Here is a 70,755-nt window from a genome sequence, read left to right as displayed (position 1 = left end):
ATAATTGTTACAAAGCAATAGATTACTAGCTATGGAACTTTCAGATATTGTTTTTTGGATTCAGTTTTGGAAAGTTTTCTGGAAATTCCTAGAAGTTAGTTCATATTGCCTAAATTTTCAAATATATTGGCTTAAAGTTGGTCATAATATCTTTTTTCTGTTTAAAAATTTGATTGTAAAACTCATGTACAGAAAGGTGCACAAAATCGAAATGCATGGTATAACATATAGTTATAAAGCAAACATCCATGTAATCACCACCCAAGTCAAGAAATTGAATATTGCCAGCACCACTAGCATCCACATGCACTTCTTTTTAATCACACCCCCCTACATTCCCCTTAGGGGTAATCATTCTTGCATTTTTATGGTAATCTCCGTCTAGGGTTATAATTTTATTGTTCTTTATAGTTTATCCATCCATATGTGATGCTGTTTGGATTTTTTTCTTTTTTTGATCTTTGTATAGATGGAATAATTCCCTGCATTTCTTTTGTGTTTTGCTTCTTTTGTTCAGCATTGGATTTATAACATTAATCTATGTTGTTGTGAGATTGTGGTTTATTTTCATTGCTATTTAGTATTCCATGGTGGGATCATAAGAAAATTTATTTATCCACTTTACTATTGATAGGCATTCTGATTGTTTTCAGTTTTGGGGCTACATAAATAATTTTTCTCTGAACATTTTTGTGCTTGTGTCCTGGGACATAGCACATGCACTTCTTAGGGCATTTTTCCAGTAGCAGTGTTGCTGGGTCACAGGGTATGAATATTTATACCACTGTACTGGAAAATGCCGAACTTTCCCCAAAGTAGTGAGGCTAATACTCACCAACTGTCTGAGAGTTCCTTTTGTACCACATCCTTGTCACTCTTGGTCTTGCCAGGCTTTTGAATTTTACCCAACAGACTTGTATATAATGATATTTCATTACAGTTTTTGCACTTCCATGATTTTTGTATGGATTTAAGGACTTTTCCACATATTTATTGGCCATTTGGATTTTCCTTTTTTTGTGTGAAGTGTGTATTGAATTTCTTTGCCCATTTTTCTATTGAGTGTTTTTCTGGTTGATTTCTGGAGTTCTCTATATATTCCAGATAGGACTCCATTAGCTGTTATATATGTTCAAGTATTACTCCACTGCATGGCTTGTCTTTTTATTCTCTCTTTTTAAAAATATTTTATTTGGGGATCCCTGGGTGGCTCAGTGGTTTAGCGCCTGCCTTCAGCCCAGGGCATGATCCTGGGGTCCCGGGGATCGAGTCCCGCATCAGGCTTCCTGCATGGAGCCTGCTTCTCCCTCTGCCTGTGTCTCTGTCTCTCTCTCTCTCTCTGTGTGTGTGTGTCTATCATAATAAATAAATAAATAAATAAATAAATAAATAAATAAATAAATAAAATCTTTAAAAAAATAAAAAGATTTTATTTATTTATTCAATGAGAGATACAGAGAGAGGCAGAGACATCGGCAGAGGGAGAAGCAGGCTCCTGTGAGGAGATTGATATGGGACTCATCCCAGGACCCCAGGATCACAACCTGACCAAAGGCATATGCTCAACTACTGAGCCACCCAGGTGCTCCCTCCTGGCTTTTTATTCTCTTTATAGAGTTTCTCAATTTTTATATAATTAAAGGTATCTCTCTCTTCCTTTATGGTCACTCGCAGTAGCTTGTTCCCTTGTGTGGTTAACCGTTCACATTTAAAAAAAAGGATTTTATTTATTTATTTGGGGGGGGGGAGACAGAGAGTGAGCAGGAGATGGGAGGGGGATAGGGAGAGGGAGAAGCAGATTCCCTGCTGAGCAGGAAGCCTGATGGGGCAGTGGTGAGGTGGGGGGTGTTCAATCCCAGGACCCCGAGATCATGACCTGAGCCGAAGTCAGATGCTTAACTGACAGCCACCCAGGCACCCCCACAGTTCACATTTTTAAAAACATAATTTGAGCCAAAAATAAAAAAATAAAAAATAAAATAAAAAATAACATAATTTGTTAAAATTCTTGAGGCTTTGGATGATGGCGCATTCCTTCAGAGGGCATTTGTATCTGCTTCTAGCAGGTGCCAGGGGCATTGGAAGCCCAGGATCACTTTAAACTAAATTTACAGTCAGAATATTTGTAGACCACAGTAGGTGATGTGAATTTGGCATGCAGTTCTGCATGGACAGCTTTAGGATGCAACTTCTCTGGATGGGCTTTTTCTCTCTTGCTCTTTGTGACATGGTGGCAATTTCCTTGCAGTCCCCTGGGGGTATAGGAGTAGTTTCTTCTGGTTCTCTCTGGCACGGAGATTGTGACCCTTTGGGGTCTAAGATTCTCATTCTTGGTTAGGTCCTGGTTTTTGTGAGACCAAATAAGCCCAAAGTCCCTATGTATCTGGCTGGCAAATGACCTCCAGAGCTTGGCTCACATCTCTCACTTCCCTTAGATTTTGCCTGGTTATTCATTATAAGCTTGTCAGCTCTTTTCAGGAAGATGTTTTTAGGAAGATGCTTGCCAGAAATTTCACTTACAAAGACTTACGTACTAAAATGTTAAGTTGGTAAGCTAATTATAGTACATACAAATTAGGTATAATAGGTAATGTTCAAATGGGGGAATTATTAAATTATAATTTTACATATGACAATTACCATGCTTGTTTTCTAAAATACCCGCTGTGGCAGACTGCTGGATGTCCTGGAAACCCATTCTCTCCTTCCTTGGCATTTAGTTCAGTTACCTAGCTGCCCAGGTAGCAGCTGCATTTCTCCAGCTCCCTTGTGGCTGGGTAGAAGGCTTTATCATGGGCTACTGTCAATGGATGTGAACAGAAATGATGTGTGGCGTCTCTGAACACACCTTAAAATTTCAGCTGTATTCTCATTCACGTCTGTTTTCCTCCCGCGGGGCTGAACACAGACGCTGCTTTGACGATGAAGATAAAGACAACACCATGGGGGATGTCAGAGCAACAAGATGGAAGGGACCTGGTCACTGAACAACCCCCACAATCTGGACCACTTATCTCAGGATTGAAAAAAAAATCCCATTAAGTCTGCGTACTGGGGGCTTTCTTATAGCAGGTTAGCCCTTTCCTTAACATACACCCACTTCATCTGCTTGTGCCACATGGAGGTGTCCAGGCCATGAACCTCCATTTCCACCAACTTCAAGATTTACTTCTCTTTCGATCTCTTCTAGATTCTATGGGTTTTTTTTTTTTGTTGTTGTTACAATCGTGTCCCTGCAAATATAAACTCCTTAACCTCTCTTTTGCTTCACCTTGCTTACTTGGCAAAACCATCCTGGTACCTGTGCTCAAGTATCTGAAGATCACTGAAAAAATCACACAAGTAGGCTGACCGGTTTCCTGTTCTCAAACATCCAATGGAATCAACATGGAAAATTCTACTGTTTTCCTAATAAGAATGATTTCCTTCTTCTCCACTCTCTCAAGATGATTATTGCATTCCTTTCCCTCATTCCTCAGATTCCCTACCTCCTCTCCCTGATATAGTCTCATTTGGCGACCTTGCCTCACTCCTTACTCAGACAATTAAAGCCCTCTCTCACCCTGACATGGTTTCATCTTCGCCTAAGTCTGCAACCCCAACTACTTGTGCACGCTCTGGACAAGCTGCACCAGGGTGTTTGAATCTTTACCCCTTTTTACTTTCTCAAAGTGTTTCCTTCCCTACTGGGTCATTTCCCAACAGCTTAGGACCATCTCTAATATACTCCCATCTTCCCCAATGAAACAAAACAAACCTCGGTATTGGTCTTCTGTTCCACCTAACACACATCCACGAACTCAGCGGCTTAGAAGAGCAGATTGCACCACAGTTTCTGTGGGTCAGAAGTCCAGCATGTTTTCGCTGGGCTTTCTGCCCAGGGTCTCACCAGGCTGAAAACAAAGTGTTGGGCAAGGCCGTGACCTCTCCTGAGGCTCGGGCTCCTCTTCCAGGCTCACTGGTTGGTGGTAAAATTCAGCTCCTTAGAGTCGTAGGGCTGAGATGGCCACTTTCTTCTGTCAACTGGGAGCCATTCTCAGCTCCTAGAGGCCAGCAGCTATTCTCTGCCATGGGGCCTTCTTCACGACATGGCAGTTGGCTTCTTCAAGGCCAGGAGTGGAATCTTCTTTTAAGGGCTCACCTGATTAAGTCAGGCCCACCCAGGTAATCTACCTAATGATTAACTCCCAAGTCAACCAATTGGAGACTTTAATTATAACTGCAGAATCCTTCACCTTTGCCATATAATGTAACCTAATCACAGGTGTGATGGCCTATGATAGTTTCTGCCCACACTCAAGGGGAGAGAATTATACAAGGCATGAACACCAGGAGGCAGGAATCTTGGGGGCCTTCTTAGACTTCTTCCTATCACAGCATCTCTTGACTCTACCTCCTGCAGTCATTGCCTCAATCCCCTCTCCCTAACACAGCAAACTTAAAAGTGCAGTCTAGACTTGATGTGTCCCATCCACTCCCCAACCCACTCTAATCCATTTATTGAGATATCCTTGTCAAGTTACTGGTGTCCATCTTGCCAAATCCAATAGGCACTTTTCTTTTGAATTTTTTCTTTTACTTTTTTTTATTATGGAAAATTTCAAACATAAGAAAAATAGCACAATACAATGAATGTCCATGAACTCAAGCGCTCAGCTCCAAGAGATACCAGTGGGTGGCTAATGTTCCATCTCAGCCCTACCACTTCTCTCTTCACTATTCTTCTGATTATTTTAAAGCAAATCCAAATTATTTATATCATTAATAAATAAATCAGTACCTCAGGATGGATTTCTGAGATAATGACTTTTTAAAAAAGATTTCATTTTTAAGTTATCTCTACACCTGATGTGGGTCATGTACTCACAACCTCGAGATCAAGGCTTGCATGCTCCATGGACTGACCTAGCTGGGTGCCCCTAAGACAATGACTTTAATTTTATTTATTCATTTATTATTTATTTAATTTTTTTTGAGAGAGAAAGTGGGGAGGGGCAGAGGTAGAGGGAGAGGGAGAGAATCCCACCCAGGCTCCAAGCCCCGTGTGGAGCCCCACACGGGGCTCAATCTCATGATCCTTGGATCACCACCCTGAGATCACGACCTGAGCCAAAATCAAGAGTCAGAGGCGTAACCAACTGAGCCACCCAGGCGCCTCAACAATGCCTTTTAAAATATGAGCACATAGCATTGTCAAGAAGAAAATAACAATTCCTTAATGTTACCTAATACCAGTCCTCACATTTCCCTGATCGCTCCATAAATCTCTTTTGTAGTGAGTTAGTTTGAGCCAAGATCAAAACGAGAGCTATTCATTGTATTTGGTTGATAAAGTCCTTACATTTCATTTAAGCTACAGTAATCCTCTTCTTACTTTTTGAGGTTTTGGTCTTGCCGCTTACTTTTCAAAGCAACGTGGTCACTGTTCCAGAAATCTCCCCTCTCTGGATCTGGCTGCTTGAATCCCAGTGGTGATGTATCACAGGTTCCTCTGCCCGATGAGCACTTTTCTATTATCATCAGACCCATCCTCCTAGCTGCATTCAACGCTACTGGCCATTTTCTCCTCCTTGAGATACTCTCCTTTTGCTAACACAGCTCCTGACCCTTCTTCCAAGTCTCTGGCCAATCCTCTTTGGTGTTGCACAGTTTGCTCCTCTTCTACCCACACTTGAAACACTAGTGGTTCCTCAGGCCCCTGGCTGGACCCTTGGCTTTTATGTTTACCTGCTTTCCCTAGTTCTGTGGCTTTTAGTGTCATGAAGACACTGTAAGACTCACACCATTTTCTCTCTGGCCCAGTCCTCTCCTGAGCTCCAGATCACTTCTGTGAAGACTTACTTGATGGGTCTGCTCAGCTCTCCCACCAGCATCTCCAACTCAACCCATGCTAAAGGAACTCTGGATTTCTGGCTTCCCAGACCGGTTCTCCCTCTGAGTGAACAGCTGCACCCCACCCAGCCACTGGAGCCTGGATGCTGGAGTCTTCCTTGATTCCTGCCTCTCTCGCTTCTTCTATGCAACCCATCAGGGTCTGTCATTATACCTCTCAATTACACACGCCTACGCCAGCCTTGTCTGCAACCCAGTCCCAGCCATTGTCACCTTGATCTGGGACACTGATCTGGTCTCCTTACTTTCTCCTTCCATTCCAGACCTTCTTCAATCAGTTCTTCACATGGCGCAAAGTCATGCTTTCGAAACATACATCAGATAATGTAGCTCTGCTGACTGAACCACGGGAATATGTCTCCAGTGCACTTGAAATGGAATTCCTGCCTGCACTCCTGTGCTTCTGTGCTTCTCCAGCCACAAAAAGCCTCTTGGGTCATAGTCCTGTCCATCTCTCTGACCGAATATTCTCCTTACTATGCATCATAGCTGGTGCCTTCTTTCCCTTTAGCTGCAGTCAACACAGTACCTCCTCGGAGAGGCCTTCAGGGTCCCCCGAATCTGAAAGGGCTCCCTCCTATTATTCTCTTGGTCTCCTTCAGTGCACTGAGCATAAATATAGTGACGTGTGTCCGTGTTTATTAGCTGTATGCTCCACTGGACCACAGTCTGTTTCACCTTTGCATGAATGGTGAGCTTGTGGAGAATGGGCCCCTATTCCAGCTGCACGACTGGGCTGACAGCTAACCAGCCAGGCTCCCAGAGCCCTCCCAAGCAGCGGCAGAACACTGGGTGCTGTGAGGATTAATTATGCAGGATGTGAACTGCAGGGCCCGTGGCTAGATTTTTAAATATCACTTTTAAAACATGGGCATAAAATTCATCCATAGTAATATGCACACATTCTAAGTGACAACACTCTGATCAAGATAAGGAATATTTCTCTCACCCCAGAAATGCCCCCTTGCTCCCTTTCAGTCAACCCCCAGACTCACAGCAACCACTGTTGGTAGCTGGATTTTCTTTTTTTAAGAATAAAGAGAATATTTTTAGTAATCTCAACACCCAATGTGGAGCTTGAACTCACAACCCTGAGATCAAGGGTCACACACTTCACCGTTTGAGCCAGCCAGGCCACCATGGTAACTGGATTTTCACATGCTGTCCAGGCAAGGTCAGCGGAGAGTTCTAAAATATTCCAGCCAGTCCCCATATCTTGACAACACTGTTTTCACCAGTGAGATCCATTTCTAATAACAGTGTGCTCGCTGGCCCAGCCTCTGGGGTTGATGGGAAATAAAAGAAGCTGAAACCCTGTGGTGGCCAGGATGAGAGAATTGCCCTGCTGGCTAAATGGGGCCGATAACCTCCACCCTCACCTCTCCCGGGGTTGATTCCGTCAGAGTAGCTGTCCACTCCTAGAGCTGAACTAACACCTAGCTAACATCACACCGTTGGTGCTCAAATTCAGATGCTACAGCAGAGTAGAACCAGGGGAACAGGCTGGGCAAAAGGGATAGAGTCTGGTTGATGTCCTGTGGGCCACAAGGCCCAGTCCAGCAGACATAGACCACATTCGAACAGTCTTCTCTGACCACCTGACACCTCATTTGAGAGCCGCCTCTGACCCCCGCTTCCCCCTTTCCCAACGTAGGGTCATATCAGGGGCTTCTCTGAGACATGAAAAGAGAAACAGCCCCAAAAATGCATGGCCAAGGCTGCCCGTTTCTCTCGGAAGCCCCCAGGTTTTCCACCTTCCCGGAGTCCAGGGATTCCTGCTCCTGGGTTCGGTTCTTGTGGTCATCCTTCCTGAAGTCTCTCTCTGGGACACCCCGGGAACTAAGATGAGGTGAGGGGGAGGTCTCAACTCTCCACAAGTGCCCCCCTCTAATGTCCATCCTTCTCCTGAGCACACGGTGCAGCATGTAGTAGGTCCTCAAAAAATATTCCTTGATGGAAAATTGCTTGCCTGGCTCTCACCTGATCCTTTCATTGAGCTTATGATGTGGGTAGAAATTAGGAAGACTGTCACAGATGAGGAAACGAAGCTGAGGGTGGGTGTCCGCCCCACCAGCCTGCTGGTGCTTCCAGGACAGGGGTGCTGGTGCTTCCCTCTTATCACCCCACAAACACACGCACGTACGCCTGCACACTCTGGGCCTACCTGCTGAATTGCATGGTGGCAGCTAAGACTTGGTATCTTTGTAAAATGGGGCATCGTGTCACATGTTCTCCATCTGTCAGTACAGGCTCACTCTTCACCTTTCTTCATTCTGCACTGATCAGTGGAGGCCGACCTTCCCCAAGGCTGCAGCTTTCACCAGGTTCTGGAATCTTCCCTAGTTCCCTCGGGTGGTAAAAGCTTCTTGCTGCTGCTAGCCCTGACTGCTTCACCAGCCTTTCTTGGTTCCTTTAACTCTGCCCACCACTTTGTAAAAGTCCCTTCCTCAAACCCTTTTCAATTACCCTTTAAATATGCCATCTGTTTCGATCCAGGGCCCCGATGGCTACGAGAATTGATATCAGAATAGCCCTGGGAAATAGATCCTTGGATGCGATGCTGACATCTGAAATTGGGCTGCCCACACATCTTGGTTAGTGCTCGAACAGCCTCCTTGACAGGGGGTAATGGACAATGGTAATTGAGGCATGTGGCGGCATCATAGCCACTGACTTCAGGGCCAGTGGTGGCAAGAGATGGACGGGGAAGATGTTGGGAGATCAAGTATCTCTGGCACTTAGTCACCATGGTGACAGTAGTGATTACAGACTGGAGTGGCCTTCTGACTCTACATCTGATTGCCCTAGGAAACATACACAAAGAAAAAAACAGATTGAAAACCTTAATCTGGGCTACGCTAGGGAAAAAGTTTCTCAGTATTTGCCTGGAGGCAATGAGAGGCGATGGGGTGCATTCTGAGGAAAATCAGCATCCCTCGTGAGGCAACTTTCCAAGTGAAGTCACTGAATGACTTTTATGCCAGGAAAGGCTGGTTTCCTCAGAACGAAGGCAGGGCATTCCGCCCTCACCAACAGGGAAGATTCAGGGTATGTTGGGGGTTCAAAATTCTACCCAAATATCCCATCCCATGCCTGAGGGTCCTATTCCTTCTGAACCAGTGCTCTTCCCTCAGCATAAGATACTTGGTGGGGTTGCCATCTCACTGGCTCTGCAACCCTGGGGTTTTGACAGGGCCTGGGCTTGGTTCTCTGCTACATCTGTGCTGTCACTTCCAGAGAGCAGAGATTCCTTCAGAATCACCCTGGAGGCTTTCTGAATTTCCTCTCTTGCATTAAGTCATGAGTTCAAGGCTTTCAATCTGTTCTTAGCCCCATAGGATCCAAGGGCCCATAGACCCTGTGTCTGTAAATTAATTGGAAGAGTCCTCCCACTAATTTCCTGACTGGGAAGTGTGGAGGTGCCAAAAGGAGGTGTGGAAAAGCCAAATGGAAGCCCCTGAAGAGCGACGTCACCACCATTAAAGTAGCCAGCAATGCTGTTTTCCTAAGGGAATTTGAGAAATTAGTAACACCATTAAAGATCTAAAATATGCAGAGACTGTCATTCCTATCAAGACTGTTTACCTCATCTCGCTGGTGCAAAAACCAGCTGGGTCTGGGGAATGACTACAGATTAGGTATGATGCCAATTGCTGTGGTTCTACACATGAGATCTTTACTGGAACAAATCAACACATCTCCTGGTCTGGTGTACACCTTTGACCCCAAATGCTTTCTTTTCTATTCCACTAAATAAAGGTAGTCAGAAGTCATCTGCCTTTGTATAGCAGAGACAGCAGCACATTTTTCTCTCCACCACCCCAGAGCTTTGTCTATTTTGCGGATAATATAGTCTGAAGTGACAAGAATCATCTTGATATAGTTCAGAACACTATGCTGGCTCATTATATTAGTTAGATTTTGGTAACTGGGCCTAGTGAGCAGGAAATTGGGAGCACTTTAGATTCTTGGTAGAACATATATATGCCAAGGGAAGGGAGATAAATCTCACAAAAATTCAGAGGCACGTCATGTCAGTGAACTTTCTAGGATATCAGGTGATCTGGGGCATATCAGGATATCTACTGTAAAACAAGACAAGTCACTGGATCTTATACTGCCCACTGCAAAGAAAGGGGCAAAATGTTTCATGGGACTCTGGATTTTCGAGGCAACATATATTCCATTTGGCTGTGCTGTTCTACCCATTTACTGAAAAACTGTAAGACTGCCAACTTTCGAGTAAGGCTTGTATAGGTGCTGTATAGATGCTGCATAGACAAGCTCCAACAGGAAAGTTGCAAGACTGTTACAGACCTTTAGGGTTTTGGATTAATTTGTGTTCACTTCTGCCAATAACCAGTCTCCACTTAAAAACAGCTCCTGGCTCACAACTGGACATGGTGGAGGCTGAATGCCTGACTGTGGACACCAAGTGACTCATGCCACCAGAAATGGATATTATCTGATCTAGCTAATCAAAACACTGGACATGCATGGTAGCATTGTATTATTAGATGGTATATATGAGATCAGGTCTGAGCAAGTCCAGAAGGCACAGGGAAACTGCATGAGCAAGTGGCTCAAATTCCCATGATAACTCCTCTTATGGCTTCACTGCTTCTCCCTCAGGTTGGGGAAGCTGCTATGACCAGTTTGCATGGAGGAAAAAACAGAGACATGATTTCCAAATGAGTCTGCTTGGTATGTAAGCACCAGCCACAAGTGGATAACTGCTGCATTAAAGCAACACTCAGGGTGTCTCTAAAAGACAGCGATGAAGGGATAACCTCTCAGAGTATCAGGGTAGAATTTCTGGTTCTATCGACTGTCCATTCTGCACGGAAGATGGCCTGAGGTGCAGACCTACACTGATTCATGAGCAGTGGCGAAGAAGTTTGCTGACTGGTCAGAAACCTGAAAATGACAAGGTTGGGAGATTGGTGGTGAGGTCTAAGGGAGAAATATATGGATGGACTTCTTGAAATGGGCACAGGTGGGGAAGCTATTTCTAACCCACACAAATGCCTTGAGAGAGCATCCATTACGAAGACAGCTGCCAATAATCAAGTGGATGAGACACATTCTGTAGATGCCAACTTCTTTTCCCAGCTACCTGGGTTCTTACTCAATGGGCCCACATACAAAGTGGCCATGGTGGCAGGGATGGGGGCTATAGTTAAGCATAATAACCTCCCAAAGATGTCCTAATTCTTGGGATCGGTGAAAGTATTTTATATGGCAAAGGTGAATTTAGGTAGTAGAATTAAGGTTGCTAATCAGTTAACTGTTAAACTAGGGAAGAGTATCCTGCATTATCTGGATGGGTCCAATGTAATCACAAGGGTCTTTGAATGTGGAAGCAGGAGGTAGTCTGTGTCAGGGTGGTGTGGGAAAGGACTGGCCATGGACAGGCTTGAAGATGGAAGGACATGTGCTAAGGAATGCAGGCAGCCTCCAGAAGCAAGAAAAATAGATTCTCCTCTAGGGACTTCAGAAAGGAATGCAATCTTGCTGACATCGTGGTTTTAGCCCAGTAAGACTTATGTCAAGCTTCTGACCTCCAGAACATAAGATAATAAATTTGTGCCCGAAGCTGCTAAATTTGTGGTAATTTATTATAGCAGCCATAGAAAACTAATACACACAGGCTCAACACCTTTCCCTCACGTAATCTGATGGGCAGTACCGCTGCTGAGCACCCTGGCTTCCAGCAGCAACCACCAAGCTGAGTTTCCTACGTGGCACCATTCCCCAGGGCAATGGTTCTCAAAGCGTAAATTAGGAACTCGTGGGGGTTCTTCAAAATTCTTTCAGGACTTCTTTCCTATTAATACTAAAGCATTCTTTGCCTATTTCATTGTCATTCTTTCACGAGTTTATAGTGGAATTTTCCAGAGGGCTCACATATGTACAACAGACTAAATGCTGAAGCAGATTTGACAATCTGTCTTGTATTAAGCCAAATCTCTTTAAGAAGTTTGCAAAAATGTTAAGTAATGCTGCTCTCACAGTTTTCGTTGTGAAAGTTAATTTTCATGCAAAACTTTATATTTGTATTAACATGTAATAGATTTATTTTAAATGAATATTTTAAAGTTTAATTTCTAGTCCAGCAAAATAAATATAAGCCCCACAAAAACCTTTATAATTTTAGAGTATAATATTTCAGTAATTTTTAAGAATGTAAAGGATTTCTGAGACCAGAACTTTGAGAACCTCTGTTCTAAGGGGACCATCTAGCTATCCATTGGCAGGTTGATTACACGAACTCCTTCTTTTATGAAGGGAACAGTTACTTATTAGCTCATGGTAATAAATATTTATTTCTGATATGAACTTCCCTTCCCTGCCTGCAAGGCTTCAGCCAGGACCATCATCTCTGGACTCTCTAGAAGGCCTTATTCATCACTCTGCTACCTCACATGTTGCCTAACTTCATTTTATGGTGAGAGGCATAAAGCAACGGTCTTAATGCACTGGACTTACAATGTGCCCTGTCACTAAGAAACAGTTGAGTGTATAGGATAGTGTTACAGCTGGGAGATAGCACTCTGTAAGGTGAGGTTGACAGGTAGTATGCAGTATGTCCTTTAAATCAGTGGCCAATAACTGGGTCCACCTCTCGTAGTCAGAATGCAGAGGCCCAGGGACCAAGGGGTAGTGATGGGAGTGGCTCCTCTCAGTATTATCCCAAATAACTTACTGGAGGAAGTTTGGCTCCCCATCCCCTCAACTTTGTGTTCAGTAGGTCTCTGGTGCCCAAAGGAGGAATACTTCTTCCAGGGAACACCTATGCGGTTCCTTTAGATTGGAAGGAGAGTCTTCCCTTGGGTCATTTTGAGTCCTGTCTGTTACTCAACCCAAAGGCAGAGAGGGGGGTCAACTGTACCAGAAAGTGTGATCAATCTAGATAACCAGAAGGAATATGGGGGATGGGCAGGAAGGCTATATCTGGAATCCAGAGGATTTACTGGGTGCCTCTTTGATCTCCCACATCCAGTAATGGCCATCAATGGGAAATTTGGCAACCCAACAAATCTTAGGCCAAGAAGAACCTGAATTGCACAGGACTAAAGGCTTAGGACATCCCACCAGGTAAAGAACCCAACCAGCCAGAGAGCTGGCAGCTGGTTAAGGGGGACATGGAAGGGGGTGGTGGAAGGAGGGTGCCATTGAGTGCTAAATGAAGCCTTGTGACCAGCTGCAGAAAGGGATGCTATGGTGGGTTCTGGTGTAATTCTGCACCCTATGCTCCATATCACTGAAAGAGCCTTGGGGATGACTAACATTTTAAGTTAAAGGGTATGATTGAAGGAGGACAAGAATATGGTAAATATGACAAGGAGGTGGTGGCTGATGAGACCATTTTTCCTGTTGGGGATGAGCTTTCCTTCCATTTTTAAAAGATTGAGGTGAAACTCCCATAACATAAAATGAGCCGTTTTAAAGTGAATGATCAGTGGCACTTTGTACCTTCACAATGTTGAGCAACCAGCACCACAAATGATTTCCAAAACTTCTCATCACCCCAAGCAGAAATTCTGTAATCATTAAGCAAGAGGAACATGAGTTTTTCATCTGCAGGATGGGTGGGTGATGGAGGGGCAAAAGGAAGGGCTCTGTTCAGATATATGTCCCCTAAATCCACTCTCCTCTTGCTCCATTTACTGCAAGGCTGACCTTTGGGGATGGAACTCAGTAAAGTCACTCAGGAGCCTTCCCTTCCAGCTTTTGGATGAGTTTGGCCAAGGGGAGGCACCAGCAGGATCAAAGACAGAGTATTTATCCCCTGCCTCCCTGCCTGGCAGGGACGATGCTCTACTTCCTATGGCTATGGCTCCAGCAGGGCACCCCTGTCCCATAGTAACGGCTCCCTCCTCTTGTTCAGGGCTAGGAGTTAGAACAGCTTCACTGTAGTGTGAGCCCCTTAGGCCTCATTCCTGGTAGGTTCCCTTAACCCTGCCCACACCTCTGTAAAGAATCCTATAGTTAAAGGCTCTTCAATATCCCTTTGAATGTACCATCGGTTTCTTGTTAGGACATCGAGACTGATACAGGAATGGATGCTACAGTTCTTCCCTACAGTTCTTTTGGTACTGACCACTCCAGACTCCCAGGCGGAGCAAACAAGATGCTTTTTCCAGGCAGCCCGGGGTTCCAGGGGTGCCTGGGGTGTGTGCCAAGGCCCCACTGCCCTCTGGTGGTCAGTTCCTGGAAATGCACCTCAGGATCCGACCTCCACTGAACCAAGCCCACTGGACACCCGCACTGTGCTGACCCCGACACACCTGGGCACTTTGATCCACAGTCACTGTCCTCACTTTACAGGTGACAGAACCTTCCCATTGCCCTTAGGATAAACCAAAATCTAACCGAGGACTGCAAGGTCCCGGCTTTACCTCCCTTCTTGCCACTCTGACCCAGCCAAATGGGCCTTTCCTCAGATCCTGGGGTCTTTCCAAGTGCAGCTCCCAATGAGAATATTCAGGAACTCTGAAACATTCTTCAGCTGGTTAACCTCAGCTCATTCTCTAGTCCTTTCCTAAGATGACCTAGGACAGTCCTCCCTGCCCCCTTGCCCCCCCTTCATTCACTGTCATTCACAAACATTGGGTTTTTCCTGGTGTGTCCACGTTTGATTGCTGCTGCTCCCTCCCCAGAAGGCTGAAGGCACTCAAGGGTCCCGGGCGTCCTGCTTTGCTCACTGCTCTACCTCCAGTGCCTGACACAGTCATAACCATGCCAGCAACTGACGTGGATTAAACATTTCTCTGTGCCAGCCATTGAACTAAGTCCTTCAGGCCTCCAGACCACCCTCCTTCCCAAAGTCCTGGTCCCTAGGAAGCAGCCCTCAACTCTATAAAAACTCACACAGATTTATTAGAATATGAAAAAAGATTCCGTTTCTTCTGTACAGGCGGCAGAGCAGCAGCAGCTGTGGTGGCTTTGAACATGGTTGTCAATGTCACCCTTGCACGGTGACTCCTGCCCAAAACAGCACTTGCATGGAGAGAAGGGGTTAAGATGAGCACCCACTGCCCAGTCCGCTGGGAAGAGGGACACTCTGACTATTGCACAATCCTGGGGAAGGACAGACACCGATAGGTCTGGGCCTGGCCATGGTGGCAGTGGGGTGGGAGTGTGTGCCTGTGAGCAAAGGCCTCTGGGGGCCCAGGACTCTGCCCACCCACCAACCCTGGTGGGGTGGGTGATCCTCGGGGAAGCCTTCTCCCCTAAGGACTGGGCTTCACAGCAAGCTGGGTGCGGTGCACATAAGAGGTCCAGGGACCAAAGGGGTGGAGGGGGATGAGAGAAAGAACAGGCCAGCAGGAACCGAGGGTCAGGCCCAAGAGCACAGAAGGGGCCAGGAGGCCCAGCAACAATGAGTTAGAGAGAATCATGAATTGGAGTGGGAAAGGTCACTTCTAAAATCATAGCTTTGGGGCCACGGTTAAGAGCCCAGGAGGGAGAGGACCAATTTGGGGGAGTGTTGGGCAGACAGGCACAGATGAGGAGGAGTAATTCTCTGGAGTAGGAGGGCCAGAGCTCTGTTAAACCAGGGGTTTTTAAAATGTTTTAAAAACAGGAATGCCCTCTGTGCAAATTGAATCATACATGGAGTGTGAACAAACAAAACAGATAAAAAGGCAGCACTTTCTGGAGCCTCTGACAGTAGCCCCTGGTGGGCTCAGGGGTCTCTTCTTGGGACAGTTTGGAAAACTAAGTCATATCACTGTCCAAAGTGCCCCAGCTCCAGTCAGAGAAGCTCAGAGATGCCCTCATCCTGCAGCTCTGAGTAAAGACAGGTCAGGGGGGCTGGCCAGGGGGACAGAGATGGCAGGAGGGAGGGTGGGCCTGCCATGTGTCACCAATCCCTACCCCAGACAGACACCCGGTCCCCCAGTCTTTCCGCTGTTAATGTAGGGTCTGGCTGAGGCCAAGAGAGGTCTTGATTCCTTCCCTTTCCAGGCAGGACCAAGGCTGAGCCAGAGGCTCTTTGGTTAGGAACTAAGATTGGTTTGAATGAGGATGATGGAGTAGGCGGCAGGCCTCCGAGGGCTGGGAATCTCAGAGGCCCTCGGCCGGGGTTTGGGAGAGAGCCTGAATCGGGAAGGGGCAGATCTGCCTCACAGCCCAACAGTTCTGCCAAATGGTTTGGGAAGGCAGTTCTGGTGGGAGGGAGGGTGCTTCCCAGGAGGCAGGGGGAAGCCGTGCTGCGGTGGGGGCTGTGGGCCCAGCTGCCATGCGGTCGGGGGAGGGGCAGGGCCAATCCAGGTCAGGAAGGATGAAGGGAGCCCCCAGTTCCCCCAGCAGCCCCTGCTCTGGTGGGAGAGTCTGTGGTGGGATGGGCACTGCCCACTGACCCCAGTGCTACTGCCCCTTGGGGATGAAAGGCTCTCCCTCCCCAGGCTCAGGGTGGGGACCTGGGTCACTGAGGCAGCGCTGTATCCTCTGGGAGCTGGGGCTGTCATTTGGCCCAGGGGTGAAGACATCATCGGTGCCTGGGGAAGAGGGCTCCTTGGTCCGCATCACAATGCCCCCATCATCCTCCTCGTCCTCTTCCACCACCCTGGCTGGATCTCGGTTCAGCCCCAAGACTTTGCCCTTCAGCTCCTCATTCACCAGGTCCACGGACTCAGGCGACTGCGGGGAGGCTGGGTCGATGGTGATAACAGGCAAGTCGGCCTTCGGCTCATAGGCCAGCGGGTCTGGAGAGGAAGAGTGAGGCACAAGCTGGCTTCTGCCCCTGCCCAGCACTTGCCCCACTGTGGCATGTGCCAGCAGCTCCCACAGAACCTTCTAGTGAGTGTGGCAACGCTGCCATGTTTCAGATTACTCCACATGGGCTGTATGAGCCCTTACCAGACAGTTTTTCCCCTCACACTGAAGTTCCAAAGGTCAGGCTGTGTTCTTCTCCTCAGAACAGGGCCTCCACAGAGGACCCTCCCCAGACCAAGAATTAGAGCTCTTCCTAAGGTACCAGCTGCCCCAGGGCCCACATATTGGATATCCCAAGACCCTGCTGGCCTCCCTGCCTGGCACCAAACCCCCTCACAGTCCTCTCTGTAAGCCCCAGAGGGAGCACCTCTGTCCCTGGGGAGGACAGCAGGGCCATTCCTCTGCCCTCTTGAGGGGACCCCCAACTCCAGCCGATTTAGAAGGAGCTCAGGGATTGGGAGGAGGTCAGAGGGAGAAGCCTGTCCTCCCCCCAACGACTCTCTGAGGCCCAATCCTGTTGGGAGTCTCATCCTCAGGAGACAGTGGCACGGACTGCCCAGCCTTGAGGCCCCTCTCCTGGCACCCTGTGGCTTGTCTTACCTGAGCCAATGCGGGCCCTCGACATGGTGGGTGAGTCCAGCTTGTGGGCTGGCACCGTCAGGTAGTTATTGATCTGGCAAGAGAAAAGGGCAGACGGAGGTGAGCATGGGCAGCCCTGGGGATGGCACCTGAAGCTGGTGGCCACACCCTCCGTTGGCATGTTCGGGTGCCTGCTCCCTCCTTGGCAGTTCCTCATTAGGTTCTTGGTCTGTCTCCCTGGTGCCAGTGATGAGGCCATGCTGGAGCTTCAGGGGTTCCTGAAGGCTCAGCCCAGCCTCTGTCAAGCTATGCAGTCTCCGGAGCCGCCTTCAACTGTCCTGTCGTCTCCCACAGTGACACTGCCCCAGTCTCTTCTCCAGCCCACACTCACCCCAGAAGTCCAGACCCGTAAAGTCAGCTCAGGAGTAGACATCTGGCCCCCAACTGGCCCCCAGGTATCTCAGCGCAGTATGTTGAAACAGCTCAGATTCTGATCATCTCTTAAGACCGTATTCCATCCTCAGCACCCCCTATTGCAATCACCACTCCCTACACCCCAATCAGAAGGCTAGAGAATGACCCCTCTTTCCTCTTACCGCAGCCCCACCTCAAACTGGTGACCAAATCTGGCTAGCTCCACCTCCTAAATGTCCCTTGAATGTATCCACTCCTTTCCATCCCACCTCCCACTTCCCTCCCCACCCCCTCCCAACTAATCCAGGCCACCCTCTACCCCTTCCCATGTCATCCCAGTCTCAGATCCCTTTGTGACTCTTTATGTCCTTGGAATAAAGCCCAAAGCCTGACACCGTTAACTCAGTTTCTACAACGGGCCTTGTTCTGTGACTGGGACCTTATGCACACAGCCTGGGCCTCCCTCTGCCCATACTCCCTTCAGCCTGGCTCTGTTCCTAAGCTTACCCGACTATCGCCCTGTTCAGAGTGCTCAGGGCCCTTGCACTTCCTGTCCTGCCTGGGCTGCTGCATGAAAAGCTCTGCAAGGGAGGGACTGGGTTGATTCACTGCTGGATCCACAGAGGCTACTCTGCTGCTCAGCATTTAGGTACCACTCAAAAAAATGTTCCTGAGCAAACGAACATGAATGCATGTAAGCCTTCCTTGCATTGTTATTTGGGGAAGCTCCCTTCTTCCTTGGCCTTAGTGTTTTGTTTTGTTTTGTTTTTACCAGAAAATAAGAGGTTAAGCACACGGATAGACTCAGATGCCTAAGGATGCAGCAAATAGGCACTGGCCTCTTTGCTGCCCTGAGTGGGGAGGAGGTGGAGGAGGAGGCAGCTTCTGGAACCTGCCCCGGAGCTCAGTCTTCAAAACAAGTAGAGGAGTCGAAAGAAACTGCAGTGGCTCTCTCTGCAAAGGGACTTGATGGTAGGGTATAGGAAGAAGAAGAACCCAGACTCCCAGGGAAAGGCAGGAGCCAGCTCCAGTCCCAGACACACCTTCTGCTCTAGCTGCCGGGCCTTCTGTCTGCGGAGCAGCATCTGGTTCCAGGCCTCCTCGTAGGGATCTGCCACCAGTGTGTGTCTGTTGTAGGATCGCAGCTGTGGGAGGAACAGCTGTCAGCCCCCGGAAGCTGGGCCTGACGGGGCCAGGGAGGCTCTGCACCTGTGTGGGGCAGGGCTGGAGCAGAGGGGCTCCTCTGCTGTAGGGCACCCGGCAGGGAGCTGCCCCTCACCCGCTGCCTCGTCTTCTGTAAGTTGTTCCTCAGGATTTTGCGGATCTCCTCCTCCTTGTCCTTGGACAGTGCCGGCAGGATGCGCTCAGCAGGCAGAGACTTGGGGTGGATGTTCCTGCAAAACAGGCCACAGGTTAGGTCCCCCAGAAAACTCCTGTGACCCTGGAGCCTGCTGTCCTAGGCCAGGAAGTCATCCCAGGGATGGCATGCGTGGGTGGTCATCTGTGGCCCTGCAGCTCTCTCAGCCACCTTGCTGGGACAACAGAGGGGCCTGCCACTGCCCCGCCCCCCGGCCCACTGGTGGCCTGCCAGGTTGGTGTGGACTGGGTCGGTGTGGGGGTACGGAAGCTGCCAGCGTTGGCCATCAGCACTCACTGCATGGAGACAGTGGAGACAGCAGAAGGGATCTTGCCCATGCCACCGCTCTCCACCAGCTCAATTGCCTGCTTCATCTCCATCTTGTGGTAGAAGGCGATGAGCTGGGGTTCCTTGGAGCGCTCCCCTGCTATCAGACACTTCTTCACATATTTCTTGTTAAACCGGTTGAGCCTGGTGGGAGGAGGGAGAAGATGCGTGTAGGCAGCTCCTCAGGGTGGGGAGACACCCAGGCCCAGGGAGACCCTCACCTGCCCCTCCCCACCCACCAGCCCACCAGGCCTGCCACCTACTTGTCCTTCCAGTGGTGGTGGCCGTAATGGCCACAGATGTCCTCGATGCCTGTCAGAAGGTGGTCCAGGAACTGAAATGGGCCCAGGGCCAGGTCAAGCCTCACTACTGGGAAGGTTCCTTCCCTACCAAGATTTCTGACAGGCCCCCCTCACCCCCCACCTTCCACCCTGGTGCAGCTCTGCTCAGCCCAGCCTTGTAGTTCCAGGAGCAGCCAGCAGGTGGCACCAACATCTCACTCATTCTGAACCTGTAGCACCTCAAACCCCGACAGGGAGCCTGGCTGAGCCCCCTTCCCTGAATCCACTTGTGCCCAATGCCTGGGTTAGGTTCCTACTAGAGGTAGAAATGGCATGACACCCCCTCCTAGAGTGGGCTCCTGGTTGCCCACACTACATGTGCCTATGGCACGATCTGGTGACCTCAAGGGGCTGAAGGATCACCCAGCACTGGGATAAGGGTGGAGGGGCCAAGTGAAGCAACGGACATGAGGCCTAGCTGCTGCCCAGCTCCCTGAGCCTTCTCCTGCAACCAGCAGCCAAGGCCCAGTGTCCAGTACCTGTGTGTGGATCTCCTCGTTGATAGAGCGCTTCGTTTCTTGCTTTTTCTTCACAGCCAACAGGTCTACCAGGGGCCGAATGGTCATGCCCTGGAGGACAGGTGGGCGTCAGGCACTCCAGGTCAGTGACCCTGGCAGGGAGGCCACAGTGCCTCTCTCCCCCACCACCACCCAGAGCCCCTGAAGCTGGGATGCTTTCTGCTCTGAGGTCCCCACTCCCCCAACCTTCATGTCAGCCCTTGTACAAAGGCAGGTCCTTAAGGCCCACTTCTTCCTGAAGACATAGCCCACCCAGCTGAATGACTCACACATCAGCCATCCAGTCCGGGTGAGGGGGTCAGAAGGCCTGGGTTCAAATGTGGGCTCAACCTCAAATGCGCTTTGTAACCCAGAGAAGTTAGATCTGGCTGATAGGGAAAACCACTTCTGTTCTACCTCCCTCACAGGACTGCAATTGACCAGCTGGTAACGGCCGCAGCAAGCTAATTTAATTGCACGAATACCACGTGCCAGAATTAGTTGTGATTTACTAGGTACTAGCTCTTGAATACCCACACTGACCCTGAGAGGTAGGTTCTTCCATTGTCCCCATCTTACAAGTGAGAGGTTAAGTAATTTCCTGAGGTCTTACAGAAGTAGTGGTAAAGCTGGATTCAAACCCAGGCAGGGGCACCCCTCCCTCAATGCTGACTTCATCGAAAATGGGCCTGGCTAGCCATTAGCGTACACAACTGCAAAGTCAAGGTGATAAAATGTTTTTGACGATGGAAACAGGGCAAGAGGGCAAAAGAGCCCTATCCTTGTAAGGGACAGAAGGTGAGTCTGGCCCCAGGAAGATGTCTCCACATGGTTTTCTCCTGAGAAGGCAATGCTGTTTCCCATGAAAGCTTTGCCAAGATTTATGTCTAGGAAAGACAGAAGGGACAGAGAAATGGAGGCCCGGACAGACTGTTTCTCACTTGCCCAAAGTCAGAGGTCAGGTACGGTGGAGCAATTTACACCATCCAGGCTGGGTTTTTCTGGGAATTCTGAAGGGGCTGGGGGAACTCTCAGCTAAGCCAGGGTCATTAAATGCACAGAAATCACTGGCCAGCAGGCTGGAGGGACTCTGGGATCATCTGCCCTCACTTCATAGATGGGGAACCAAGACCCAGAAACAGGAGGGTCTTTCCCAGGGTCACAGGAGAGCAGCAGAGCTTGGGCTGACTCCAGACCTCCTGTTGCCCAGTTCAGCAATCTTTATAGCTCCCCGTGTTGTGCTATTATTCCCATTTTATAGGCACAGAAATGGAGATCCTAAGACATTAGGTCATTTCCCTAAAGCCCTATAATGAGCACCACAAGCCTGCTGACTGCACCTTCTCTCAACACTGTCTGGATTGAATGTTAGGCAGCATTCTGACTGGTCGCTCATTATCACAATTCCCCCTTCACAATTAAGGAAACTGAGGCCCAGAAAGGAGGAGCGGCTTGCCCAAGATTGTGTAGCAAGTTATCGGTGGACCAGAGCCCATGGCTCTGTCTCAGGTTGTGCGCCTCCTCTTTCCACCTGCAGAGTCAGGGTCCCCAGGCAGGGCCGCTCCGCCCTGGCCAGCACCTGCACAAAGACGGTGAAGAAGATGACAGTGATGATGGCAGTGAGGAACAGGTCACACATGGGGAAGTGCTTCTTGTCCAGGAGGTAGCCCAGGGAGAAGGCTATGGCCCCTCGAAGACCCCCGTAAGCAATGATGAACTGGTCCTTGGGGGTCAGCTTCACGATTCGGAACTTGTTGATGAACCAGGTCAGGCCCAGCACACCTGCCAGGGAAGGGCAAGAAGAGTGTCATGCTGTCCCCAGCCCCTCCTGGCTTCTGCACCTGCTCTGCCTGGAGGAAGCCTTGGCTAGTATACCCACCCAGTGCACTCATTTCCTGGGTCCCTCAGCCATGAGCTGGGTGGATCCTTAAGGGGGTCTCCCAACCTGGATGTGCTTTAGAGGCATCACAGAGGCCTCCAGTGGCTGGAAGTCAGAAGGGAGATGGCAGGAGAGTTGAAACAAGACTGGCCACAAGTTGGTATCTATTAATCACGATGGGTTTGTGGGATCTACTTTTCTGTGTGCTTCAAATTTTCCATAATAAAAAGTTTTTTAATGCAGAGACCTGGATTTGACCTCAACCCACAGAACCAGAATCTCTAGAGGATGATACCCAGGACTAAAGGGGTTTAAAACACAGCATACCAAGTAGATGCGATAGCCAGTCTGGCTCAGGGACATAGACCTACTCTTAGAGAGGAGGTGAGTGAGATCCAGAGGGGGAAGCGACAGAGTCATGAGGTGAGGGGTGTCTAGAAATTATAAGCAGAATCCAAGCTCCCAAGGCCTGATCCCTGTGTGTGCCCCGGGGCCGGTAGCACTGACAGGTTTGCAAGTGCTCAAGTCATCCGTGCCACGAGGCAATGCAGAGGACATTCAGAGAACTTCCCGGGCTCTGTGGCACAGGGTCCCTGAGGTCCCTCTTTTCTCACGCACTGTGGCCGTCTTCCCAGAGATCTCGGACTCACGGTGAGCCATCGCAACGCCTGGCAGTCTCAGCACTGCTGAGGGGGCAGGGAAGCCCGAGCAGCCGGCAGCCACCTGGGGCCCCTCAGACCAGCCGCCCGGCCCTCCCCCGGCCCGGCCTGCCCTCCACCCCACACGTGCGTGCACGCACACACCTCTACCCGGCTCCAGCCCGGGACCTCACCCAGCACTCGGGCGATGAGGCAGAAGAGCAGGGTGCTGATGACAAAGGTCCAGTTCCAGTGGTGGGAGCCGGCCACGGTGGAGACGCCGAGGAAGATGAAAATGAGGGTCTCACTGACGCTGCTCCACATCTTCAGGAAGTACTTGATGGTCGTATGAGACTTGTGGGAGATGTTGGCCTCCACGTAGGGGCGCATCACCACTCCTGAGGCGATTAGTCTGGGGTCAGGAGAGAGGAGAGTTTGGGGTTCAGTGGGGCTGCACCTTCCCAGAGCCCCTCCACTGCAGGGAGGCGGACAGGTGCCCGCGTGCCTTGCCCCCTGACGGGTCAGAACCCGCCACGGGCCTTACTGGTCTCTTTGGCCTCAGTCTTCTCACTCAACCCTCCAGACATGGGCACATTTTTTTTTTTTTAAGATTGTATTTATTTATTCATGAGAGAGAAAGAGGCAGAGACACAGGCAGACGGAGTAGCAGGCTCCATGCAAGGAGTCCGATGTGGGACTTGATCCCAGGTCTCCAGGATCACGCCCGGGCTGAAGGCGGTGCTAAACTGCTGAGCCACCCGGGCTGCCCTTGCATTTTTTTAGATGAGGGATCTGAGAGAGAGATCACTGCCTGTCCACTGTCACCCTGCCAGCGAGTGGCAGAGCTAAGATGCGGACTAAGGTCTGCCCAACTCTAAAGCCTGTGCCTGGGGATCCCTGGGTGGCGCAGCGGTTTGGCGCCTGCCTTTGGCCCAGGGCGCCATCCTGGAGACCCGGGATCGAGTCCCACGTCGGGCTCCCTTTGCCTATGTCTCTGCCTCTCTCTCTCTCTCTCTCTCTCTCTGGAGGACTATCATAAATAAAATAAAATAAAATAAAATAAAATAAATAAATAAATAAAGCCTGTGCCTCTTCCCCCTCAAAGCCATGCTGCCCCTCTCTGCCTAACAGGAGTCATACACATGTCCATGGCCTTGGTTTATTCCCCTGGAGCATGGTGTCTCTAATGCACAGGCGTTCCCATAAGGAGCTCTGTTCCAAGCAGCTGCCCACGTCCTCGCCTGGCGTCCATACCTGGGCTCTGCTCCTGCTGGCCCGGCCTCCTCACGGTCACCCCGAATCCCCCAATCCAGCCTGGCCCCTGCATTTCCAATGTCTTCCCCTACTGGGCAAATCTTTGCACCTCACTGCCTCTCCACATTCCCTGAACTTTAAGACCCAGCTGAAGCCTCTGGACCTCTGCATTCCTCACTGCAATGGAAGCCCCAAGCCTCCTTGCTGCGGCTACAGAAGGAAGGGCACAGTGAATGTGAGAGCCTGTGCCCAGCTGCAACCAAGGAACTCCCTTTGAGGCAAATGAAGGGAAGAATTAGCAGGGCTGAGGCCTTCCAGAACTTTAAACTCAGTGCTTCCAGGGGCAGTCCCGGGACCTGGAGCCTGGTCCATTCCATGAGTCTCATCCCAGAGCCAGAGGCTGGGCCCTGGAGAACTCCCTTGTGACCCTGCAAGCCTGGGGAATCCAAGTTGGCAGCCTCCCCAGTGCTGCACCCAGACTCACGCCATGATGCCCGACAGGTGGAAGAGCTCAGCTGACAGGTAGGCCATGTAGCTGTAGAGGAAGACGAAGAGTGGCTCGATGACGCGGATGTGGGCGGTGAATCGGGAGGTGAAGGCTGCGATGACTCCGTAGACCACACCTACAAACACCCCGCCCAGGGACACTACGAAGAAGCTCAGGAAGCCAAGGACGATGTCCACGATGCCCACTCGGTCATAGTTGGCAAACTCCTCAAAGAGGTGATACAGGACCTGGGGAGGGTGTGTAGGCTGGTTGGCAGGAGGGCAGGGCCCTGGCTGTCCAGCTCCCTGGGGTCCACCTAGGGTGAGTGCATGTCCTCCACCAACCATGGCTACAAGAAGAGGCCACATGATAGCAGAGAAACCCTAGTGCCAAGCAGGTGGTCAAAACCACCAGCCTAGGGGCTAAAGGGCCTTGCTTCAGGCCCTCAGCATGCCATGCTGATTAAGAGCACTAACTCTGAAGCCAAACTATCTGGGTTGGAATTGTGGCTCTGCTGCTCCCTAGCTGTATACATGGGGCAAATGACTCAATCTCCCTGTGCCTCAGTTTTCCTAGCCATACAATGAGTTAATAGTACCAACCTTATAGGGCTATGGGGAGGATGAAACTAGTTCATAAAGGCATAGTGCTGAGAGCTATGCCTATCACAGTGGTAGCTACTATTGGTGCTACTAAGTGGCCTCTCGCACTGTTTGACCTTGGGCCGATTGTGTCCCTGTCTGGATTTCATTCAGTCTTTCCTTAGCACAAAGCAGAGAAAGTTCAGACAATGAACTAGAACAGGACTTCTTAGCTTCTGAAAATTTCTGAAAATATACACAGCCAGGCCATACCCCACTTGGATTCTCTGGAGGTGGGGTCCAGAAGTCTCTATTCAATAAGCTCTCCAGGTGGTCACCCTGCAGAGCCAAGTTCAGATGCTATGCAACTATAGGTTTTCTAATGTTTCTCCACCTCCTAGACCAGGAAGTAAACAGTCACTGTAATGCTATCGTCAGACGTTTACGTGGCAGGTCACATACTAGAAAGCCCTTGGACAATGGCTATCCTGCTAAACACACAACAGCCTCATGAGGCAGGCGACCCAAGGATGCCAGGTTCCTTTCCTACACTGAAGCTCAGAGTGGTGGAGTCCTCAATGGCAAAACCAGACCCAGAACTTGTTCCCTGACAGCAGTGGGTAGGCTCTCCTGGAGAGGGGCAACTTTGAGGCTCTGCCTCTACTTAGGGGCTGGCTCCCTGGCTACTGGACCTACTCCTAGCCAGCTCTGCCAAGAAAACAGTTGGGCAGTTTCCAGGCCTGGGGCCGCTGAGAGAGGGAAGAGGGCCTGAGAATTGCTGAGAAGGAACTCTCCAAAGCCCCTGCTACTTACAGGCAAGGAGGCATGGGCAGGGGTGACCTGCTCCAGAGCAAAGGCCTGAGACCATGCAGCCCAGGGGCTCCTTCTGCTTTAATGTTGGGAAAGAGTCACACTCATGCCCAGAACTCTAGAAAGGGCCTGACTTGGGCCAAGCAAGAAGGGGAGATGCCAAGCACTGGCCTGACCCCAGTGCTGCCTGGGAGCTGGGGCAGGGCTCCAGCAGTGGACAACAGGTGCGTTCTCAGCTCTAGGCCACCTAAACTCACTCCTGGCCTGAGGAGATTCATGGGTTCTGAGGGTCTACCATCTGGGTCAACAGGGCAGGTAGAGAGGGCAAGCTCCTCCTTTTCCACCAGGTTGTACTATCAATGGGACTACAGAGGCAGCGCAGCATAGTGGCAAGTGTGTGCATTCTGGACTCCCACTGTGTAGGTCCCAGGCCCAGCTAACATACCCCTGGACGAGTTCCCTGTTAGTAGCTATTTCCTCACTTGGAAAAACTGGGGATAAATACAGTGCCAACTTCATGGTGTTTCTGTTTGGGTTAGATGAGGCAATACATATTCAGACAGGAAGTGCTCAGACAGGAAGTGAGCAGGAGCAATTAACACCAGCACTCCCACCACCTGGGGAGGTGTGGCCAGCAGCCCAAGGTGGTCTTGATATAACCGCACCCCACTGTTTCCCAGGAGTGCCAACCTGAACCCAATACTCAGATCCAACTGGAGAGGGCTTGGTCTTTGGTACCCACTGGTGTGACTCCTATAAGAACCCAGGGAGAATGACAGGCTGGGTACTGCAATCCTTGTTACAGATAGAGAAACTGAGGCAGGAGCTGGTGCTAGAAGGACCAGCACCGAGGCCTGCCTGCTTAGACCAGACTGCTGTGCTGCCCCACAAGGACCTAATGAAGGCAACAGGGGAGGAAGAGGACAAGCCAACCACCACTGTCTCTTCTCTGAAGTGTGGCTTCCTGAGGGACTGGGGGAAGGTAAAGAGGGAATGCATGTGTGAGTATGCACTGGCATGCACACGTGTCCTTGTGTTTTCCTGTGTGTACAGCTGCTCTCTGAGCAGTCCAACTAGGAGGAGAATGGGGGTATTTTCACAACATGATGTGAGTGTGCACATACACATATCTGTTTCCTGAGGAAGCTAGCTGGGAGGAAGGGCATGTGTAAGCACGTACAGTATGGCCATGTGCGGACCGCGTTAGGAGTTCCTGTCCTTGCTAGACCATAGGAGGAAAGTACTACCTACTCGGCTACTTTGCTGCTAACAAAGGTGAGGCCCAGAGAGGTACAGTCACTTGCGTAAGGTCACATAATAAGCAAGTGGCCAAGCTCAGGTCAATCCATTTATTTATCACTTTCTGGAGGTTTGTGTTTTTGTTTTTATAATAAATTTTATTTTAGTTTTTTAAAGTAGGCTCTATGCCCAACATGGGGCTAGAACTCATGACCCTGAGATGGAGAGTCATAGGCTCTAACAGATTGAGCCACGTAGGCACCGTTTCTGGATGTTCTGAGGGCAGGGTCCCTTTCCACCACGGCTGCCCCTGAACTCTACACAAACTGAACTGTAACGTAGGGCACAGCCAACATGATGGCTAAACTGGCCCTCATAGACTAAATGGCCTATAAAGGGTAAACTGAAGTCTAAAGATGATACATAATTTAACCAAGTTCACATCACAGTCCAAGTCAGGGACAGAACATATGGCCTGGGAAGGCCAGGAGCTCAGGCCCTGAAGTCCCTGGCTTCTAACCCTGGTCCTATCACATGTTAGCAAGGTATCTGACTTCAGGGGGCCTGCTGCCTCCTCCATAAAGTGGGAATAAGAAGCACCTCCTAAGGTCATCACAAGGATTAAATGAGATAATCCACATCGAGTGCTCAGCACGATGCCTGGCACACAGCAAGCAGGAATGGACATTTGCTGTTTCGCTACTATGATTAGCAGGTGGATGTGGGATTCGCTCTGGACCCGGATTCGGGTCTGAGCCCCGGGTGCATGCGGGTGTGGCCACTGCTCCTCACCACAGTGACGGCGTCATTGAGCAGGGACTCCCCAAAGACAAGGATGTGCAGCAGCTCATTGATGTGGATCTCCTCGAAGACGGCCAGCACGGCCACCGGATCCACGGCGGAGATGATGCTGCCGAAGAGCAGGTTGTCCAGGAGGCCGATGTTGTTGATCTGCTCACCGCCCACCAGGCACACGGCGTACATGAGGCCGCCCAGGAAGAAGGCATTCCACAGTGTGCCCACCACAGCGAAGATCAGGATGGTGCCCAGGTTCTCAGTGAACTGCCGCAGTGGCAGGAAGTAGCCAGCGTCCAGGATGATGGGTGGCAGCAGGAAAAGGAAGAAGACGTCTGATTGCAGGAAGGGGGGCGTCTCGCCCACGCCCTTGATCAGGCCCCCCACTAGCAGCCCCACTACGATCAGCAGGCAGCTTTCCGGGACGATGCTCGAGATAGTGGGGATCACGTGGAAACCTGCAGAGGGCAAGAGAACGGGAAGCCGTGGGCTTGCGGCGAGCCAGGACACGAGGCTGGGGATGGGGCTGGTGACAGCAGTGCAGGCTTGGCCTCAGAGGGCTGCTCTGTTAACTCCCTGAGCCTTGGCCTCCTCACCCATGATGTGGAAGTGGTAATACCAGCTTCCCAGGGTTCGCTGTATAAACTAAGTGATGATGCTCTTAAAATGTTTTTTTCTAGGATATATAGATGTTATCTCTGTCTCTGTCATAAAAGAGTAGAAAGAAGTGGCTCTGTATGCCTCCGGAAGGCAGAATGATACATTGCTTACTGAGGCCCCAGGTATCTAAGGGCATTACCTACACCTCCAATCCTAGACTCATGTGCTCTCCTGCTGAGTCCAGAGAGCTGCTCAAGAAGCCAAACAGAGATCAATCAATTTTCCATGTGAGATAAAACCTATCTGCCATCCTGTTTCTAGCCTAATCCTATCCACTTTAAAGATGGAGCAGCTGAGGCTCAGATAGAGGAAGGGACTTGCCCAAGGGCACACAGCAAATCAGTAGCAGAACCAGGACAGAAGCCAGGTCTGGCCTCCCACCCTGCCAGCTCCTGTCAAACTCCTAAACTCTTTAGGTCAAGCTCTGCTCTCCTCCTCATCAAGGCATGAACATGTCCCTCTCCCCGAACCAGCAGCAGTGGCCCCTGGGGCTCCCAATCTAGAACTAGGAAGTAGCACAAATCTCCCCGATGAGAGGTCAGTGCCAGGTTTGGCCCCAAGCTCCCAAGGGGTTTTGATTTGGTTTTGGGTGGGGAGGTAGGTGGAGAAGACCCAGCCACCCAACTGCGTGTTGGGTACTAAAACCCCAGGGTCAGCTTAGTTAAGAAAGTATGATACTTTGCTCAGGGTGAAAGCTCTTGCTCTCCTCCTCAACCTCCCTAGCCTATAAGCTCTGTGCAGGCAGGTACCCTGTCTGTCTATAATGAGATCCCCAGGGCTAGGGGCATAGTAGGTATTCAGCAAGTACCTACTGATCTGAAAATGCACAGGGTTAGGCCATTACTCACATAATTTCTGATAACCCATCTGGCCAGGCTTTGGCTCTCATTACCCCTGAGAGCCTTGGGAAGGAGCAGAAACATCCCTCCCCATGCCCAAAGCCCCTCCCACTCTCTACTGATCTGGGTAGTGCCAGTATAGCTACAAGTCAAGACTCAACACTCGAAACACTGGCAAGGCCCAGAACATTGGCACAGTGCCGAGCTCCCAAGAGACACTCAAAACATGTTGGGAAAAAAACATGTCTCCATCCTAGGCCAGGAGAGAATCCCAAAGCCACCATGCACGTTCTCCTGGCTTTAAAACAGACTTGACCAAATTCACCTCTTGCTGAAAAATCCCCCAGTCTTTACAGTGTCTACCAGTAACCCCCAGTGTTCAGTGGCTGGTGCACTGGAAGGGGCATTTCCCCCAAATGAGCCACATCCTCTTTTGATCGCAGATCTTTGCCTAGCTATCTCTCCAGAACACTATTCTTGTACCTCTATCCCTACTGTGTGTGACTGACACTGCATGTTTCTGTGTGCTTCCTGGAGCACCCCTGTCTGCTCATGTTAGGGCAGGAGTCCTCCTCTGATGCCTCTCCTTAGACCTTCAATCCATAGTTGCTACCCAGATTCCTCTCTCTGCCTGGCACCCCTCGAGGTCAGACAACCCAGGCAGGAGCAGTGAAGACAGGACGATGGTACCACACCTGGAGACATGCATTGCCCTGGAGGGGAGATAGGATGGCACCGGGGTTGAGAGGAGCAAAGCTCCTGCAGCCAGTGGGAAGCAGCTTCTCAAGACCAGGAGTCAAACTCCAGGTCTAGCCAGCTGACCTTGACACCCAAGCCTGGAATTAAGCACCTGTCCTAGAAGTGAGCACCAACAAGTGCCTTAGGAGAAGGCACAGTCTGAAGAGAAGCCCAGGGCAGGTAGATGACAGTCTCCACCTCCATCTAGCATATTAAGCTTTAAAAATGCCTCCCCACCATCAGTTGGGGAGGCACTTTGCCATCAGTTCAATCTATAATACTTGACTGGCCCCCGGAAGTGCCATGCCATGCATTGCAGACCCAGAGACAAGTACCAGAGGGACAGGGTAAGGTGGCCTGTGAAAGAAGCCAGGAGTAGTAACACAAAGAACGCTCATTATTCCTCAAGGTGCACGGTGAGCCAGGCACACAGCATCTCTCTAGTTCTCAAAATAGCCCTGTGGGATGTGTGCTGTCCCCATTTTGCAGAAGAGAAAGCTGGGGCTTGGCAAGATTCAGTAGCTTCCCAAAGTCTAAGGCAGGAGTTCTACTCTAGCTTAGAATATCTGTAGCACAGAAAGCTACTCAATCTTTTACTCAAACATGGCTATTTTCTCTGAGCCAGGCTGGTGCCGTGCACTGGGGACGCTGAGGTGACTCAGAGTCAGAACCTCATGACCAGCTCATGGGAATGGCCACGCTTTTCCCAGTCTCAGGACCTTCGGGCCATCAGGCCTCCCTCACTAAGTTAAGAGACAGCTGGCATTCCTATTCGACAGAGAAAAGCCTGGAGTTCAGAGGAGGCAGGACAGGCCCAGGCCACTGAGGACCTCTAGGTCCTGGGCCTCCTGACTTGGGTGCGGTGTACTTTCTTCTACAGAAGCTGGCTCCCAGAGTAGTTCCCAGCTGGAGCCATGTTCCCAGAGCACGTCCCCCTGGGTCTTCCTGTGTTGGCCCTGCCTTTTGGTGAGCAGGCTCTGACGGGCAAGGGCAGGGAAGGGATGGGCCCAGGCTTAAGGGGAAGGTCTGCAATCCACTCTTGGCTCCATACTTCAGGTAGGCGGGACATTAGTGAAAAGTAGCTTCCAGGGGGGAAGGGTGCAGCGGTGTAGGGAAGGGGGGGTGCTGAGGGCCTGTTCTGGCCTCTTTCAAGGCCCTAACTCCACCAGCTGTCCCCACCCTGCAGCCTTGAGAGTCTCCTTAAAACACAGGAAGTTTGCTGATACCAGGTGTGGTGAAAGGGGGCACAGTTGGAGCTCCCAGTCCCCTGACAAAATCCCAGCATGAAAGTTAGACCCCAAGATGCCAAGAAATAAGGCAAAACTTCCAGGGCCCAAATTTGTGGCAGTAGTGATGTCACCAGGATGGAATCTGGGGTGGGGCAGAGGCAGTTAGAGTCAGATCCAGAGCTGGGAGAGCTGGACCAGACCCTGGACATCATCTAAACCCTCTGCTCCTTGGTCAGGGAAACGGAGACTCAAAGACCACCGGTGACCTGTCACTGTCACATGACCATTCCACAGTGAGAATGCAGGAAGCTCCAGGTCCAGCGATCTCTCAAACCACACGGCCTCCCGTGAGGGCATCCAGTCCTCCCAGAGCAAGGGCCGGGGAAGGTGTGGAATTCCACAGCTCCCAGTCACAGGGCGAACCCACTCACGTGGTTCCCGCCATGGGAGGTGAGCATTTCCGTGTCCAGTATAGGTGCCAGGACTGAGGGACACACTCCCCCACACTCCGGCTCTCTTACACTCTCAAACTCTCTCTTACACACTCACCCACACACATTTTCACACACCACTCTCACGTGTGCTCTCATACTCTTACATACTACCTTTTACACATTGTATTACTCTCTAATACACACTGCTCACACTCACCCACTCTTATACACACTCACTTCCTCTTACACTCATCCACACTCTACCTCTCTTGGATAACACACACACACACACACACGCTTATACACATACAGAGGCACACTGAACAGACATTTGACCAAACTTCATTTGGTCAAACAGACATTTGACCAAACAAAATTTGTGAGGGGTTCCTGGCACCCCACAGCTTCTCTGCCCTCCACCACGAGCGTGTTTTATTTACCTCTCCTGGGACAGTCCCCAGCTGCTGAGACTGGTGCAGTGGAGCAACAGGCAAAGCTGGTCTACGTCACCCTTGGTTGCCAGGGTGATGGGACACCCCTGATCCTGCTTCCCACCATCTGTCCCCGGTGGTCAGAGGGGAGTGCCAGGAAGAGGGGCCTCCTTGGCCCATCCATGCCAGTCACCAGAGACCCAGGAGTGTGCAAGGGGCTCCGCCGCCCTAGTTCCAGGCCAGAGGACTGCTCTGGGGCTGCAACTCGGCCAGGTCCCAAGGGATTCCTGGTTGCACATGATTCCATTTCTCTAACTCCCTCTTCAACTGCCCCAGCAACCAGTCTCAACTACAGTCCTGAAAGGTAATACGTCCCTAGGAAAACCTGGCACTCTACAGTTTACCGCAGTGTGCTCTGAGAGAGCTTGTGTTCTTAGCCACTCATCACATCATCTCTGGTTTTATTCTTATTTTGTTTCTAAGGGGAGCGTCAATGCCCAGGCCCAAAGAGGCCCAAAGTGGCCCTGAGAGAGCCAGAGATGTATTCTTTCCATGAGCTCTCCTCCAGGGAAATCTCACTACTGCTCCCCTTCCACTCTAGTGGCCTAGTAAACACCTTGGGAAATCCTTCCTATTTTTAGGTTTGCCCCCTCCAGGAAGCTCTCCCAAGTTAAATCAGTCAGAAGTGCTCAGTCTTATCTGCTAAATTTCTAAGGCAGGAGGTGGGAGTTATCAGAAGGCTCAGCCTCTGTCGGCCTGGTCTGTTTTCAGCTCTGATCTCCGCTGGGACTGGAGGCTCCGTGAGGGTAGGAAGAGCTCTGATTCTTCTTTAGTCTGATTCTTTCCACCATCAACGTTAGCTATGAGGATCAAGGTAAAAGGACACACCCTGAGCCAGTATCCCAGCAGGCTGACAGCCAGACCAGCAGAGACAAAGATATGTGGCACTAGCTTCCCTCCCTGGATTCCAATCAGGGTTCCTAGCTGGGCAGCCCTGGACATTTATGTTTCATCTTCTACTCTCAGTTTCCCTATCTGTGTAAAAGCCTATTTCAGAGTGTGTCTGGGGTACAAGAGGAAGTAATCAGGGCAAAGCATGCCAAACAACGCTGGCACTCAATGTTAGCAAAAAGTGGCAACTGCTATATTATTTTAATTTCTTCAAAACCAAAGTATAACATGAATCACTCTGCATTATCAAGATCTACTGGTGTAAACCTGTCCATCACTGGGCATTAAGCTACCTAAAGGTGGAAATTGTCTAGAGCCATCCAGCTCTCCAGCTTCCAGTAATATAGTAGGCATTAACCATTTGTGAATTAAGATAAAACTGACTTTTAGGGGAAGGAGGTGGGGATGGCTAAAGTTTCAAGAGTAGGTGATGCTCCCAGGGCAGGGACCATTTGGATTGGGCTTTGAGGGATCAATAGAAGTTTGCCAGAGAGTAAGAGAGAGAAGCAGGAGGAGAGCCATTCTAGGGTCTGAATCCTCTTAAGAGCCCAGGACAGGGCAGCCTGGGTGGCTCAGTGGTTTAGCGCCTGCCTTCAGCCTAGGGTGTGATTCTGAAGACCTGGGATCGAGTCCCATGTCGGACTCCCTGCATGGAGCCTGCTTCTCCCGCTGCCTGTGTCTCTGCCTCTCTGTGTCTCTCATGAGTAAATAAAAAAAAAAAAAAAAAAAAAGAGCCCAGGACAAGTATCCTGCACAGAGCAAAGAGATGTAAGGGTAATGAATAAATGAAAGACAAGGAAAAATAAAAGAGAAATAGGAAGGCAGGCTGACTTCACCAAGTCTTTGCCAATATTCACATATGAGTGTTTTTGTGAAGAGCAAGTGAGATGTTATATGATATATGTTGCCTGTGTCTTTCAATCTTAGTCCTTATTCTGTAACTGGGGTGATAATGTCACCCCCAGGGTAGCTGTATAAGTATCACTGAGATAATCACTGATTAGCTTCTGGCCTACAGGAGTCACCCAATGAATGACAATTTTTAAACGCATAACCCAACAGTGCCCACTCAGGGATACTGTATTTGATCATGACTCACTTGAAGATACACTCTCCAGCACAGAGAAGAAAAACATACATGCTAGACCCTCTGAGGTTCTGACACTAGGGGCTGCGCTGGAGCTTGCACGGATCTCCTCTCATTTCCTATTTTTAACCCAGACTCTCATTTGATAGATGAAGAGATGGAGGTGCAGAGAAGTGAAGTGACTTGCCCAAGGCTACCTAGCTGGCAAGTGGCAGAGGCAAAAGTAGAACCCAGGTCTCCGGATTGCCGGCTCTGTGTTGTGCTGTGCCAATGAAAACAAAGCCCGTCGGGATCAATGGGAAGAGCATTCAAGTTTGCAGTATGCCTCCGCTGTGGATGGAGCCATAAATAAGTCTGTTCCAAGTACTCGGGCAGGAATCATTCCCCGTAGCGGGGGAGTCAATCTCTCCTTGCCTCCCCCTCTCGTCTTCCACATGGCACCTCTATTTCTTGCTTGCTTCGCTCCACATCTCAGGGAGACAGGGTTCCACCCTCCGGGAACATCGAGTGTGGGTAGGAAATTAGCTAAAAAAGCTCTCTGAGAACACAAACAGCATGTATTAGGCTGCCTGAGGCGTGGAGGAAAGAAGACTGGGCCAGGAGGCCGACACCCAGATTCGAGGCCCAGCTCTGCCCGCCAGTAACCACGATGCTCTGGGCAAATCATTACCCCACACACAGGCCTCAGTCTCCTCACGGTAGACAAGTGAGAATCAAGGGGTTGGACACAGAAACAACTGCATTTTGTCAAGTAGCAGATTAACATCAGAGATGATTGATGAAGAAGGAAGGACAGAAATGCCACATGAGCTGGAGGGGACCTGCTGGCCAAAAAGACTTGAAAGCAATAGGTAGAGTGACACAGCAATAGGCAGGCCCTCTCAGAGACCTCACAGGAGAGGTGCTCCAGAGCAGGTGCTGTGGTCAGGTTTCCAGGGTCGGGGAGCTGGCCAAGCTTAGGGTTAACCCCCAGCACTTAACCTACCATCCCCAACCCCTGAACTCCACTTGCCAGAAATCCTCACATCCCAACTGTGTAAACACAGAGGGAAATTATTTTTCACCTCTATTCACCTCTCAAAACCTAATTTCTGGACCATGGTGGTGTCACCTCCTCTGAGAAGGCTTTCCTGAGCTGCCCCGGCTGAGTCAGGTGCTCCTCCTAATTGTGGAGCCAGGAGCTCCATAGCTAGTGTTCTAGTCAGCTTGGCATCCCAGCACACGGCCTGGGGCCCACAGGGTGATGTTCAGGGAATGGTGGAAGCTTCCTAAAGGATGTGGGGCTGAACCTGGGCCTCGTGAGCTGAAGCCTATAGGGGGAAGAGTGTGAGCAAATGAGTGGAGAGGGGATCTCAGTGGTTTACTGAGGGCCCTGAAATTCTAGCCCACATAGGAACGAGGCTGTACAAGGAGGGAGACACCAGTGCACAGTGGGATGAGACAGGCCATGCAAGGAACTGAATCAGGGGCCCCAGCTGGTGCCGTAGGCCGCAGACCTTCATGTCTGGACCCCAATACCCCTGACTCAGCCTTGAGCCAGGTTCTTCTCCTGTTCCCACTAGTCTTTTCCCTGGGTTTCAAGGACACACATCAACAACCCCTACCCCACCTCACGCCCCACTCGGGTGGCACTTCTTGGTACCCAGCCCAGCCTCCCCAGTCACCTAAGCACCCCATAAACATTTGTCGGATGAACTTCCCTCCAGCAGATTCTCCCCACCCCCCACAGGAAAGGCTCTGGATTGAGAGTCCCTATGTAGTGAGGTAGAGGATGAGTCACTCGAAGCAGGGGGGGGTGGAGGGACAGGGACTAGGGACTGGCAGTAAACAATCCGTGTGTGTTGACAAGATACAGAGCTCCAGGAGGCAACAACAGCGCCTGGCCAGCCAGGGGTTCCCAAGCAGCCAGTAAGGATGACAGCTCAGGGGGGTGGGTAGGACCTCAGGCTCCCAAGACTTGTGGCCAGTCTGGATCCCTGGCAGGTACATGTTCCACATACTGGTTTCTTTTTATTTTTTTCTTTAATGGAAATACATTGCTTTGATGATTTTTAAACAGAACCCAAACTCATTTAAAACTTTTTTGCAACAGAATCTAAGTACAGTAAGCAGAAGGAGGATAATCTCCCAGTGGCTCTCCTCCTTTCCCTTTACCTGCTATACAAGACACCCTCTTACCTCAAATCCACACTGTGAACAGTTCGGTATACAAAATTCTAAACTATTCTGTATCTATAGTTTTAAAATTTGGTATAAATGGCATATTCTACATACTGAGCTAGAACTGCTTCTATGGGGCAGAGACTGCACCAAACACTTTGCTGAGGCATCTCATTTAAATTTCTCAACAACCTTAATGGTACTATTATTAACCCCCATTTTAAGGTAAGTAAAGAGAATATCAGCGGGATGACTGCTTCCACGCCCCAAGGTCACAGAGCCAGGGCTCCAGAGCAGTGTCTCAGACCCAAGATGACCTCACCTCCTACTGTCTCCCAGGCCCCTCCTCCGTGGAGCAACTTCACCGTGGCCATGGCCCTGCCTGGGCCACAGTATACTGAACAGTTCCCTCCATGATGGCATTAGGATGAAGGCTGGTTTCTCATACTGAAATCCTCCCTTAAGAGCCCCAGACAGTCCTGCCCCTGTGGCTGGCGGGGAAATCAGAGGGCCTCTGCTTCTCTGCTTCCACTTCTGTACCTTCACCCGACCCCATGGGGTCACTGGCATCAGTAAAGTCGAAACCATGCCCCTTGCAAGAGAGGCCCTTCTCGGCTCCCCGAATTTCAACATGTAGTGTAGAGGAAGTGGAAGCATGGAATACTTGAGCTGGAAATGAACCTGGGCTTAGTCAGGATTCAAGCCCCCCACTCCACCCCCACCCCCACCTTCCTCTCCTGGTTCCCAGGTGGGCGGCTCCCCAGGGGTGAGGATTTGCCCTCCCCCACCCACCCCATCCACAGCCCTTCTCCTGCCAGACTATCCTCAGAACCTGCAGGCCACAGCAGGAGCTCGAGCCGGCTGCCCATGCCAGAGGCAGGGGGGAGAAACAAGAAGCTCCATGAGAGAGGTTCCATTTCCAGAAACTTTAGACCTTGGGAAAGCTGGATTTCTCTTTTTCTTTTCCTTTATTAGGGGTATGGTCGAGTTTGTAAAATGCAAATTTAGGAGAAAACTGAAATCAAGACTACCGAATACCTGTTGTCCTTTAGTTTCCCTTCCAGTTGAAAGTCACTTAGCTTAGAAGCTTAACAATGAGTTAAATCCATTATATATAACTTGAACTTTTTCACAATATCATCAAAGCAACACAAAGAGAAATTCTATCATTTCCAGGACAACAGCCCTGCGGAAAGCGAGGCCCAGCGTCCCATTTTCAGCTGCTCCAGGGGAGGGAGGAGGGAAGCTGTGGAGGGAGAACCAGACAAGACTCTAGAGGTGCTGGCTGGGTGACAGAGGGAGAAGAGCACCCAGGGAAGCCTCCGGGGTCCCTTCCACTGCTCCCAGCTCAATCAGTGCTTCCCAGCATCTGGGGGCAGTGATAAAGAAGAGGTACCAGGTGCCCCTCGACTTGGGCTTTTCAGTGAACTCTCAGAAGGGAGAGACATCAATGAGAAAACATGACTTTCAGAGGACTGAGTTTGCAGTAGGGCCTGAGAGGATGAGGACGCTTCTGGGAGGGTGGGGCACAGGTGACCCTGAGCCTGGTGTGCATGGGGTGGACTCTTAGTGGCAAGGGCGCAGGAGCAACTCTCATTTCCCTACCACCAAACATGTTCCTCCTCCAGTGGTCCCCACTGTCCCAGCATCATTCAGTTGCTCAGGTCCCAAACCCCGGAATCATCCTGACTCCTTTCTCTTATACCCCATCTCCAAACTCCCTCTGGCTCTACAGCCTCCTTGTTTTTCCTTGAACAGGAGAACAGTTCCATCCCAAGGCCTTTGCATTTACTCTTCTTTCTGCCTGAAACACTGTACCACATAGTTGAACCAACAGATTCCCTCCTTCTTCCAGGTCCCTGCTCAAATGCCACCTCCTCAAGGAGATCCTCCCGGGCCTCTCTATCCACTCATCTTGCTTTATCTTTACTGTACTCACCACTACTTGAAGTCTGTATGTGCTCATGAATGGGTCCCCAGTTTGCCTCCCTGAGGGCAGGCTGTCACGACTGCTGCTGAACCCCTAGCACCTATAGTTGTACCCATCACACGTAGGCTCACTATCAGTATTCGCTCATCTGACCAACTTCTGCCTCAATGACCTAACAAGGTTGTTGTGAGGAGCACGTAGGACCACAGATAGGAGAGCACTGAGCAAACCAGAGGCTTTGTTTGGTGGATTAACTGGAGAAGCACTCCGGTTCCTCTAGCAGCTTTCCCTCAATACTCCCCAGGGCAGAAACTTGTCACACTTGAATCCACTCACACTGTGCAGTTGATGGGTTGTCTCCCCCTGCAGACAGCTCTCAAGGGCAGGGACTCTGTCCTAGTCATCATTCACCCTCCGGCACTTAGCACAGAGCCTGGCACGTGGCAAAGATCGAGACTTGTCTGTTGAGCCTGCATGACTATCCAAGGGCAGGATTCCAGCCTGATTTAACCTCATGTCCAGAATGTGGCAGCAAGCTTGTGTGCACTGAATACCAACTGAACTGGCCTGACCTAAAGTTAGGGAGGCACTGGGGGCCTTTGGGGCACAGCAGTGGCATGTGGAAAGGTGGGAGGTGTGGGTAGAAGGTGTGTGGAACAAGCATGCTATACTGAGTTTTTATCAGGCACAGGTGACAGTGAAGGCTGGAAAGGAAGTGATGACCTAGGTGGGCACAAAGCAGCCATTTCTCTGGGCAGTAGACAACAGATGAAGAAGCAGTTCGAAGCAGACACTCTCCCAAGATCACATGGGTAGCAGCAGAGCCAGGTCACAAATCTGGAACTATTGACTCCCAATCCAGTGCTCACACAGAGTCATCAAAAGGCTCTAGTCTTAGATGATGTGAAAGTCCTGCCAGTAAACACCTCGGGGAAGAAGTAATGGGAGATGGTACTGGACACCCCCCACCCCAGCTTGGCACCCTGGAGTGGGGAGAGCAGTCCAGTTGCAGAGCTGTTAAGGCTAAGCTCCAGGGGCACTTGTACAACCTCTTGCAGATTCCAGCAGGATCAAGGAGCCTGCCCACCCCTCCCCCAGTCCACCTCCAAATGCCTCAGGAGACCAGAAAGCTATATTCGGGGAGAGGAAGAGCCCAAGCCAAACCCAGGCTGGGGATTGATGCAGAGACCTGGGTTCCGATCTAGACCCTGCCACCAACTTACTAGGTGCTTCGAACAAGCCCATGCCTTTCTCGGGCCTTCCCCATCCTCAGAGGATGTTGAGGGCCTTTTCAGCTCTGATATCTGACCAGTGAGCTCTGCTATTAGACAAAGCACTTCATGCTCACCATCTCTGTGCATGCCAACGAGCACAGTACCCTGAGCCCAGGACAGCTTCGCGGTGTAAGACAGCACGAAGCATGGGCTGGTGTAAAGAGCCCTGGTCTGCCAACACAGGAGCTGGCTTCTGTCCCAGTTCTAAACCTGAACTTCTCTGTGATCTCCGGCAAATCACAGTCCTGCCCCGAGCCTCACTTCCTTCCTCTCTAGCATGGCGATAAGCAATGCTCAGGGCACTAGGTGGCTGTGAGGAAGAGAAAGTCAGGTCTTGGATGGAGGGGTGGGATGGCAAGGGGCCTCTATGTTCCCAGGCAGCAGAGCATGTCTGCTTTCCGGGGCTCGGCCTACTCTGCAGCCGCCTGACTTGGGTTCCACAGGGACACAGCAGGAATATCATGCCACCAGGGGGGCTAGGCCTCCCGCTGGAACAGAGGTCACTCACTGGCTCGCTCTGGAGCCAGGGCCTAGTGAGAGGAGGTCCCAGCAGTCAAGTGCTCCGGAGGACTGAGGCAGAGCAACTGGGCCTGGGCCAGGGGAGGTGGTCCCACATGCAGGGTGGAAGATCCTCAGTGACACAGCTGGGAAAGGTGACATCTGGAAAAACAAGCAAGGATACAGTTGCCTCAGGGATCTGTCTGAGGTTTCAACCCAAACTCACTCAGCTGGGAGCCCCGTGGTTGAGAGTATGGTCTTGAGAACCAGGGGCCTGGTTCCCTGGCTCTGCAACCTACAAGCCATGTCTCCCCTGCAGATACTCTCTCAGGTGAATCTCAGTTTCTCCATCTGAGAAGTGGGCTCATAATCATTTCTATTTCAAGGGCTGTTCTGAGGATCCAGTGAAATTATGTATCTGGAACCAAGAACTGCCAAAGAAAACTCTCAGCAAAGGGCACAGTCCCATCTCTGTACCCCTAGTCCCCAGGCCCACAGAGGGCCTGCTGGCATCAGGGCACAGCTGCCAGGGAAGCAGCCACAGTTGGGAGATGGGGCCACACTCTGAGGCAGCCCCTCTGAAACAGGGCTTGGTACCTTGTCCCTGTCATTGTTGGTTCCAGGTTGAGCCCGGTGGCAGAAGCCTATGGAGGTGCTGAAGGGAAGGGGAGAGGAGGCAGAGGGGGAAAGTAGATTGAGGCAAGGGGAGACAGAAAGAGAGTCGGGGGGAGGCTGGGAGAGGCAGAGGAGGCTAAGGGGAGGCACAAGCCCTCTGGATCCCCACTGAACCTATTTCTTGTCCCCTTTAAAATCTGTAGAACTGCTTTCTAGGGTACCTGAGTACACACAGGAACTGTGGACGTAGCTGGGCCATGCACATGCAGGTTCCCTGAAACCTCAGCAACAAGCCTCAGAGGCAGGCTGGCAGAGTGGGAGGCCAGAGTTTCCCCGAAGCAGGTGCCCAAGGCATCCGTCTCCAGGAGATGCACTGGAAGGCTCCCACACACTTCTGAGAGCAGCCCAGCTGGCTGAGCATCCTGAGGAGGGAGACACAGAGGGCACACTTGGAGGGCCTCTCCCTGCCTCCTCTCCCTATCCACTGGAACAGTTTGTCACCTCAGGCCTCCAAGAGCCATGAGATGTACTGAGTGGATGGGAGAGCTGAGCATGCTCAGTGGAGGCTGCCCTTTAGAGGACACTGCAGAGAAAGGATGAGGACACGGCTGGCTGCAGGCCTTGGTCCTGGTGCCAGGAGGGCCCAGAGCTACAGAAACAGCAAAGGGAGGTCAGGTCTCTCCTGGGGTTCAAGAAGAAGCTCAGTAAGAAGCTATAGGCGGTTAGAAGAGACAGCCTTCTGAGACCATTCCAGCCCAACCCCTCCATTCCATAGATGCAAAGAATAAAGCCCAGAGAGGGCAAGGACCTTGGCCAAGGTCACATAGCAAGGTGTTGGCAGAGTCAGGATTCAGCCTGAGGACTCACACTCCAAAGCCAGTCCTCGTGTGGAATGCAGTGCCACCTCTCATTACTCCTAACTTTACCTACAACTACCTTTTACCGAGCACCTCACTGTGACGTGTTGTACGCCTTAACTGTGTGCGTTCCTTAAAAGTTCTCTGACCTACGTATCATTCTGCAGCTGAGGAAACTGAGGCAGGGAACGGTGAAGAGACTTCATTAACCAAGGTCCTACAGTTAGGTCTTTCCCACTCCAGAGCTTCGGACCAGCATGCTTCCCCCAGCTCTGGGCCCTGGCTTTCTGTTCTGCTGTGCTGGGAACAGGAGGCCCTGTTTGCTTTGGGCTGTCATCTGCTTGCCAGGGGACTTTGGGAGTGAGATACCCACCCTCTCTAAACTCCTGGTTTCCTCTAAGATCCCCAGCAGCGGGCAGCCTGGGTGGCTCAGCGGTTTAGCGCCACCTTCAGCCCAGGGTGTGATCCTGGAGACCCAGGATTGAGTCCCACGTGGGGCTCCGGGCATGGAGCCTGCTTCTCCCTCTGCCTGTGTCTCTGCCTCTCTCTTTCCTTGTGTCTCTCATGAAGAAATAAATAAAAATCTTTAAAAAGGGAGGGGGGGACGGGAGGAAGGGGAGGGGGATGATCCCCAGTAGCATCAATACGTCCTGGTTCTGTGTGTGTTCTGCCAGCAGAGACAGGAGCTGTCTGGTATCCCAGTGAAGAGAACAGAAACCTGGAGGCACCTGCCAGGCCTGGGTGAGGCCTGCAGGGCCCCTTCTTAACACCTGCGTGCACTGCTCTGGGGGACACAGTGTGGTCCACTAGCCACGTGCCAGCATGGGAAGGGAGAACTGTCACCAAGTCAGGTGCTTATTCATTTGGCCTCAGCAATCCCATAAGGTAGGCATTATTTCCATTTTCCAGAGGAGAAACTGAGGCATGGAGTTTAAAGAATTTGCCCCAGTGGCACCCAGCCAGGCAGCAACAAAACTGATACCTGATTCCAGGGCTGTCTGACTCCAGAGGCTGAGGTCTGTGCTAGCACCCGGCTGCTCAATAGGACATGACCTGTAACTGCTTCCTGGGGGTGCTCTCCACCAAGGGGACAGGTTCTGGAGTCCAGCCCACAAGTGGTTATGCAGTGAGGGCCTGGCTGGAGGCTAGGAGCCCATCAGTGATGAGGTGAGCACACAGGGGCAAGGTCCCAGGCAGGCTGAGAGGCTGCCGGCCTGCCGCCTTGCCCACCACCAGTGTGCCCCATAGAAGTCACTGTCCCACAACCTCAAACCATCCAGTGAGAGAGGCACTATCACACTCACATCACAGACAAGGAACCCGCAGCTCAGAGGGGCTAGGCCACTTGCCCAAGACCGCCTAGCTGGTAGGGGGCAAGGCCAAACAGGATTCGAGCCCAGGAAGCTGACTCCAGAGAGGCCGGGTGCTCATCCTCCGGGGTATTTCTCCATCATGTTCCTCATCTGAGTCACAGAAAAAAGCTGGATGAGTATTTCTCAACTCTCCAAAGGATGGCCCTAACTAGACTGTCTCAGAATGTTCAAAAGGAGCAGAGTGGGGTCCCTGCTATGGTACTAACTATGCTTATTATCCATAAATGGATAGAATACCGGCCCTGAGTGCCAATCCCCATGTGCCTGGACTCTGGGCCTCGGGTTTGCCCAGCCACACAGTGATAGGGCCAGGTAACCTATTAAATAGCCTGTTCACTCTGGCTTCCTAGATTTAAGGCCACTGGGTTCCACCACTTTCTTGTGCATGTGACCCTGGGTGAGCTAGTTAACTTTTCTGAGCCTCGCGGTCCTCATTTATAAAACAAGGATGCCTCCTCTTGCCTCACAGGGTCAGATGAGGCCCACCAAAGATGATGAAGGCAGAGAGTGCCACACAAAGCGAGAGGTCCAGCAGAGGTGGCCTCCTATTCTTGGTGCAGGACTTCTGTGACATCACCATTCACTGCCACCAGGACATGTGTCACTGCACAGCCTTGCCCTGAAAGTGAATACGAGGGCTCACACCCCACCCTGGACCAACAGGGCACTCCCAGCAGCCCTACCCAGCCACCTGATATCACTGCCATGGTGCTTTCATAAAGAGCTGTGGCTGCAAAAGAGGCGGGAGCCAGAGTACAAGGAGCCACTTCTGCCTTTGTGTGCCTGGTACCCAGTGCGGCGGCCAGATACAGGGGGAGTGGAGCCCACCTGGGCTGGTTCTGTGCCAATCTTATCATGCCAATTCTTCCTGGGGAGGAGCAGGGTAAATGAGGCACAGGCCCCCGCCCAGGCTGGTCAGGGTTCTGCTTCCGGATTCCTGACCTCAAATCTACACCGGTCAGCTCACAGGCTTGGGGGAGCCCTCTCTATCCTCTTATAAAGCTGGGATGGCAAAGGCTCAGGTGATCTGAACACTATGATATAAGATGCCTCAGAGACTACGCAACTCCGGGCTGTTACCTGCAGGAGGGGACAGGGAGCAGGGGTGCTGGCTGGCTCCTTAGGGAGAGGCAGGGAGCTCTGTGGGGCCGGGGAATGGACAGAAGTTCAAGCTTGGGGGCACAGTTAGGACGGAGAAAGTGCTGTAGCCTTGACTGGGGCAGCATCTCTTCCCTACCCAAGCCCCCTACACCTCTGCCCCACCTGCCCGCTTCCCCACCCTCCTGGACCAGAGGGTGGTCAGCACCCCCTCTGCTGGGGCAGTGGTGGGAGCTCAGAAGCTGCGGGGCCAATGTCTCCCTTGATTTGATTCTGGCTCCATCACTTGCTGGTTCTGCAGCCTTCCCTGGGCCGTGGTTTCCTCACAGGCAAGAAGGCAGGCTGGGCTCACTTCTCAGAGGCCCGTAGCTCTGACAGTCCGTGATTTTACATAATAAGCAGCACACGTGCGTCACTCTCCACCTCGTACTTTCCACTTTGTACTTTGTTGTATGTTATCTTCTACCCTAACATTGATCTTTCCTGTATGTTATCGCGTTTAGATTTAGACCTTGTGGCATCCATATGAGGCAGGTGTGGGTTCTCCTGCATTAAAGAGAAGAAAACCAATGCTCGGGGCATTTAAGCCCAAGAACACACCCAAACAGGGAACAAGAGAACAAGGCTTGCACCCAAGGTTCCAGAAGCCAGGAGGAAGCCTGAAAGCAGCCCTGCCAGGCCAGAGTGGAAAGCCCCAGGTGACTGGTTCAGGAGCTCATTCCAGTCTGTTCCTCTTAAAGCTGCTCCTTCAACGCGGATAAGGGAACTCTTAAAAAGTCAGACGAAATAAAAACAGGTAAGTTGCAAAAGAGTATAAACAGCATGATTACTATGTAACTATTTTTATTAAAAAGAACTCCAGGGTCTCTGGGGTAGTGCAGTCCGTTAAGTGTTCCACTCTTGGTTTTGGCTCAGGTCATGATCTCAGGGTGGTGACATCCGCACTCAGCACAGAGTCTGCCTAACTAAGTTCCTCTCTCCCTCTGTGCCCTGCCGCCCACCATGTGCACCCTCTCCCTAAAAATAAATTAATTTAATTTTTTAAAAAACTTCACACGACAGTCAAATCCAGGCAAACAGTGATTGCAAAGCGATCAGCTCTAAAGGGCAGGTGAGTGAAAGGGACAGGATTTGCATTTTTTCTTTACACACTTCGGTAGTGTTTGAATGTTTGGTTCCTTTTTATGAACAACAACCACAATCTGGGAGAAAAAAATGTTTTGGGCACCCGCTCTAAGTCCAAACTCAGTATGAAACACTTTCCTATAATAGATTATTTCATTTAATTTCCCAAAACCCTATGGAGCATAAGAATGTTCACAGCAGCATTATTCATAAGTGTCAAAGGGAACCAGGGGCGCCTGGGTGGCTCAGTGGTTGAGCATCTGCCTTTGGCTCAGGTCATGATCCCAGGGTCCTAGGATCAAGTCCCGCATTGGACTCCCCTCAGGGAGCCTGCTTCTCCCTCTGCCTATGTCTCTGCCTCTCTCTGTGTGTCTCTCATGAATAAATAAATACAATCTTAAAAAAAATGGGAATCAACTCAGATGACCATTGGCAGGAGAGTGAACCACTGTGGCTTCTTCACACAAGGCAATGCTGCACAGCAATAGAAACACACTCATGCATGTGACAACAAAGAGGAACCTCCTGAGTAGGCTGTGCAGAAGCAGCCAGATACAAGCAGTACCCACTGTCTGACTCCGGTTATATTAAGGTCAAGAACAGGTACAAGAAACTGATGATGACAGAGGTCAGAACAGCAGTTACCCCAGAGGAATGTGGGGGTATGGACAGCAAAGGGCATGAGGGGACTTTAGGGGGACACACAGATATCCTCTCACTTGCTTGTTTTGTTAACTTCGTCGCAAACATTGGTAAATCATCACTGAGCTGTTCACTTTAAGATTAGCACACTCTGGGCAGCCCGGGTGGCTCAGCAGTTCAGCGCCACCTTCGGCCCAGGGCGTGATCCTGGAGACCCAGGATGGAGTCCCACGTCGGGCTCCCTGCATGGAGCCTGCTTCTCCCTCTGCCTATGTCTCTGTCTCTCCCTCTCTCCTGTGTTTCTCATGAATAAATCAATAAAATCTTAAAAAAAAAAAAAAAGATTAGCACACTCTACTGTATGCATTTCTGCATGTTATCCCTCAATTAAATAGAGGGAGGGGAGGACAAGCTGAAAAAACCATGCAAGGGAGAATCACATACAGACGAATGATGTTCACAGGTCAGGTATTCGGCCTAATGTCACATAGCTGGCAGTAGCGCAGCCGGGATTCGAAGCCAGGTCTGCTGGACTCTCACAACCTTAAGCCACCAGGCTCTGCTAACTGTACTGTACTGGCTGTACCACAGGATGTCTTGAATCTCCACCATCTGGGCCCCGGCACAGGCATCCCCGCCTCTGCTTGCTCCTCACTGCTAATCACTGGTGGCTGTGGTTCAGTCACCTGCTCATGGTGAGAGGAGCCCAGCTCAGCACACTCAGAGCTGCTGTTTCATCCGCTACATGCCACAGGGAGCAGAGGCCAGCCCCACAGCTAAAGCTTTGGGCCTGGGGACCCCTGGGTGGCTCAGCGGTTTAGCACCTGCCTTTGGCCCAGGGCCTGATCCTGGAGTCCTGGAATCGAGTCGAGTCCCACGTCAGGCTCTGGGCATGGAGCCTGCTTCTCCCTCCTCCTGCGTCTCTGCCTCTCTCGCTCTATGCCTATCATAAATAAATAAATAAATCTTTAAAAAATAATAATAATAAAGCCTTAGGCCTGCTGGGAGCCAGGACTGGAGGTGTGCTCTGTGCTAGGAGAGGTACCCTGGACACAGCTTCTCGCCATAATGGGCTCTGGCCCACAGTGATGGAACTTCAGATGGGGAAGGACAGCTGAGCAGCAGAGCTGGGCCTGGGCTTGGCTCTGACACCTGGCCAGGTGCTGAGGCTGCTGGGGCACAAGCCTTACATTGCCTCCGAAAATCATACACCTGCCAGTCAATCATACACCCTCTTCCCAACAGGGGAGCAGAGGAACTTTCAGGAACTTGGCTCCTCCAGAGCCACCCACTCTGCTTTAAATTCCTAGCCCAGGCTCCCTCTCTCCTCCTTCCAAGGGAGCCACCTCCTGCTGCTAGGCATGGATCCCCCCCTCCTGCTACATCCTTTCATTCCCCCTCCAACTCCTACACAATCCTTGTCCCAAACCATTTCCCGCAGTTTTCCATCTGATCAGTTTCTTGGGAAGGATAATTATCTACGGAGGGAGGAGGCGGAAAAGTCCCAGAGCCAAGAACACTGTGAGAAACTTCATCTAATCCATTCTCCACCTGCCAAGAGACCCTTCATCCTCAACACAGGCCAGCTGCGATCATGCCTCACCCCAAAACCTCACCACTTCCCGTCACTACAAGAAAGAGTCCATACTCCTCAACATTGAACCAGAGGCCTTCCTGATTTTTCCCAATTTAGGTTCAGGCTCTGTCACCACTGCATTTTAAGTGGCAGTGCCAGAACCAAGCCCCGTCTGCCACCAGGGCCCACGTTGCTCCGTGCCGCCTCCTGGTGTCACTTCAGCCTGTATGGGGGCTGTTTACATGTCTGTCTCCCACACACAACTGTCAGTACCACCAGGGTGGGAGCCCCTGCCCTCACAGCTGTGCTGACACACGGCAGGTGCCTGGAGGCCAGCTGAAGAGAACCTGGGACACCCAGGGCCAGCCACCTCACCTGCAGAGGGAACAGGGGGCTGTTTCAGGGGGAATTGTGGGGAGGAACGAAGACACCCTTACACCGTCACAGAGGGCCTCTGCATTAGGGGTTTGGGAGACCTGGACTAACCCTGGCTCTGTCACTGTCCACTGCAGCCTGTGGGCAAGTCATTTCCTCTCTGGCCTTTTGCTTCCTCCTCTGTGAGATGAGGGGGTTGGGCTAGGCTCTATGACTGCTCACCAAGCATTTGCCAGCCTTACTGCTGGGTGCTCTCCACAGCACTGTCAAGGACCGCCCCCCCCCCAGGTCTGCCTGCCAGGCCCCCCAATGCTGCAAGAGCTGGCAAGTCTAAGCCTCTTGGTCCCCAACCCCCTTATCTTTTCTTTCTCCAGCCTGGATCCCTCACTCTGTCCCTCGCATCCTTCGTAACAATAAAATCTGATTCTCTGATTCTAAGCTTGGTCTTTCTGGGTCTGGCAGCCACCCAGGTCATGTGGAACCACAGATTCAGCAGGGAACAGACATGTCAGAAGCCTGGCACTTGGCTACACCAAGGCTCGCACAGGACAGGTCTGGTGACTGCTTGCCTGCAGGCGCTAGGGTGGGGCAGGGGAGGAGGAGGCAGGAGTCCAGCAGAGCCTGGCGTCCTCTCAGCCCCTCCCTTCCTCATGTGCCCTCATGCCCCTCCTGCTCTGCTCCCGCTCCCTGTTCACCCTTTCCTGGGAAGGGCTCTCCCAGGCTGGAGCTTCTGTCCCACTGCTGGTCTGGACACAGGTGCCTGCATGGAAGCTTCGTACCTGTTGCTCTCCTAGACCTGGGCCGAGTGGCCATGGGCCAGGACTTGCTTTGCTCAGCTCACTGAGGCCAGCACAAAGCCAGAGCCAACTCTCCATCTCCGGCTCCTGGGCTGCTCTGCACATCCCTTCCCACATCAGACCACATCACCCTGATCAAAAGCGTTCAATGGCACCACATAGCACCTAGAACCCAACCCAAGGCCAACCCAACCCACTCTTAACACTGTCTTCCCCTCCATTCTCAAACCACATCTCCTTCCCTCCCCCTCCTTCTCATTCTACTCCGAGTTCCTCAAACATGCCTTCCCCATGGCCCCTGGTCTTTGGAAGGCAAGCTCCTTCTTGTCATTTACTCAGCTCAAAAGCCACCTCCTTAGAGAGGCCTTCGCTGAGGATCCAAAGGAGCACATCTCTCTCATATTTATTTTCTTCAGGATACTTATCACTGCCTGATACCATTGTGTCTACCGCCCAACACCCCACACTGGCATGCGAGCCCCCCGACACCAGGAGCCTCCTTGTCTTTCTCCTGGCTGTGTCCTCAGCACCCAGAATAGTGTCTGATGTGGGAGGAGGGAGGTGCTACACACCAGACTCGGCGGCCAGGGAGGCCTCTCTGAGATGACCTCCGATGCAGGGCCTGGACAGGGAGCTGGCCTGTGGTGGGCGGTCTTCCAAGCGGCTGAGAGCAAAGGCAGAGGCCCTACAGAGGAAGGTGCACCTGAGAAACTGAGGCAGGCTGGTGTGAGCGAGGCATAGGAAGGACAACAGGCAGCGAGGGTGAGAGGTATAGCCACACCTCTCCTGGATTTTCCTCTTATCCCAGGTTCATCAGGAAGCACTTGGAAGGTTTAAAGCAGGGGAATCCTGAGTTCTGGTTTGCATTTCTGAACAATTCATCCGGCTGCTCCATGGAGAACTGATTATAGGCAGAGGGGAGTGCAGCCAGGAGCCTGTTCAGGAGGCCCCTGGAGTCACCCAGTTACAGACGCTCGCACAGGGCTTGGACAGGGGGAGCAGAAGTGGAAATAGAGTGAAGGGCGAGTCTTGGATCTGTGCAGCCATGCTTTCTAACTGCCTGAGGAGCCCTCTGGCTGGAGTTCTCAATGCCTGGGAATCCAGGCTAGCCCACCTACCCAGTCTTATTTCTCACTGACCCCCAGCCCAGACTATCCCCCACACCCAGCCAGGGTGCCTCACTCACATCCACAGCTCAGAGCCTCAGCTGATGCTACAACCCTTGCCTCATCTGCCCCCCACCCCTTTGCGAGGTCTTGTGAAGGCACCTGCACAAAGGTCTCTGATCTCCCCTCATTCAAGCCACATCTCCCTTCTCCCTGAAGTCCTCTAGGCTGAGGTATGGCACAGCAATCACTGGATGCTTTTATTCCATTTCACTCCCTGAGGTGGCTGTAAAGACACACGCACCAGGACTTGCACCCTTCAGGGTTGCCGTGACACTCGGACAACAATGTACCGTGAAGAGCCCTTAGCACAAGGCGAGGCACTTGGTGGGTCCCAGAAAACAACAGCTCCCTCCTTGCCCCCTGCACACAGCGACATCCAGCACCAGGGCTCACAGCCCACAGGGAGGCTCAGCTTCTCAGCCCAGCCAAGCAGGAGGGTGAATATGTTTGGGGCTGAGGTTAAATGGCTGAAAGACACCCCAAAAGGTTTTACCAGAAAAGGTCAATGGTTCTGCATTATCTATGGCTCTGTATTATTCACATCTCTGTGCCTTTCTCCAGCTCCACCCTGCAGGTGAGCAAACACCTGCTTAACCTTCAAGGCTCAGTTCAAAACTCTGGGAAGCCTTCTCTGCTCCACCTCCCACCCATCTCCTCCTGTGCACCCACAGCATTGTGGGGCCCCACTGCAGCATTTCACAGCCTGTCACAGGTGCCTATTTATGTGTCAGTCTCTCCTATGAGGCTGGGATTATGTTTATTCATCTCTCCATCTCCAGCACAGCATTTCTGAGGCACGAATCAGTGTTTGTTGAATGTGTGCCTCCCCCTCCCAGCTGAGACCAAACTCAGACCCCTCAGCTCAAGGCTGCATCTGCATGCCTACCCCAGTCCTGGTGACAGTCAGCATTACCCAGTGCCCTCTGGCTCTCACACCTAAAAACCATCTTCCAATCATTCACGTTTCCTCTTCCTTGAATGCTACAGGCATAGTGGTCACTCCACTTCTGAGTGTTTTTGATGTGCCTGGAACTTTGCACACATTACCTGTTTCACTGGAGAAACTGAGGCTCAGCGAGGGTGGTGGAGTTGCAAAGCAGCAGAACCTCTGTCCTTCATACTGGCACAGTTCACCTGGCACCTCATCATAGCCGGGCCTATTTTAAAAACCATCATCTGTTCTGCAAAATTTAGTGCTTTTATAGCTACGCATCAAGTTGTCATACAAAGTTGTGCTTTGCTCATTAAATGTTTCAAGTGATAAGTCTTGCTACTATGGCTGGATGGTGAAATGACTATTACATAGGAGAAATAGCAGAGAACTTGGAATGAAAAGCCCTCACTCCGGCTTCAGCCGTGCCAGTGAGGCTTATATGCTCCTAGGCAAGTCATCTAACCTCTTGGGACCTCAGTTTCCGCATTCGTAAAAAGAAGAACAGCATCTCCCCAGAAAGTTTCCTGATGCAGGTTGTAATGTGCTTTAGCCACCTTAGGAGTGTATTCATTAAAAGGATACATATGACTGATCCACAGCCACCTCACATCTGCACTTCGCACAGCACTGGACACACAGCGGGGCATCAGTAAGCCTTGCTGAGTGATTATTCAGTTGCTGGGAGATTCGAGAGTCAGAAGAAACAAGCCAGTATTTCCCTTCCTCCTGACCCTAGAGGGATTCCTGAGTGCCACCATTTATCATGTGTTTGGAATGTGCCAAACTCTGTGACACCCATCTTCCCAGGGCTCTCCCCCTGAACCCTTCCAACGTTGCTGCCAGGTGCCACTTTGCGTGGCAGGTGATCAAACTAAGACTCAAAGAGGGGAAGGGACTTGCCCAAAGTCACGGTGCCACAAAGTGGTAGAGCTGAAATCTGAATCTAAGTCCATGGTGGGGCAAAGCCTGTGTTCCTAACCACTATGTTCCCAAAGGGAATTGGTCTGGGACACTCCTAATTCCAAGGCCTTCCCCCAACTCGAAGCTTCTGGCTGTGCCCAGTGAGACCCATTTCACTCAAGCATCTCATCTAAATCCTACTTATTCTTCAAGGGTTAGTTCAACTATCACTTCCACAAAACCCCCTTCTTAACCTCCCAGGTGGTAAGGTCTTTCTGCCTCTTTTAAACCTTCAGAGAATTCCATCTGTACCTCAAATCACTCCCACTTTCTACTGCCTAACTGTCCTGCATCTATATGGCATTTCTCAGACCAGTCCCTGAATTCCTCAAAAGACATGGTTCTCATTCATCTTTGCTTGGTCTGCCAGCCAGGCTGGCCAGGGGAGGGTGGGGTGGACTCCTGTTCCCCTCCTCCACCAACTTGTAACATGAGTCTTGGGCTGTGCTGAGTGAGGTGAGCTGGCTCTGCCTCAAGCAGGCATCCTGCCTACCTGGTACAGCATCCAGATTCCTGTGGGCCCTGGCCCAGGACCCAAAAGATAAGATCTTGATGCCTCGTTTGATGGCAAAGATGCTATAAAAAGCACAGCACCCAGGCTCAACACTGGCTTGTGATGGAGTCCAAAGCCTTTGCACTTGGTTTTCCTGCAAGGAGGGGCTGTGTGGCCAAGGCCAAATGGCTTCCTTGCCAGGAACAGCTCTTGGATTGATACTCCAGCAGGAAGTTGCCCTTTGTAGGCTTAAAGGACCCATCAGAGTCACCAATGCTTAGAAACCAACATCCAGGCCAAAGACCACAGCCCTTCCTACTGGTCCATGTCTTACTGTCCAGAGACCCCTGAGTTATTAGTTAAGAGAGCAAGAAAAGCCTCCCTCTGCCATTGAACTCCTGTGTGGCTCTGGGCCTCAACTGGAAAATGAGAGGAAGGGATCAAAACATTTTCATCTCCCTTCTGGGCCCCTGGGCCACAGGTTACCATAAGGTTCTTTCTATTTCTAGCATTCTGCAGGTAGAAAAATATTCTCTACTTTCACTCCCAGAATTGGTAAGAGCAGGAGATAAAGTGTCCCAGTCCAGAAATAGCAAAGGCCAATCACGGCTGCCTAGCACTGTGCCCTCAAAGCCTGTCCCCTTCAGAGGCAATCCCTTGTCTCTGCTGCCTCAAAGGTAGCTGCTTCCCCTAACAGAAACTCAGAGATGTGTCTGGGCCCTACCGACTTTAGGAAAAATGGGGAGAGGCCTGAATTACCTTTCAGGGTGTGAACTGGACTCACCATGGAGACCTAGCAGACCCTGGGGGTAGAAGGAGCCCAGCACCTTCCCTGCCAGCACAGTAGGGCAGGGCAGGAGGAGCCTGCTGCACCTGCTTTGATCCCCAATCCAGAAAAGCTTTTCTCTACTTTACAGGGTCACTTTCCTTTCTCTTCTCCCAGGACACAGCTTACTCATTCTGACTGGGTTCAGTTCCCTTGCCTAGAATGAGTTCTACAGTCTCCCAGGCAAATCCCACTTGCCCTGGGGTTCAGTACAGTACTTTGCCCAAGGAAAGTCCTTTACCGTTCTTCAAATTTTCACAGCACAAAAGTTCAAAGCTCCTCAACTTTGTGGGTCCACACAGATCCCTCGGAAAATCTGTGGCTAGTACTACTCTCTCTCTGATAAAAACACATACATACAATGTCTGCAGACTATCTTGGGGGGCCCATAAGTCCCCTGAACTCCACCATGGACTCAGAAAGACTCTTAGGAACACCTAGGTGGCTCAGTCAATGGAGCATGCAACTCCTGTGAGTTCAAGCCTCACACTGGGTGTAGAGCCCACATACATAAATACATAAAAAGAAGTATCTTAGAAACCTAAATCCTAGAAGAAAAGCAGGTCATCCAGTCCATTCTCCCACCTAAGCCAGAATCCCTTCCAAAAGCAAGTCTTACCAAACGATGTTCATCTTCTCCACCTGGCCCACTCCTCAGGACCACTCCTTCAGGAAACCTTCCCTCATGTCTCCTCCTCTAATCCAATGCCCCATCATCCCAGCCTGAGCTACACACTCTCCAAACCTCGTATTTTGTCTTACTTCTCCAGCAACCAAGCTGGCTCTCTGCGAACCTGTTCATTTGATCTCATAACCCTGACTGGAGTTGGAGAGGACCATGATCCTATATTTGGGAATTCCGTACTCTGAAGCCAGGGCTGATGACAGCAGTGGCCCATCTCCCAAAAGGCCTCAGTCTGCCCAGGCCTCACCAGAGCAGGAGCTCCTCTGGGATGACTGTCTTTCCTACTGAAAACTCCCAGAGAGGCCTTTCTTTCAATAACTGGAATCGACAGATAGGAAAACTAAGGCCCAGGGAGGCAAAATGACTTACCATAGGTCAATCTGCAAGAAAGAGCCAGAGCTAGGACTAGGATCCAGGTCTCAGCCTAGAACTCTTTTTCCTTTATACAAATGGTTTTATGAAAACTAAATCTATCCTCATACTCCCACACTCATATATGCATAGAGAATTTATGAAAAGAAGCACAAGAAAGTTAACTCTGGGGAGTAAGACAGTCGGGTTATCAGAGAAATAAGGAGGGAACCTTTTACTTTTTACCTTAATACCCTTCCAGACTGTTAGTTTTATTTCTGTTTGTTTTGTTTTGACCACAAACATGTTTTATTTATTCATATTTTAAAAATAAATCTGCCACAGAAAGGAGATTCTGGCCCCAGCCCACTCCCAACACACATAAAAACAAAGAGAAGCCATAAGTCAATCTGTCTAGGCACAACCATAAATTAGTGCAGATTGCCTTCTTGCATGGTTTATGGACACTGGTCTCATTCATTCACAGTCACGGTGCAGTTGATGGCTTGAAGAATCTTCCCGGGAAAAGTTCAATTCAATTAGGCCTCTTGGCAGCTCCCTGAGGAAGCTCTGGTATCTTGCTTTTACTTACACAAATGGAGGGCAGACCAAACAGAACCAGACTTTTCCAGAGAGACCCCACCCAGCCCAGAGAGGATGCCCTTAAAGACTCTCCATTAGAGCCAAGCCCAGGGAAGTGGCGAGGGAGGGAGGTGGTCTTGGCAGCACCACTCACATGCGGGCTGACGCCTCAAAGCACTCTAAGTGTCACTTTCTGAGTTCAGTGAAACTCCCGGCCTGGCATTCGGTCTTGTGAGGAGCCTCTCCAACCCTTCCTCTCCTTCTCTGAGCCGTCAAACTGGTTTCCTGCCTGACCCATGCTTCACACGGACCCCATCTCTACATGGAAGTCAGTCATGCACTCCTTCATTCCCCAGAGATACAGGAGTCCTTCCTCTGTGCCAGGCACAGAGAAGAAAGCAAACAAAGGCCCTGTCCTCAGGGGGCTTACACCCGTGGGGATCGTGTGCTAAGAATAACTCTCTGGGTCCTGCATGGCTATCTTATTCCTCTCCATCCTTCAAGACTAGCTCAAATTCCACTTCCCCTGAGAGGCCTCCACTACTTACCCCTGCCCTCAGGGATTGTTTATTCCCTGAACTTTGCCTGCCAGGATGTTTGTGCCATCCCCTCAGCACAAACAGACCATTTTCTCCTAAGCACACTGGAGGCTCCTAATGAGCAGGACCTGGGGTTTCACTTTTCTTGGTTGCCTGATAGCCCACAATGCTAAATGCCTGGTGGCTGACTTCACCGACCTGCCTCTCCAATCTCAGCTTGAAGAGACAAATTAATTAGCTGCTCTCAGGCTGACCAGGACAAAGACATAGCCTTTGTGAGCTTTGCCTGGCACACGGCAAGTGCTATGCAAGTGTTAGCTATTTATTATTTTGGTGAGCTCGTGGGCTCTGCCTGAAACACAGCTGTGATGTCACCCCTCTGCCTTCAGAGCCTGGTTTCCAACAGGCTGAGTTCTGTGGAAGAGTGAGACTGGGCTTAGGGGTAAGTGTCCCCACAAGGGACTGGGAAGGGGGCACTGGGGAGGAACAGGACTTCTCATCCTGAACCTCACTGCAAGCCGCTTACAAATATATCTTTTCAGAAAAGAACTTGTGGAGGTGATTTGGGGAACTCCAAATTCTCAGCAAGTCAGTATTAGAACTCAGGGGTCAGGTCTGGCCGAAGAAGACCCTGAAATTGGTCCCACACGTTAGATGAGCTTTAGGGGGAAGAAAGTGAAGTCAGCATGATCCCAAGGAAGGGGGAGAGCCCACTGATCAGACCCAACTCAAAACTTACTTCAGTTAAAACTAGATTAGCCCATAAGATTAAAAATACCCACATATAATCACGGGCTGCCTAAAAGTATCAGTTGATGTTTATCGGCATCTAAAGAGATGGTTTGGCCCAGGGCGGTGTGTGCAGACAACCTTGGGGAGACATGTCTGACTCAGACGTTTGCAGGGGGTGTGAGTGCTGCAAAATGAGGCCCACACAGGCGATGGATGACTCAGGAATAACCCAGGTCCTGGGTTTGCTGAGTGAGCCTTCTCTCCTCACCACGGAGGGAAAGGGGGCAGGTGCGGGGATGATGGAAGGAGGCAGGCCAGCCAGCTCAGGCCAGGCTGACATTTCCAAAGGGAGTCTGAGGGCCCCTCCACTCCCATTCCCTGCCTCTCCTTTGTTTCTGAATGCCAAACCTCAGAGAAGGGCTATTTAATTCACGGTGGGACATGGAGAGGTGGGGGGTAGGGGTGTCACAGGTTTTTCCCTAAACCCAAGAAACGATCCACAGAGAGCAGGCAAGACTTGAAATAGTAACACCTTAAAACTCTTCCTTTTCAAAATGATTATGGGAAAAATCAGACTTCCGAAATGAAAGGGAGTTGGGGCATAATGAAGAACACGGGCTCTGGAGTCAGAAAGATCTGGGCACGAACTCCAATATTTTCTAGCTGCGCAAGTACCTGGCATAGTTTCTGAAATAGGAGCTTAATAGGCAGCCACTAATGTAATTAAGAAATATATGACAAAATTATTACAAATATTCCTTAACAGGAGCTCAGAGAGGTTGTACCTTGCCTAAGGTCACACAGCCCAGCAAAGAACTAAGACCAGATCTCAGGTTTCTTGACTCCCTTGTTCCTGCCCATTCAGCAGGTTTTTGGTTGTAACTCACTTCTCTGCTTCTCCTATCTCCTCCCGGAGGCCTTACAACACTTTAAGGAAAAGCCCTCTATTTCAAACGTTTGCTGTTCCATTGACCAGGGCTCTGAGAATGACAAGCACCGAGGCTGAGTTCAGCCCTCATACTCTTCATAGGAACTAGGAGTTGATCTGGCCTGGGCTCCAGATGACCCCAGATGCCTTACTCCTTCAGTTCTCCCCTCCTACTAGGGGAACTGGTGTCTTTTCTGACAACCACTGAGGTTACCAACGTGGATGTGCCTTGTCACTTACTCTCATCAAATCCTCTTTGGATCTCTGGTCTCCATTCTCTTTATAATGACCCAGCATGTCAGCCAGGCAGGAAAGAGGATGGAGTCTTGGGTTAGAAGCCCAGAGATTAAAACAAAAGAAGAAGAAGTCCAAGTCCAGAGATTGTGTCCTTGGCACTTACTTGCTAAGTGGCCTCAGGTCCCTTAGCTGTATAATGGGCACATCAATACCACCTGCTAACCCACTGAGACAATCAGGATTAAATACTACATATGCAAGTGCTTTGGAAACAAGTTACAGTAGTAATGAGAATTACTACCAAATTCTACCTGCCTATAGGGCTAAAGAAATTTGTGCCACCTGCTCCCAACACAGAGGCTGCCTCTCAGAGGATCCTGCTGGGCCCTGAGGGTAACCAAAAGCAGCCCCACACCCTTTCTTCCCAGAGGCAGAAGGTCACAATCACAAGGTTAGCCACCCCCTGCTGGCTACCCCCCCCCCCTTTCACTGGCACTCCCCTGCCTAACCAAGGAAGAAGGAAGCCTAGTCAGACCAAAGAGATGGCAGGCAGGGTCACTACCAGAGGACCAGGGAAAGCCCAGGAAAGTCCTGCAGGATTCAGCTGTACCTATATGCAACTCATGGGGACAGGGGATAGGTCCAAAGCTGGGCGCAGAACCCCAACCGCTTTCTCGGGACAGAGAGAGGGCTCCCACCACTGTCATCTACCCCACCCCTAGAGGGAGTCCGAGTGCAGCACGCTGGGCATCGACTCCACAGAAGGCCACGTGTGCATCTGCCCATGGGACTGTGAGGGGCAGGAGATACAGTTGCACTCCTCTGGGAGGCTATGCCAAGACTCACACAGAAAAGAAACAGCAATTCAACATCACGGAAGATAACCTCTATGAGCTGTTTCCTCATCTGTAAAACAGAGATAGCCTTTATTTCGTATGATTATAGTAGGAATTAAATGAGACCACTTTTATAAAGTGCCTGACACTACTCTGTAGATACTCAATAAATGGTAATTCTGATTAAAACACAAACACACCCAACAGAAGAGATGTCACAGGGCAGGCTAGGCCTCATGCCAAAGTTGTGGATAAACAATAAGGGAAACGGGTTCAGGGGGAGAAGTCAGAGCAACTGCTGTGGGATGGAGTGGGCTGGGAAGACCGCCCAAAAGGGTGGAGTCTGAACAGGCCATAGAAGCTGTCTCAGCAGCCAGGCACAGTGCTGGGCATTCCCAAGGGTGCCCTCTACACCGGTCTTAGAAGGCTATCTTAGCATCTTTACCTTACCAGTGAGGCAAGTCAGGTCCAGCGAAATGAGGCACCTGGCCATGGTCACTGGTCCTGAGGGGCAGGAGCAGAGCCCAGACTTTCTGACCATGTCTGCTTTCCCAGAGCTAGAGGAGCGCAGTGGGAATGAGAGGAGGAAAGGCATGCCTTGTGGGAGCTCAGCTAAATGAAGTCCAGCAGCTTAACCAATCGAAGCCCTCCAAGCACCCTGACACTTCTGGAGACACATGTCCTACCTGAAGGCTTCCTCCCAGACCCCAGCTGACCCTCCCCCTCCCACCCCTCCCACTGTCCTGCAGTCCATCAGCTGTTTTCCCAAAGAGAAAAAGGTCACCCCTTTCTTTTTAGAGAGAGCTGTCTGGGCTTCTTGAGACAATTTCAACATGACCTTTAGAGTTGTTCCTCTCTCCTTTATTGAAGTGGGAGAGGTGAGTTCTAGTCTTAGTTTTACAGGAAACCACTTGCTGGGTCTGACATCCATGCATGTGAAGTGGGCAACAGTGACCCTACCTCCCCCCCTCACAGACTTGTTTAAGAAGGAAATGGCAGGATATGCCTTGCAAAGACCAAAACAAAACAAAACAAAACAAAACAAAAAAGCTATAAAGCTATAAGATGTGAAAAGACAAAGGAAGGCTTCTTGTCTCTGGTCAGGAGACAAGATGAATACCTGCTTTATGGGTTCTCAGGCCTCTGCCAGGAGTTCCAGGTCAGGGATATGGGCAAACAAACTCAGGGGGTGCCAGTGGTGAGCTGGGTTACAGGGAGGCTCTCCCTTGGAACAATCACTAGACTGGGAGTCGGGTGAACTGGGGACAAAGTGTAATTCACACAGAGCCCACACATCACAAGGGGGGAAGAAGCGGGAAGCAGACCTAACCTAAGGCTTGGGGTCACGTTCACAGGTCTCCCAATGGTCTAAACTCCCCTCTTACCACCAGCCCCTCCCCGTCAAGGAAAAGGCAAGAATCTCTGTCAGAGAGAGCAAAAAGGCCCAGAGAAGGGCCTCCTGTCACCCACTGAGCCAGTCAGAAGAGAACCCAGAAGCTTTTGTTACTCTAGAACTTCAACTGTAGCCCACTCCGCCCTCCCACAGCTCTCTCTGATGGGGGCAACCCGAGGCCCTGCTTGCTGATTAGGACAGGAAGGTGAACTGCATACAGCGCTTTCTGCTCTTTAAGGAGGGGTACCTTGCAAGGGAAGCAGCTGCCAGCCATGACAGAATGAGGGCTTGCACAAGACTCCTACCCACACTGCGGCGCTGAGAGAGTAGGCAAGACCCCAAAGTGAACTCCTAGGCTCCTGGGTATCTGTAGGTGCAGAGGGAACGTGGCCTCAACCCCCACCCTGGGCCCCTAAGTCAGTTGGTGCTGTTTCCCCTCCCCACCCAGAACCAGCCCTGGAGGCAGCTGAAGTAAGAGGAAGAACAAAATCAGGACACACCCAACACCCCAAAACCTTAAGGAAGGACACCGTTGGACAGCCTAGGGTTGAGAGATTTGTGATTTTTCAGCTTCAGAGAAGACTGTATGTATATAGGAGGCTGAGGTAGGGATGCATCTACCTTTGGTGGTGAAAATCCCAAAAGGGGCAGCTGTCACTCACTGAGCGCTTCCTGTAGGTACAAAGGCAGCTTTGTATGTATTAACTTGGGTCACTGTCACATTGGCAGCACTACAGGTACTATTATTTTCCCCATTTTCTATCTGGGGAAGCGGAGGCTCAGAAAGGCTAAGTGGCAGAGTGAAGAAGCCTTTATCTAACCTCAGTTCTACTCTGCAAAGAGAAAGGGACAAAATGAGCAACCACCTTTGCCACCTGAAAGGGGACCCTTGAGATCTTTTGGTCCTAATTCTCTCTCCCAGAAGAGCCAGATGCTAGGGCTCCTCTGTTTTCTGAATGCCCTTCCAAGCCAGAGACACAGACTTTTAGAACTGCAAATGCCCTGAGATCATATCCAGCCTCCTCATTTTACAATGAAGAGAATTGAGGCCCAAGGCCGAGTGACTTGCCAGGTTACCCGAGTCAGTGGAATGGCAGAAATGACAGACCTGGAAGTGGCCAAAGATCAACTGACAGGTGGGGAGGTGTGCCAGGCCCAAGGTCACAGAGAAAGGTGGGATGAGAAGCCAAGTTTCCTAACTTCTAGATTGATGCCCTTGCCATGGCATCATCTCTGTTCTCCAGCTCCTCAGGGTCTCTTGGCACAGGTACTGGGGGGAAAAAAGCAGGCCAAGCCTGACCCCATTAGAAATAGATACCAGGCCTTCAGGGACAAACTCCTTACTGCCCAGAGTAGGATCTCTGTGGTCATGCTGTTGTCCCAAGAGAAGGCACTGAGACTTGTAGTGTAGCCCCCAGTGCTCAGTGCCCTAACACAATGCCAGGTATCACTGGAAGATGAGGGAGTTGCAGAGAGAAGGGTAATTTATAGACAGTGATTATGGTCTCATACAGGCAAATGACACGTCATGGTCACTAGTTTCCTATAAAAAAATTAAGACACAGGTTTCATGACTCAATTGATATGGTCAAATTTAGAGATTCTTGCCAGTTTCACAGCTGGGCAAGACCTGCAGGAAAAGGCCCCAGCTTGTTCAAGGTCATGTTGTTGTCGGAATCGGTACACATGGCTCCCCTTGCCCAGTCCTTGATTTTTACCAGGAAGCTGGCTGCCACTGGGGTATAGGTGCATGGAGCTGGGCCACCAGCTCCATACACTGGCCCTGCTATTGCCACAGCACCAGCGCTCCACACCAGCAACCGGATCTGTCAAAACAGAGTGTCCTCCTGCAGCACATCCCAGAACCTGCCTCACACCAGCCTGGCATCTCCTTTCGGCTCTAGCATGTCCTTGGAAAAGCTGCGAGGCTTCCTACCAAGAGTCACAAACTCTCCAAACCCAAACCAGCAGAATCCCAGATCTTCATGCCTTCTGCAGATAGCTGAGGCTAAAAAAGCAAAGGCAGCTTTCAAAGCCCCCTTGGACACACTTCCAGGGACTTCTGGGCTATGCAGGCTCCAGTGAACTCCATCAATCACCCAGCAGAACAGAGTGTTCAGGCCTAGCAGTGAGGGAGACCAGGGAGGGGAGGGAACTACTTTTTTGGTTCCTTCTCCCAAAAAGAACACTTCAAAGTCTCTTCAGACCAGAACATCCTGAGCCCACCCACCTGTCCCTCTCCCCACTTGGTTGAGTGACTGGCCAGCCCATGTAGCACCTTGAGACACAGCCGGGTGCCAATGTGGAGGTGAGTGGGGGGGCGGGGGGGGAACAAGCTTCAACCTCCTCCACTCCTCCCTTTGCCTCCAAAACAGACTTTAGAAACTTCCAGGGCCCCACTCCCATAAGCTGTATAAAGGATAGCATTCCTGGGCCGGAAACTGACTCAGGGGCTCCCAACCAGCCTGGGCAGGCAAAGCTGACAGATAACATTCTGGGAATAAAGGAAGGTGACACTATGAGGATCCCTCACATTCCTCCACACTTCTAGGTCTCCAGCACACAGGTCCCCTACTAAAACTCCTCAGACAGACCAAGTAGATATAAACTCCATCCTGGAATGCCCTCCCATGAAGCATGTAATTGCCCTGGCTGCTGTTGACAGAGCAGACTGTGCCACTTGCTGGAAGACACTCCTGTCTCACACACACCTGGGTACCTGGCTCCCCTCAGGGTCTGGCCCAGTCAGAGACCTGCAGGGCTTGGAACCCTTGCTGAAAGTACCTAGTATAAGAAGCATCCCAAGTTCTAATCCTGATTTCTCTCACGCACAGAGCTGGCCTCAATCTTGGGAGCACTCGGACCACAGAGCTCAAGTTTGAAAAGGACTAAGATGGCAGGACGGAGGCTGCCTACATTACTGGAGTGGCCCAGACCCTCACTCCTGGGCAGTCTCAAGCGGTAAGGGTGGGGCAAGAAGCCCACCAGTTTGGTAGCAGCAGAGGTGTCGGAGCAAACTGGACTTACCTATCTTCATGAGGCAGGCCAGCAGGATCCAAAGCGAGATCTCAAAGGGTGTGCGCACATGTGTGTAGTCAATGCCCAGGACTGGGAAGGCCTTTCGAGTCTTCATGCTGTGCTCAGTGACAGAATGGTTAACAGGACGGCTCTCGGGGGCCAGCTCCGGTGGGGCAGTGGTGACATCCCCAATCGAGCGTTCCCGTGGTGGCTCTGAGCCTCGGATGGTGCTGGCAGTAGGGCTGGGCTGCAGGCCATGGCTCCTGAGAACAGGTAGCAGCCCCACCAAGGCTACTGCCACCAGGAACGAAGGGAAGATTCGCGGAGGAGCGCGGCGGCAGATGCCAGACCACAGAAGCAGCATGCTGATCCCTTGGCTCAGCAGGCCTTGACCGTTAGCAAAGTGAGAGTAAGACCCGGGACATAGGTGGCAAGGGGTCAGCAGGTGGAAGACGGACTGGGGGCAATCTCTAGAAAAAGTTCATGTTTCAGAGAGGTATTTGTGTGGAAGCAGATCTCTGCGGGGTGGAGGGAGGCTGGGTTTGCAATGGAGAACTCCAAAGTGGACAAAGGGGACAAGGACCCAGAAAGGACCACAGGAGACCAAAAAGGTCCAGGCTGGGGAAAGGAGGTGGGGGGAAAGAGACTGCACCCTAGGGACAGAGGAAGAGACAGGATAGGATGGACCCCAGGGAAGGAAAAGAGGGAAAGATGGAATTCTTGGCTGAGCAAAGTGACTGAGGAGCTAGGACTCAGCTAAGGGAAGGGGCAGGGAGCCTGAGTAAAGGAAGGGGACCGAAGGTGGGGGGGGCCGGAGGGCGGGAGTGGGAGCCAGTCCAGGAAAGGAGAGAGGGGGCTGGGAGCTCAGCCTGCAAGGAAGGAGTGAAGCCGGAAAGCTGCTGCCGGGAGCTTCCCCACCCAGAGAAGGGCCGGGGTGCAGGCAGGCGCGCTGGGCTGAAATTCCGGGGAAATGGAGGGAGGCGGAAGGCGGAGGCAGGCGGCCTGGCGGGAGGGCGCCTCGGGGCGGGCTGGGGGCGGCTCGCGGTGGGCCGGCAGCAACACGCCCCTCCTTGCGGCCCTGGCGCGGCGCGGCGCTCCGCCCCGGCCCAGCTTCAGTTCCGCCGCGTCCAGCTCCAGTGACAGCCCCGGCCCCGGCCCCGGCCCCGGCAGCGGCGGACTGATGCTTCGCTGAGCCCGGCGCTGGTATTTATACGCACCAACGAGCAGCCAGCGCCGCGGGCTAGAGGGACCTGTCAGCGCCCGCGCACCGCAGCGACCACTGCCGCCAAGGGAGGGAAGTACGCGTAGGAAGAGGAAGAGCAGAAGAGGGAAAAAAAAAAAGGGGGGGGGGGGATTGAATCCCCAGAGATTCTAACTAACAAGGATAGAATGCCGTACTATTTACAAAGCACTTTCACGTAGACACCTGCGGGATCGTGAGTTCCCAGCTATCTTGGAAAGGATATATTTTATCTTATGTGTTTGGTTACTATATGACCTTGAACAAGTTACTTAACTTCTCTGTTCCCTAGCTTTTTTATCTGTCAAGTGCATATGGTAACACTACCTATTTTGGAGGGATGCTATGATGACCAGATGAGATAATCTACACAAACTGTTTAGAATAGATCCTAGCCTATAGAACCATTCCAGTTTTGCAGGTGAGAAAACAAGAGAATTCCTTAGCTAGTATATAGTTATATTAGTTTGCTAGAGCTGCTGTAACAAAGTACCACAAACTGGGTGGTTTAAAGAATAGAAATTTTGGGGACACCTGGGTGGCTCAGCAGTTGAGTGCCTCCCCAGGGCATGATCCTGGAGTCTCGGGATCGAGTCCCACATCTGGCTCCCTGCATAGAGCCGGCTTCTGTCTCTGCCTATGTCTCTACCTCTCTCTATGTCTCTCATGAATGAATGAATGAATGAATGAATAAATAAATAAATCTTTAAAAAAACAAAAGAAGAGAAATTTTTGTCTTATACTCTGCAGACTAGAGGTCTTAATTGAAGGGGTCAGCAGAGTTGGGTCCTTTTGAGAGCTCTGAGGGAGAATCTATTCTTTGCCTCTCCTAGCTTCCAGTGGTTGGCTGACAATCTTTGAGGTTGGATGATTATGCCAACATAACCAGTCTTCATGTGGTCATCTCCTTGGGTCTCTGTCTCTCAGTCCAAATTTCCCCTTTTTACAGGATCACCAGTCAGATGGATGGGGGCCCACCTTAACGATCTTATCTTAACTTGATCATCTTCAATCATCTATTTCCAAATAAGGCCATGTTCACAGGTCCTGGAAATTAGAACTTCAACATCTTTTGGGAGGGTACAATTCAATCCACAGCAGTGGTGAAACTGAGATTTGAACGTGTTCATTGGAATTGGTAAAATTTAAGAGGTCATAGCTGTAGACAGGAATCATTGGAAAGCTTAGAGCAGTACCCAGCAAACACCACACATATATATGCATATATGATGTGTATATATATGCATATATATGCATATATATATCATTATCTTTATTTACATGTACTGAGGGCCTCAAATGTAGACTTTTGGTGTTAGGACTGCATGAAGTTATACATTCAGTCACATAGACACATTGACAGACTAAAAGGAAGGGATATCTGAAAATTGGTTCCATCATGAGACTCTACCACCTAGAGTGTGCTATGAATTTAATAATTTCAGATAAATTATATCACTATTATATTATTCAGGGTAAAAGTGTGATCTTATTAAAAACAGTTAAATATACTGTGATATTTCTAACCCTGTTTTAGCAAGTCCTCATTTTTTAACCATTCCAGCCCCATCCTTCTCAACTCAGAGAAGACATGTTTGTGCAGATCTTTCCCCCTGCAGATCTAGTGCAGTCTCAGATGCTTGGACCTTGGGTGGCATCTCCTCCCCCCGCACCCCCAGCCATGTCTGCTTCCCTGTCCCCTCACTGAATATTTTCAACAAAAGTAATGGGAATTTTATGGAATTGCTATAGCTATGACATCAATATATGTAGCAAATAATGTGTGGAAAGAATATGCTGGGCCGCTTACTAGCTGTATGTCATGACCAAGTCACATTTTACATTTTGTTTTGTCACTTAGTTTCTTCATATACCCAGAGTAGGTCTTGAACCCACAACCCTGAGACCAACAGTCACATGCTCTACTGACTAAGCCAGTCAGGTACCCCTGTGCATACCTTTATTTAAAAATACTTTATTTTTTTACCCAGGGGTGCCTGGGTGGCTCAGTCGGATAAGCATCTGACTCTTGATTTTACTTAGGTCATGATCTCAGGTTATGATATTGAGCCCCATGTTAGGCTCCAAGCTCAGCAGGGAGCCTGCTTCTCTCCCTCTGCCCCTCCTCCTGCTTATGCACGTGCTCGCTCTCTCTCAAATAAATAAATAAATCTTAACTTAAAAATACTTTATGGCTTGTTTGGCTTTCAGTTCAGAGGAGGTGAAGGTGCAACTGTCTTTGGTGGTCTAGAATCCAGGTTCATCTGACACCAGCCACCTCCACCATGCCACCTAAGTTTGACCCCAACAAGATCGAAGTCATCTGCCTGTGGTGCACCGTTAGGGAGATCAATGTCATGTCTGCCCTGGGCCCAATCCACCCTCTGGGTCTATCTCCAGAAAATGTTGGTGATGACATCACCAAGGCAAGCAGTGATTAGAAGAGTCTGAGGATTACAGTGAAACTGACCATTCAGAATAGATAGTCCCAGATTGAAGAGATATCTTCAGGCTTGGCCCTAATTATTAGAGCCCTCAAAGAACTGTCAAGAGACAGAAAGAAGAAAAACATTAAGCACAGTGGAAATATCACTTTTGATGAGATTGTTGACATTACCTAACAGATGCAGCACAGATCTTTAGCCAGAGAACTCTCTGGAACCATTAAAGAGATCCTGGGATGGCCCAATCTGTGGGTTGCAGTGTTGATGGCCACCACCCTCATGACATCATAGATGACATTAATAGTGGTACAATGGAATGCTCAGCTAGTTAAGAACTACAAAGGAAAATATTCCAATAAAGGATCATTTGGGGTGCCTGGCTGGCTTAGTAGAACATGCAACACTTGATCTCAGGGTCATGAGTTTGAGCCCCAGTTTGGGTATAGAGATAACTTTTAAAAATAGTAAGTTAAATAGCATATTTTTTAAAAGAGAGACAGGGTAGCCTGGGTGGCTCAGCGGTTTAGCGCCTGCCTTCCACCCAGGACTTGATCCTGGAGACCCGGGATCGAGTCCCACGTCGGGCTCCCTGCATGGAGCCTGCTTCTCCCTCTGCCTGTGTCTCTGCCTCTCTCTCTCTGTGTGTCTCTCATGAATAAATAAATAAATAAAATCTTAAAAAAATAAAAAGCAAATAAAAAGAGAGACTCATTTGACAAGACTCCCCCCCCCCCCAAAAAAAAAAACTTTATGGCAAAAAAATGTTAACCACCATCTGAGTTTTCAGCAAGTCATAATCTTTTTGCTGAGAAGATCTCACCTCGATGTTAAGGCTGCTGACTGATGAGGGTGGCGGGTGCTGAAGGCCTGGGTGACTGGGGCAATTTCTTAAAATAAGACAACAATGAAGTTTGCTGCATTGATGACTCTTCCTTTCATGAACGATTTCTTGGGAACATACAAAGTTATTTGATAACATGTTACCCACGGTAGAACTTCTTTCAAAATTAGAGTCAATCCTCTCAGACTCTGCCATTGCTTTATCAACTCAGTTTATGTACTATTCTAAATCCTTTGTTGTCATTTCAACAGTCTTTACAGCATCTCCACCAGGAGTAGATTCCATCTCAAGAAACCACTTTTTCACTCGTCTATGAGAAGCACTTCCTCATCCATTAAAGTTTTATCATGAGGTTGCAGCAAGCAAGTCAATCCCATATTCAGGCTCCATTTCTCATTCTAGTTCTCTTGCTGTTCATACCACATCTGCAGCTAGTTCCCTCGCTGAAGTCTTGAACCCCTCATAGTCATCCCTAAGGGTGGAAATCAACTTCTTCTAAATTCCTGTTAATGTTGATATTTGGACCCCTTCCCATGAATCATGAATGTTCTTAATGGCATCTAGAATGATGAATCATTTCCAGAAGCTTTTCAACTTACTTTTCATAGATCCATCAGAGGAATTACTATCTAAAGCAGCTATAGCCATATGAAATATAATTTTTAATGTATTTCTTAAATAATAAGATTGAAAGTCAAAATGGCTCCCAGACTCATGGGCTATAGAATGAACATTGTATCAGCAGGCACAAAAACAACATAAATCTTGATGTACATCTCCATCAGAGCTCATGGTTGACCAGGTACATTGTCAATGAGCAGCAGTGTTTTGAAAGGAATCTTTGTTTCTGAGCAATAGGTCTCAATAGTGGGCTTAAAATATCCAGTAAACTAGGTTGTAAACAGATATGCTGACATCCAGGCTTTGCTCTTCCCCTGGTAGACCACAGGCAGAGTAGACTTAGTGTAATTCTTAAGGACCCTAGGATTTTCAGAATGGTAAATGAACACTGGCTTCAACTTAAAGTCATGAGCTGCATTACCCTCTAACAAGAGAGTCAGCCTGTCTTCTGAAGCTTCAAAGCCAGGCATTGACCTCTCTCTAGCTATAAAAGTCCTAGATGGGGCAGCCCGGGTGACTCAAACATTTAGCACCACCTTCAGCCCAGTGCCTGATCCTGGGGACCTGGGATCGAGTCCCACGTCGGGCTCCCTGTGTGGAGCCTGCTTCTCCCTCTGCCTGTGTCTCTGCCTCTCTCTCTGTGTGTCTCTCATGAATAAGTAAATAAAATCTTTAAAAAAGGGGGGGAGGGATCCCTGGGTGGCGCGGTTTAACGCCCGCCTTTGGCCCAGGGCGCGATCCTGGAGACCCGGGATCGAATCCCACGTCGGGCTCCCGGTGCATGGAGCCTGCTTCTCCCTCTGCCTGTGTCTCTGCCTCTCTCTCTCTCTCTCACTGTGTGCCTATCATAAATAAAATAAAATAAAAATTTTTAAAAAAAGACTAAAAAAAAAAGTCCTAGATGGCATCTTCTTCCAACACAAGGCTGTTTTGTCTACATTGAAAATCTGTTGTTTAGTGGAGCCACCTTCATCAATTATCTTAGTTAGATCTTGAAAGCTTGCTACAGTTTCTACATCAGAACTTGCTGCTCCATCTTACACTTATTTTAAGGAGATGACTTATTCCTTTACAACTCATGAACCAACTTCAGATAGCTTCAGACTTTTTCTGCAGCTTCCTCTCCTCTCTCAGACTTTGTAGAATTGAAAAGAGTTAGGGTCTTAATCTTTGTTGTCCTATATGGGTGTGGTTCATGTCACCACAAAACACAAGAGTGACATCAAAGATCACAGATCACTGTAACAAATAAAATAACAATGAAGAAGTTTGAAATATTGTGAGATTTATCAAAATGTGGCACAGAGGAGTGCCTGGGTGGCTCTGTTGGTTAAGTTTCAGCTCAGCAGGGAGTCTGCTTTTCCCCCTCCCTCTGTCCCTACTCCCCCACACCGTGCTTGTGCCCGGAGCCTCAGTGTCCATCGAAAGATGAATGGATAAAGAAGCTGTGGTCTATGTATAAAATGGAATATTACTCAGCCATTAGAAATGACAAATACCCACCATTTGCTTCAATGTGGATAGAGCTGGAGGGTATTACGCTGAGCAAAGTAAGTCAATCGGAGGACAAACATTATACGGTCTCATTCATTTGGGGAATATAAAAAATAGTGAAAGGGAATAAAGGGGAAAGGAGAGAAAATGAGTGGGAAATATCAGTGAGGGTGAGAGAGACTCAGAACAGAGAACATGAGAGACTCCTAACTCTGGGAAACGAACAAGAGGTAGTAGAAAGGGAGGTCGGCAGGGGGTTGGGGTGACTGGGTGATGGGCACTGAGGGGGGCACTTGACGGGATGAGCACTGAGTGTTATGCTATATGTTGGCAAATTGAACTCCAATTAAAAAAAATATACCAAAAAAAAATGTGGCACAGAGACACAAAGTGAGCAAAAGCTGTTAGAAAAACAGCGGGATAAACTTGCTCAATGCCAGATTGCCACAAACCTTCAATTTGTAACAAATGCAGTATCTGTTAAGCACAACAAAAAGAGATCTGCTTGCCCTTGCACCTGTAAGGTTATTTGAAGGTGGAAATGGCTACTGTATGTCAATCTCAGTTCCTGGCACATAGTTAGCACTCAGCAACTGTTCATTTCTTTCTTTCCTTCGTTATATAGTATCACTGCCCCTTTTCCCAATCTCCCCTTCACTTGCTCCATTCCAACCACACCTAACCTCTTTGCTATTTTTTAGACGCTTCTGCCTCAAGGCCTTAAGCATTTACTGTTCCTTCTGCCTGGAACACTCTTCCCTACATATCCACTCAGCTCACTCCCTCACATCCCTCAAACCTTCCCACAAATCTCCCTCCTGCACAAGGCCTACTGCCTGATAACCCTATTTAGTAGTGAGGCTTCCCCTGTCCAACCACCACCACTACCACCCAGTCCCAGCCCCTATTCTGCTCCTTTTTTTTTCCGTAGCATTTTTCACCTTCTCACATATGGTATAATTTACCTATCTACTATATTTATTGTTTACTGCCATTTCCCACATAGGATGTAAGCTCCACGAGGGCAGAAGATCTAATTAATTAATTAATTAATTAATGGATGACAGGACATTATTTGCACACGAGAAAATCAAGGCCCCAAGAGGATAAATGCTTGTTTCCTGAGAATAAGGGGGGGTCAGGTGTGGATCCAAGTCTGTCTGACTCTGAAGCCTAAGTTTTTCCTACTTTTCTAGGCTGATAGCCAGTATGGAAACATACACACACCCTAGGCAACTAGAAGAGAGTTGGGAGGATGGTCTGGAGTTAGAATTTGGAATTCAGGGCAGCCCCGGTGGCACAGCGGTTTAGCACTGCCTGCAGCCCAGGGTGTGATCCTGGAGACCTGGGATCGAGTCCCACGTCGGGCTTCCTGCATGGAGCCTGATTCTCCCTCTGCCTGTGTCTCTGCCTCTCTCTCGCTCTCTCTGAATGAATAAATAAATAAATCTTAAAAAAAAAAAAAAAAGAATTTGGAATTCAGCAAGAGGATTTTAAGCTAAGATCATAATTCACTCAATAAATATTTAGTACCTACTATGTGCAAATTCCTGTGCTTCCTGCAGTGGGAGTTCAATGAAGAATCTGATAAACACCCATCATTGAACTTGATATATCTACTCACTGCCTGGACATCCCATAGGTACTTCTACCTACCGGTATAAAGCACGGCCTCTGGGGGATCCCTGGATGGCTCAGCAGTTTGGTGCCTGCCTTTGGCCCAGGGCGTGGCCCTGGAGTCTCCGGATGGAGTTCCCCGTTGGGCTCCCTGCAGGGAGCCTGCTTCTCCCTCTGCCTGTGTCTCTGCCTCTCTCTCTCTCTCTGAATGAATAAATAAATAAAATCTTAAAAAAAAAAAAAAAAAAAAACCACGGCCTCCCGTCTTCCCCTGAACTTGCTGCCACTCCATGTTCCAGATACAGATTGCTTGG

The 70,755-nt window shown here is 50.3% G+C and overlaps 1 protein-coding gene, 1 long non-coding RNA gene and 1 pseudogene across 2 annotated transcripts; 1 reads left to right on the top strand and 2 right to left on the bottom strand.

The window, feature by feature from the left end:
* Nucleotides 1-14,751: 14,751 nt before the first annotated feature.
* On the bottom strand, nt 14,752-63,337 carry SLC9A1 (solute carrier family 9 member A1). Its single transcript, XM_072827611.1, has 12 exons — nt 62,194-63,337; nt 27,810-28,270; nt 24,385-24,635; nt 22,841-23,058; nt 21,709-21,911; nt 20,112-20,201; nt 19,555-19,625; nt 19,262-19,435; nt 18,887-19,001; nt 18,651-18,752; nt 17,215-17,287; nt 14,752-16,604 (listed from the first exon to the last, which is right to left on the bottom strand). Exons 1-12 carry the CDS (start codon nt 62,546-62,548, stop codon nt 16,267-16,269), a joined length of 2,451 nt encoding a protein of 816 aa, XP_072683712.1. The 5' UTR covers nt 62,549-63,337; the 3' UTR covers nt 14,752-16,266.
* Nucleotides 37,289-41,162, bottom strand: LOC140634108 (uncharacterized). The gene is made up of 2 exons (XR_012031647.1): nt 40,880-41,162; nt 37,289-40,205 (listed from the first exon to the last, which is right to left on the bottom strand). It is a non-coding gene; the product is annotated as an uncharacterized lncRNA (long non-coding RNA).
* Nucleotides 63,338-65,646: 2,309 nt separating the features above from the next.
* On the top strand, nt 65,647-66,200 carry LOC140633054 (large ribosomal subunit protein uL11-like; annotated as a pseudogene).
* Nucleotides 66,201-70,755: the final 4,555 nt, after the last annotated feature.

The sequence above is a fragment of the Canis lupus genome, chromosome 5, assembly GCF_048164855.1.
Source record: "Canis lupus baileyi chromosome 5, mCanLup2.hap1, whole genome shotgun sequence".
Taxonomy (NCBI): domain Eukaryota; kingdom Metazoa; phylum Chordata; class Mammalia; order Carnivora; family Canidae; genus Canis; species Canis lupus.
The sequence above is the reverse complement of the archived record's forward strand: the minus strand, read 5'-3'. Positions and strand labels throughout refer to the sequence as shown.

Bases quoted from the DNA above. Each gene is read 5' to 3' on its own strand.
- SLC9A1 (XM_072827611.1), bottom strand. From the start codon at position 62,548: ATGCTGCTTCTGTGGTCTGGCATCTGCCGCCGCGCTCCTCCGCGAATC. The intron at 21,912-22,840 runs GTGAGGTCCCGG...CTTCCCTGGCAG, and splicing joins CCTCATCGCCCGAGTGCTGG to GTGTGCTGGGCCTGACCTGG. The intron at 18,753-18,886 runs GTGAGGGGCAGC...TTCCTCCCACAG, and splicing joins TACAGAAGACGAGGCAGCGG to CTGCGATCCTACAACAGACA.